Source organism: Apteryx mantelli, chromosome 4 (assembly GCF_036417845.1).
Source record: "Apteryx mantelli isolate bAptMan1 chromosome 4, bAptMan1.hap1, whole genome shotgun sequence".
NCBI lineage: Eukaryota > Metazoa > Chordata > Aves > Apterygiformes > Apterygidae > Apteryx > Apteryx mantelli.
The window spans coordinates 24,160,108-24,220,868 of record NC_089981.1 but is presented as its reverse complement, the minus strand read 5'-3'; the positions used below and the strand labels follow the sequence as shown (position 1 = coordinate 24,220,868).

The 60,761-nt window shown below is 52.0% G+C and overlaps 2 protein-coding genes across 2 annotated transcripts; both read left to right on the top strand.

Moving 5' to 3' along the window:
- Positions 1 to 14,968: 14,968 nt before the first annotated feature.
- INS (insulin) lies at positions 14,969 to 19,692 on the top strand. The gene is made up of 2 exons (XM_013957848.1): positions 14,969 to 15,155; positions 19,556 to 19,692. The coding sequence occupies exons 1-2, from the start codon at positions 14,969 to 14,971 to the stop codon at positions 19,690 to 19,692; spliced, it is 324 nt and encodes a 107-aa protein (XP_013813302.1).
- A 23,570-nt stretch (positions 19,693 to 43,262) lies between these two features.
- Positions 43,263 to 56,988, top strand: IGF2 (insulin like growth factor 2). The gene is made up of 4 exons (XM_067295505.1): positions 43,263 to 43,647; positions 49,557 to 49,719; positions 55,118 to 55,284; positions 55,751 to 56,988. Exons 1-4 carry the CDS (start codon positions 43,549 to 43,551, stop codon positions 55,988 to 55,990), a joined length of 669 nt encoding a protein of 222 aa, XP_067151606.1. The 5' UTR covers positions 43,263 to 43,548; the 3' UTR covers positions 55,991 to 56,988.
- The last annotated feature ends 3,773 nt before the right edge of the window (positions 56,989 to 60,761 follow it).

Here is a 60,761-nt window from a genome sequence, read left to right as displayed (position 1 = left end):
TTAGTAACGTAACAGGGCCCCTTCTATTTCCTCTCTAAGGCATGTTCCTTTTTACCCGATTTCAAATACATTACTCGGCCCCCTATTTCATAAGCTATATATGAATTTGATTCCTCCTTTCTCATTTTCCCTTTTTTTCTCACGTTGCTTCTTCTGTCTGAGCCTTGATTTCTTCTCCATCCTGCTGTGATGTTTTTTCCCACTCCCACTGATCTCCTTCAGGACATGTAGGGTCTTGGACTTGGGGCCACCAAGGCATGGACAGTCCAAACAAAATACAGTGTGTTTGTAAAGCAGTTCCTAATCTGTCACTGCTCCTTAAAGCTGCTAATATCAGGGGTAATTTTTCAGCCCATTGTTCTCGATATTGTCCTACAATTTTTAATAGTCTGATTCATTCTTTTTACCATTCTGGAGGATTGCAGGTGGTAAGGTAATGCCATCTTTGTCTAAATCCCCAGGTTAGTCATTAGGGTTGGAGTTATTTCACTTACAAAAGCCTCTCCTTCACGTAATCCTATCTGAGCTGCTATCCCACACCTACTGACAATTTCCTTAAACAGTATTTTTACAGTTACAGTGGCTGTATTCCTTTTAGTGGGAAAAGCCTCAACATATCCTGAAAAGATATTTATGATGACAAAGAGATACTGTTGCCCTTCTTTAGTTTGTGGCTGTTTCTCTACATGATCCAGTTGCCCTGTTTGCCAAGGTCCATGGCTTAGCTGATACAATAGAGTTGGCAGCTTTGATTTTTCTCGTTTGCTTTTACATCATTGCAAATCCTGTGCAGTTTCTAATTATGTGCTCTATTTCTTGCTTCATTTGGGGCCAAATACAAAGTCCTTGCACTCATACAAAGAACGATTTACTCTCCTTCAGCTGGCTATGGTATCCATTTCTTCCTCTCTGACTCCTGTTTGGAGCTGCAGAAATTAAACTCCCAGTCAGCTTATCTGCATGGTCATTAAACTGTTTCTCACTGTTATTTTTAGTCTTCCCATGTGCGTAAAAAGTCTTTATATAAATTTTATTCCCACTGCCTCTCCAAGCTTGTAAAATAACCCTCCAGTTTTCTTCACTGGTCTCCCATTATGTGCTTTCCATTTCCCTTCTCCCTATTGCGCATCCAGGATTTTATTCTATTATCAACATAGTAACTGTCTGTGAAGAGACATATTGGGTTGTGCAGAGGCTTTATCATCTATACTGGCTTCCATGCCAGCCTGTACTTCTGCTGTTTGGGGTGATCCTTTCTCTAGTTTTACACCACTTGTTCTTCCATTCCACTAACAGCAGCCAACTAATCCAACACTGGATTAGTTTTTTCCCTTGTCCACACCCCCATGAGTGACTCATACCTTTGGTTTATTACTGGTTTCCTGTAAAAGGACATCCACATCAATATCCATTTCTTCTCTTTGTACTTAAGAGCACAGTATGAGCAGACTGGTGTACAACTGGGCTATTGACAGTGAAAGCCTGGAAGACCATTACAGTCCAGATGGCCCTAAGCAGTCTTTCTCATGGCCAGGGAGCTTCTGTCCCAGCCCCTGGAGAGGACACAGCTCACATGCGACAGGGACCCACTTCCCTTTGCTGTTTTTCTGTAACAGCACTGCTCCCTCAGAATGGGCTTGTGTTGAAATCCTTATTACAAACAGCTTTTCTTGGCCTGGGAACTTCAGTGCAGGAGCTTTTAAAGCAGCTTCTTTCACTTTAGGTAAAGCATCGTCATGCTCCTTGCTCCAGCCCCATTCCTGATACTTTTTCAGTAATTTCCATAGTGATCTGCAGATACTAGAAGTTATGGATATGCTGCCATAAGAAATTAAATCCTCCTAGCACTGTTCTGGGTTGGGACTGATTAGTGGCAGCCTTTATTTCAAGGCTTCAAGGCACAAAAAGCTTTAGCCTTTCTTGCACCTACCTGTCTTCCTGTTTCACTAATTACAAGTTCCAAGTGGTTGCAGTAATTGTGCCATATTCAAACTGACTTTAAATCCTGTTTGGTCTATTAATTTTGAAATTCAGATACTTCTCTTTTGCACCTTTTCTTTCATAGCTGCTGTCCCCAGAATATCATCCACATAAAATAATACCTTCTCTTTGTCCTCTGGAGACCACTGTTCTAGCAGGTGCTAGAGCAGGTGCTATTGCAGGTGCTCTGCCCTGCAGGATGCCACTAAAGGTATATTGTTTGTCTCTAAATGTGAAAGCAGCTCTGCAGATTGATTCTTCCCCTGCATTTTGCCATATGGGTGTTTGCTGTGAATGGTGGGGGTGCATTCGGGCAGCTATTTCTCATAATTCACCCGGTGTCCAAGGAACCTGACTCAGCGCCGTGGCGGCCAAGGGAGTGGGAGCCACCTGTGCCCCACCAGGCGTGGGTGGCTGATACATGGTATGGTGCCCTGCCAATATTTGAGCAACTTCCCATCAGCTCATTCAATGCTCTCCGTCTTCCCCCAGCTTATGGATTAATTAATCTCAATGCTGCTAATTGTGTCTTTGTCTTACCTATATGTTGGGCAATTTGATTAAATGCACTCGTCAAGGAGGGTGCCCAATGCACAGTGAGTAAAAGCTGGTGGAGCACAAACTCTAATTGACTTACTCACTTCGCTCCCCTGCCTGCCTGCCTGCCTGCCAGGAGCGGCAGTCCTAGTTGTTGTTGTATATGCTGCTATCCTCAACTCCTCTTTCTTTTCCCATTCCTAAATATCATCCCCAAAATCATTTTCCTCTGATGGTTCCCAATCCAGTTTTCTCCATCACTTCCTGCTGATACAGCAGCTATTTTTAATTTTTGCATCCCAGTCTGCTTTTGCAAGGGTCTAATTTTATCTTCACTTTTGCTATGATCAGGTCCCTTTTGAGCTCTCCCCTGCTCTAGGGTGAATCACTGCACTATATATGTTAATCTCTCTACTTACTTCTGCAGTTTTTCTTTCTCTTTTTCTGCATTCATTTGATTCTCCAGTTCCAGTTGTATCTCCCTATTGCATTTTTGAGCCACTAGATGGTATTCCTTTTCTAAAGACAAACTTGTTTTAAGTTTCTTAGCAGTCTCTCTTAAAAGCAGCTGACTTTTTTGTGTTGTATTGGCTCAGTCGGCACAAACTGTTTTGGCCACTTCCCATAATAATTCCACTAGTACAGGCGGCATATCCTTGAGTTTCACTTCACATGCTCTACCATGACCAGAGAACATTTGTTCTGTATTGCCCATGGGTTTCCTATGGGCTGAAGTGACACATGGAAAGGTGCCCATAGCCCCTGCTGTAATCTCTGATAGTGCTGGGGTTTCCTGTAGCCCTTTAGTGTCCATTTTAGCCTTTTCCTGAGTTTCTGAATTCCTTTTTAGAATTTTCCTAAGCTTTCAATTCCATCTTAAGGTTCCTGTTAAGTATTGTACGCAATGGTATTACAACAGACGGGTCAGATTTACAGAATTGTCTTGCAAGGACGATCAGAGAGCTCAAAAAGATCGCCCAGCAGAAAATCACTTGATGATGACCTGTGCGTTCCCCCGTTGCACCCTCCACCAGAAGCCACCTGCAGTCACGGCTTTCGCGGAGGCGGTTGCTGATGCTAGTGCGTGGCATGGTACAGGCTCAGCCGCCTCTTGGTGTCCTGAGTTTATTGGTTCTTGCCGGCTCCCCAGACCTCACCCCAGGGTTTGCAATCTGTATAGCCAGGTACCTGGAGAGAGCCCAGGCGATGGGTCAGCACAGGATAAACCTTCCCTCATGGCAAGCTGCGGGAGGGAAAAAGGGCAGAGCCTTCCTCTGAGCCAGCCCCCACCATGACCCCTGATCTCGGTGTGTACTAGTGCCTCACTGAACGGTCTCTCCCTGTTGTCACTGCTGCTGCTGTGGATAGATCTGTCTTTCTGTCTCTCTGTGTAAAGAACGACAAAGCAGAGTTATTTTTCATTTTGGAATCGTGCTGCTGCTGACATGATATTAATAATAAAAAATATATTTCTGGTCTAGCATCCCGAGTTTGGCTCTTGCACCCTGCTCCTCTGCAGATTCAAGCCTGCTCTCTTGCCTGCAGGCAGTATGCAAAGCATAACCTGGAACCCATTAAGGCAGAAGAACTGCAACTTGCATTCATGCAGAACATTAACTTAGAGGTGGAAAATGATCCCTTGTTTGTGGACGAGCTGATCTAAGCCTTTCTTTGCCAGGATATTACTAATTGCACAGTAATGCATGGAACAGTAGTTGGGAGGTCCTTTTTAAATAATAACACAACAGGGGACTTGCCTTCACTACATGCTTTCTCTCCCAACATTTCCCACTATTTCTGTTTAGTTCCAGTAATGCTAGTAATGTAGAAATGCCGGCGTATGCAATGTGCCCAGTAACCTACTTGTCTGACCCCTTCAAAGGGCTCTGAGCCTCCTGCTACTTTTGGAAATGCTCTTCTGGTTCGCGGAGGATTACATAAATTCAGATGCTGTTTGGACAGAGGACACAAGAACCAAAAACACGGAGCTGGCCCAAGCTGAGGTGCCAATACAGAGGAACATGGTTATGAACAGACGAGTGTTTGTATGGTAACACTGTGAAGATGGTCTTGGGGAAGGTTGCAAATGGGTTTTCTGCTCACATCAGAGCCCACTCTGCACAGAGGTACCAGCAGCCAGCAACTCTCTCTGCATTAATGTTTCCATCAGACCTGTGGGACCACAGCTCCAGGAAATTATAGAGGAAGATGTAAAGATACACACAATCAGTCATTTATATATCTCACTGCAAAAAAGTCACATGAGGAAAATAACTGGGTAAAACCAAAGGTAATTCTCTGCGATCCTCAAAATACTTAATTGATATTTCCTCAGTGCAGCTGTGGGGTTACTCTCGTTTTTCCCAGGTGTTAAGCAGCAACAGCACGGTCTGGTTTGTGCAGGAACACACAAGCGGGAGGGGTGTGCCAAGGTGCCTGCCACCGCAGGTGGCTGTGCTGCATAACCCCCTTCCTAAATGTGGCAGACTCCCTCTTAAAATTAATAGGGATAGATTCTGCTTGCTTAAGCCCAGGGAACGTTTCAGGTTACCTGAGCTATCATCTGATGCATCCATGTGGGGCTGGCAGATGTGGTGCAGGATGCCTGGGAGGCAACTGGAGACCAGAAGAGATGCTTATGGCCACGGAGGTGTTTTGTACTCCAGAGTTATCCTTATGTTTAAGGAAACAAATTCCAGCCAATGCTGAATGTTTGGCTTTTACAGGAAAGCCAGACTTGCTCTGGTTAAATCCCTTTGAGAACCGCATATAGAGTTGGATTAATGTATCACCAGCATGGGTCTGGAGCATGCATCCAGGCACCCCAGCGCCATCTGAGAGGCGGCTGTCTAATTTAGGACTTGTAAGGATACCCTATATCTTAATAGCCCTCGTTAAAGTGTTACAGCTTTAATGAATTCATCTTCATTACACGCTTGGGAGGTAGAAAAGTACTATTGTCCCTGTAAAAGGCTGGCAGATAAAAGGAGACAGAGAACCAGAGTGACTCAGACCAGGCACAGAGCCTTAAAAGTAATTACCTGCTGAAACAGCTTCGGGAAGACGTGTCTAAGTGGCAGGTCTGGGGCTCGAACCTCTGTCAGTCCCCTAACGACCGAACTATCTATCTTTCTTCTTGTGCTGGGTCGGCACAGACCAGAAGAATTAAGTTATTTCCAAATCCTGTACTTGCAGGTATGCGCAAACACACGTGTACCAGCCCCCCTGCAGACGTGAACTGATTTGAATAAAACTGTCACTGAGCTGAGCTGTCATTCGTAGTGCTAATCCAGCTCACATCAGACTTTCTGCTTCCCAAGGACCGAAAAAGGTGCTGCGCTTTACAGCTCAAAATTTCAGTTTTCCAGCACTTGTTAATGATTATGTTTGGGAAAATGTTAAGTTCCCTAGAGGAAAGCTGGTCTTGTGACAATTTTTTGGCATGGCCAAGAGCAAGAAATATCGGAAATCTCTTGAAAACTGCTCAGGAGAAATTTTTTACTGAATTTTGCTGAATAGAGGGCTTTGAAAAGTTTAGGAAAGGGCTCAGATTTAAAAATCTATACATTACTGCACCACCGACATTGCGCTAATGCAGCTTTGTGAAACTCTCGTTGTGCAGCTGTTACAGTTTGCGGTGATAGATCAATAAAAGGAGCATTCAGAGCCTGGACTTCTTTCAAAGTTGCAAGTGCCTTGTCTCCAATGAGCCAGGGTTTCTTCATGTTGATGTTAACAAACTCGCTCCCAGAGGGACAGGACCCATCCAGACTCCTCACTCATCTCCCAAATCTTCTGCACCAGAATTGTGGAGGGTTTGGGTCCACATCTAAATTTTCAGTATACAAACCCCCAAATCTAAAATATTCCCTCTGGCCCCAGCCGACCACCATCACATGTTTCTATATGTAATGTTCAGAGGCTTAGCTTGGGAAGCAGCAAGTGTTTTCGAAACTCACTCAAAACACAGGTAGGAATTCAAAGCAAACCATGGGAATGCAAGACCGAACAGGCTTAGTGGTCAGCTCCAGCGCCTGATGTGGTCACAGCCCATCCTCATTGATTTTCCTGGAGGGATAACAATGCAAAATCCATTTTTATTCTTGACATTACTTCTGCTTGGTCTCTTTGCAATTATTTTCTCTGTCAGCTCTCTGGGCACAGCAGGGTGAATTGATCTACAAAATATTTGCAGGGACGGTGGAAGATTAAGTATATCACACAGATAGTTCAGGGCAACAGTTGTTACTCAGAAAGGCAGGGAGAAAAACAGGGTGGGGTAAGGGAGTTGTTCATTTTCCTTCCCCTAAGGTCAGCCTTAAATAACTCTCCCACCTCCCTCTGAGGCCAAGACAAGATAATAAGGACAAAAATGTCAGAGCAAAGCGCTGGGCCCCTCTATTTACAGCAAAGGCCAAATCGCTAATGAACAGATCGGGGCTTTCTTTCTAAACACCGATAAGCGGCAACTTTGAATTAACGGCCCCAGACTCTCTGCCGCTGTAAATCCGTGTGACCCGGCTGTCGGTGGTACCCGTGCCCCAAGCCCCTTCCCGGGCAGCCCGGCGCAAGGGAGCCCCCGGCCGGGGCGAGAGCCCCCGCAGCCCCGGGAGAGGGGTGGCCGCCACGGGCTGGTCCCTCCTCGGGCGCTGGCGATTCGTGTGCCTGTCTCCAAACCCTCCGCTCCCTCCCTTTCCTCTAACACTAACAAGCCTTATCAGTAGGATTTACACCTCGTTGTCTAGGAACCTAAATAAGCTGGTAGGCGAAGCTACGAACCAGTTATTGCTGTGCCTCCAAATCCCTAAAGTAGCTTTAAGTGCTCAAAATGATCCACTTACCCGGTGATTATTAACGGTATCTGACCCGGGAGCCCTGATGCCTTGGCAGAATAGACGGGAGTGCTATAAAGCGCGGTCCACAGCCCCTCCTGGCCCCGCTGAGCGTCTCCGGAGCAAGGATTAATCAGCAAAGCTGCGATAAAGCCGAGGAGTGGACATGCCTCCGAGGAGCAGTTGCATCCGAGAGGAATTTTTTTTTCAATCATCGGATGCTATGTTAGAAAAGGTCCTTTGGAATATAGGTCACACAGGTCAGTGCAACATTAATTCCCAAATGGATGAAGCCTTGGTAGTGAGATAGAAGCTCAGAGTGCACCACAAAGGCAAAGGAGCGCAAGGCACCCTCAGATGGCAACTCACATCTTGTGGAGAAAAGCTGGGCCTCGAGGCAGTGGCGCCAGAGCAACAGCAGCTGAAATCTCCAAGAGCTTCCTAATCACAAAACAGGGGCTTTTCAAGTAAATTTTATTCTAGAAAATGGGGTTTCAAAATGTCATATTTAAACTCACCAGAAAGTGCCGTGCAAGAATGAGTACATTGCTCCTCGCTGTTCTTTTGCAGTATCAGTTACAACCTCTAATTTTATCATCAGGAAAACTATGCAGATGTTCATCATGCCTATGCTTTTCAGCATCATGACAAAGGACTAGATCTTCTCCTCTTCTGTTCTCAAGGGCTTTTCTAGGTCATGTAAGTCTTTGCTCTCCAAGTGGTGCCTGTGTTGTCACCTGCTATGGAAGTCATGGTGGTGGCACCAAGAAAGTCTGTTCCAACAGTGCTTTTCATGATTTTCTTGCTTACAGTTTTGGACATTGGAGGAAACTCCCTGATGGACTCGATGGACCTTTCATGGTCATTTCCTGAGGAAAAGGTGAAGATCCTCTTTGGTTGCTCTCACAGACTTCCATGACTCTGACCTGTGAAGAAGGACAGATGTGGTATCAGTGCTGAAAAGGTGTATTTTTGGATTGGTGCTGATCAGGCTACTTTTCCAGGGTTTCTCAAGTCTATGGAAGTTATTTGCTGCTTTTGCTGTTCATTACTTGTCCTCTGCTGGGGTGTCATCACCTCTTCTAATGTTTATCTACCTATGCCAATGACCGCTTTGGGGCCATTAATAGCTGCAGATTTCGTCTTCTCCACATTGATAAACAAACTAATTTGTTCTGCTGTGTCTGCTAATAGCTGTGTCTAGGAACTATTAGCAGCTCTTAGGTGCTCTTTTCTCCTCTACCTTCTCAAAAAAATCTGTGTTCAGTAATATTTTAACAGACTTAGAAGAAGCATACCTGTTTTTTTCCATCTATGTTTATAGCCTGGCATTTGTTCTTCCCAAGATGAATGGGAAAGATTCTGGGAACTTTAGAGATCATTAAATACGGTCTGTTTTGCAGCCAAACCAATTTGCGGTGCAGTGGTCCCAGGTGAGCCAGGCCTGGCCTAAGATAAGGGCTTCACTGCTGAGAGGATGATCTGAGAATCACCATGTGGTCAGGAGGGGGACCAGAGGGTCTGGATCACATGAGACCTTGAGACCTGAGCTTGGGAAAAGGGAAAAGGATGGGGAAACAGGCATAACTGCTTCCTTTGCTGTGTGCTAGCAGTGCGAGAAGGAGAGAGCACGTGGAGCTAGCCCCAGCAAGCCATCTGCAGAGCAGCACCAGCCCTGGGGAGCTCCCTAGTCAGTTAACAAAAGCTACTGGCTCTTCAGAGCTGCTCTGTAGAGCATCTTCCATCAGGAAGCTGCATCTCCAGGTGTTTGGATGTGCTTACTAACTTCTCCTAGCTGTCCTGGAGCAGCCTGGATGTTAAAGGCTAACACAAAGGTGATGGGAATAGGTGGGAAAATCTGGTTGGTTATACTGGACTTTGGGCTACACCCTCCATTTCTTGAATCAACCCTTTGTGCTCTAAGCAGGAAGATAATGTCCCTGGCCTGGAAGAGCTGGGAAAATTGTGAAATCCAGAGTCTGGCAGGAGCATCTCTCTCGGGCCCCATGGCTGGAGGGGAGATGGGGACAGCTCACCAGCACTGCACCCAGACAGCAGCCCAGATTAGTTTATAGAAGCAGCTGAGATTACTTTTATCCCAGTGAGTGGCCTCCTTCTTGGCTTGCACAATGTCTCTTTTGAAGCAAGGGCATCTCTCATTGTATGGCTCCAGATAAGCTGCAGAGCCTCACCCTTGCTATAGCAGCCCCCTCTCCCCAAGAGCCCATGGTGTCTGCCCCACCTGCCCAGGAAGGCCATGACGTACCTCTGTAGGCATCACAGGATTTTGTTGCAATGATTCACATGATCAAGCACCCTCCTTGGTGCCAGATTCACCTCCCTGCTCTTTGCTTCCTCTTCCCGGCTCACATCATCGCCGCTGGCAGGGTGGTAGCATATTGCCCTGGTTACATGTCGCAGCATAGCAGGGGCGGTACTGGGGCACCTTCTGGGGACTGGCCATCCCCAAAGCTGACTGAAGCAATTCGGACCCCTTCTGATATCTTGGGGCTGCATTTTGGCAGGCTGCTGGCAGAGCACAAGGACACATTGGCAAACCATGTCGCCCTGGGGGCTCTTTGTTTCACAAGTCACCGGATTCACCCTCAACAGAGAGGAACACACAAAATCACCATAGCGTTGATCTCTGCTCCGCTTCTGGTGCAACGTGCAGTCACATCCCAACACGGCCGCAATCACTGCCAGCAGGTCTCCAGAGACCTGCCAAGGGCAGGACTCAGTTCGGTGGGGAAAGAGCTCCAATTGCTACTGCAGCTCCTTCTGCAGGGCCTTACCTAGACACACCGCTGCCAAACAGCTGGAGGCTGTCCACTGAGTCTGCTAAATTCGGGTGTGTGAAGCAGCCACCCACAGCCTGGGGACGAGGCAGCACAGCCCCAGCGGTGACCGCTAAACGCAGCACAAAAGCGGCAGCCGGAGCCGCGGCTCGCGTTCTGGGTCCCCAGGTGCTAACTAAGAACTTGCTCGCCTCCAGCTCTGACCTTTGCTTTCAGTAAAACTTGCACAAACTTGTAATCGTTAACTAGTTCCCCTGTAACGGGCTTGTTATTTTTCAGGACAGGGTTCGAAAATGCTAGACATCTACAGTAGTAAAGATTTTATTGTGCTGGCAACAGACTGTAAAACTTGATTACATGACACCGGGGATTGCCTAAACCTCATTCCCACTGATGCAACTGCTCGGGGTCGGGGGGGTGACAGGAGCGAGGGAGGTGGTTTCAAGTCACGTCTGGAGGTGATTTAGCACGAAGGGCAGAAGTCAGGAGCAGCCCACTCCCACCCAGAGAGTCCTTTTATCCAGGCGATCAGAACGGGGAGCCAAACAGTGGGGGTGGAGCAGGCTGGTCGCAGGAGGCCACGGGAACAAAAATGATGAATGAGAGCTTGGCCAATTTCTTCCTGATCAAGAGAAAATCATGGGGAAGCCCAATCTGGAAGGAGTGAGCTGAGATTTCCTGTAAAAAAAGCTTTTCTCTTGAAAAACGGACTCCTCTGTCCGCTCCCCTCTCTCGGTTTGCTGCTGACATGGGAGTTTTCCCTCTAAGACAAAACTTTCCACAGTTTATATCCACATTTTGGTTAACCTTTTTAGCTTGCCTATTTTTCTAAATCACTGCTAACATTTTTCATATTCCAAAGGTCCATTTATGGTAAGAAAATATGTTTTCCAATAAATAATCAAAGTTATTGTATTTTGGAAGGAAAAAAAAGTCATTGTAGGAAACTTTTACAAAAATATTGGCTCATGTTGGACTTTGAGCCAGTGTGGTATCTTTTTTTCCTTTCAATAAATCTTCCAGTGTATTGCTGTGACCCATTTCTGTGGTCAAAAGGCTGAGCAGGAATGGACGACCATGGCACACTGACTCCAAGGCGCGGGGGGTCCCGAAGGGACCTCCCCAAATCCCTGGCCATGGTGATGGATGGGAGGATGTGAGGTTGGAAACGAGAGACTGCGATCTCTTCTGGAGGGCAGCTGGAGGGCAGAGTTCATGCTCCTCCTTTCCTACCCTGATCTCCTGCCACTTCTGCAGTGCCTGAAAGCTGCCACCGGCGATGATGCTGAGGATGCAAAGAGCACGGCTGAGGGGCCCGCGGCCTTGTCTTCCACCCTGCTCTGGGAAGGGGACATCCAACGGGAAGTGTAAAGGATAATGGATAAAGGAACCTCATTACAATTGCCTGCTGCCAATAAAACGTGAGTTAGGGTGATTTCAGGTAATACTTAAAAATGTGAGAAGGAAAACCTTAAGCCCCAAATCTCAGCATGCGATTAACCTGGGGAACTCCTTGCTCCAGGGTGTTTTCAAGGCAGGTATCTGTCTGAAGTTTTATTCTCCAGGAACGCGCCTCATGCAGGGCCACGAACACAGGGAAACAACTGCCAATGGGATTTGTAGGGTAATTTTGAAAAATTGGCACCTTAGTGTGAGATGCTTGGTGGGGGCTCACTGCTCTGGGGGAAGTGTGGGTGGCACAAATCTCGAGCACCATTCCTAGCATTGCAAATCTACTTCAAATAGAGTGAAATGTCAGGTTTTATCCTGTGGAGCTAATAATTCCCCATCTTTTTGTGGCAGAAAGAAGGTCTGAGTAAGTGAATTCCCTGTACTCATATCTCCCTGAAACCTGAGACCCTCTTCATGGGTATACCACTAGGTCATTCAAGTACATCAAATATTTTTTTGAGGGGCAGGGAGACAGAGATAATGTTACACGTTGTGCAGAGATGCTATTAACTTTAGTTGAACATCACAACTTGGATTTATTAGTGTGAGGACGAAAGACCTACATAGCAGGGGACATAGCCGATAACCTTGTCTCACATCCATTTGAGCAAATAAGTCTCCTCCCTGCACACTCATCAGAGATTTAGCACTTTTCCCAAGCCTTTTTGCAATCACAGTCATTTAGCAAACACATGATACTGCCATGACAGAGGCAGATTGGACTCACTACGAACTAGATGCTGATGGAAGTATTTGGGAGGAATTACTTCAGCTACTTAAGAAATTGAGAGCCTGGTCTGAATCTCCTGGCATTCTGCTGATTTCAGTGAACTTCTTTCTGATTTACACCGTATATGGAGAATCAGACCTATTCTAAATTCAGCAAGCAACAGAGTTCAGGCTGATCAAATGTCTCCTTTTCAGTACTTGTAATCTAAAAATTCCAAGTAATGGGAAGTTTGAAGATCATCTAATCCCTGACATTTAAAATGCCTTTCACTGACTGAAGGCTTTTGCAGGAAAAAAAGAAAGAGAAGCATGTTTCAGGCAGAAAGGGTACAAGCATGTTATTAGCAGCAGAGAAGAAAGTAGGTCGAGATAGCACAGAGCTGTCCAGGAAATGGGGTAATGTTGTGAAAGCGAGAGCAGAAAGCTAAAGTTGCTGCAGTTTGCACAGGAGTGTTTCACATGCTTTCAAAAACAGGGACCAACGTCAGGGTCATGAAACTCGGTGGGCTCCCCCTCGGGCCCATCATGTCCCGTTAAAAGCAGTTTCAGCCCTTGGATCCCCCTTTCAGGGTAATGGCCATGTAGATCATGGCAGCGTAGGTCTTTGCAAGTTGATACTTTCCCTGTGTGATTTAATGAGCAGTGAAATAAAGGCATCAGAGCAAGTTTTGCTGGCATCTGAGTTGGTACACACTGAAATAATAAAGAATCACAAATCTCAGAGCAACTCTTTCAGGCTCTCTGCAAACTCAGATAGACAAACCAGTAATACCTGCTTTATCTTTTTAGCCACCATTGCTAGAGATGCAGAGTGACCCCTTCCCGCCCCACATCATGGGAACTTTGGGCTGATGTTCATCAGAACAGCAGCCTTGACGAGCAAATGTCCTCACTCTGCTGGAGATCTGAGTTTCTAGTACATCCAGAAACAGAAGAGTCAAGGTGTCCAGAGCTCTCAGCTGTAAAAGGCAGAGATTGCTCTCTAATCCCAAACAGGAATATGAATGGGTACCTCTCAGATAAAGGAGGGAACCCGCCTTCAGTGGGAGAAGGGGGGGAAGGCTTATTTTCCCTAATGAAAAATTTCAAAATTTATATTTTTGGCCCCGCACTGGGCTAAAACCATCATCCACCTTTTCCTGCAAAATGCAGATGTTCTTCCTCCCCCAGCCCAAGCCCTGGGTGCATGTGTCCAGCTCTGCGTTGCATGGGCTGTGAGTGGGGCCTCAGATAGCCTTCACTGCAATAATGTGTTTTCTTTTCTGCAACACCTGACAGTGGCATGGTCTCACTGACAACTTGGTCCCATTGCAGCATACTTGCTGAGGTGATATTAATCAAACATATTAACATGTTTGCCTTTAATTTTGCACTTCAGAAACAGCTGTTGAGGCAGACAGGCTGTTGGCCAACTCAATGCCAGCAGTACCTATTGCCAGCATTAGTGTAATCATTACAGCTGTAATAGCACCATTACCTCCTGCTAAAAGGGTTGCTGATGGCTCAGGACAGAGCTGTGGGGAAGCAAAAACAGGTCGGACGAAATGAGATGGAAACTGCAAACTGTTGCTTCCATCTTAACTTGCCTAAAGACCTGTTGATACTATGTAGCAAGAACTTAATGTGCTCAAACAGCAAAAATTTTGGCTAGGGCGTCACTGAGAAGGCGGGCTTCTGATTAGATCTTGTGCCATTTGGGCTAATGTAAAGCATATAAATATGGGAAACGGAGGATGGGAAACAGTCTTCACCTCCAGGAGCAAACTTCTCTCCATCACTTGCTGATACTTCTTCGGGTAAGTCCAATTACCTCCTTTTATCTTCTACCTGTGTTTTATGATGCTGTTTTCTCAAGTGGATGTAGCTGTTAGTGACAAATGTTGGCTTGCTAGTCCAAGAAAATGAGGTCTTCTCAGGTCCTTGAGCACATTGCGTTGTTTTTGGGCCCTCATAAAGAACAGCCCCTTCTGACTTGGCACAGAGGGTTTTTCCCCTGAAGACATCTGCTGATCTCTGCTCTCCTGGGCAGGTACATCAGAAGGCTCAGCGCAATGAGTCTTCCAGCAAACAGGCTCCCCTTCAGGAGTCCAGCCTCGGGGCGGAGCAGTTTTTGCCAGTGCTGGTACATCCAAGATTTGAGCTTGCGCTGCAGTCTCTAACACTAAGCCTGAGAGAGGCCCTCCGAATGCAGTCACAGATCCTGACTGCAAAAGGCACCTGGATTTTAATCCTGCAAATTTCACAGAGTCTCCCCCTGACAGCGCCGCCCCAGAGCTCTGAGCGAGGGGTGGGATGCAGGGCAGCTGCTGCTGCTGGTTACCCCATATGTAGGCAACTGGGGCCCAGTTTGGCTCTTTGGAGGAAGTGAGCAGGGAGGGCAGGACTGACAGGAGCATTTGGGTGGATATGGACTGTTGGCTACAATTATTAGTCATTTTCTGTGACTTGCAAAGCCTGATGCGTAAAGCTGTCCTTCCCTCTCTAGCCAGAGGATCTTCAGAGAGTCCATCTGCTTCTTTGGTCTCAGGTTTGTGCCAAAGGAGCTGAAGGGTATAAGATGCCTGATGACAACTTGATTCTCCCTTGCAGCTCTCCCTGTCTCTCCTCTCCCTCTTACCCCCTGGTCTTGGCCCAGTTACCATGGCTCTCTGGATCCGATCTCTGCCTCTCCTGGCCCTTCTCGCTCTCTCTGGCCCTGGGACCAGCCACGCAGCTGCCAACCAGCACCTCTGCGGCTCCCACTTGGTGGAGGCTCTCTATCTGGTGTGTGGAGAGCGGGGTTTCTTCTACTCCCCCAAAGCCCGGCGGGACATTGAACAGCCTCTAGGTAAGTGAGGACTCCCCAGCAGCCTGGCAAGGTGCCTTGCCAGCTCTTTTGCTGTTTGAACAAGTTCTCTTCAAGCAGGAACTCACACGCTCTGTGTAGACACTTGGTGAAGATATTGCTTGGTCGTAACAAGCTGCTTCTCCCTTCAGAGTGGTCTGTGACAAAAGAGGAGTCCCAGATATGCTAGAGGTGCCCTTCTGCACAGAGGGGAGGAATGTGTGCAGCATAGGGGTACGGGTTAATTACAGTAATATGCTCCTTTTCTCTGGTGGCAACCAGGAGTCCAGCCACCAACTGTGACCGCAGTTGTATACTATGTGGTGTAAAAGGCCATGGCCTATCTTGGACAGTGACAGCAGTAATGTCCTCAATGGTGAATGGCAAGAATACCTTTAAAATACCAAAAGCATCATATTGCCAATGAAAAGCTCTTCAGGTTAAAAAGGCAGGTGGGAGGGAAGGCAGAGAAAGAGGATTTATGAGGCAGAAGGAATTGTCAATGAAAGCTTAAGCTTGTCTGCCTGTCTCTTGGAAATCAGAAGCTAAAAACAGCGCCCATCTCAGCCTTGTGTGGCCATTACATGGGCCTGGAAGTGACCATAGAAAGTAAAGGTGGAAAGAACTCAAGAAGCCCTCCTTTTGCCCCAGGGCAGGATCAGTTATCCCTGTATCATTCCTGACCCATGCTTGTCTAGCATGCTCTTTAAAACCTCCGGTGAGGGAGATCCTCCTGCTTTCTGAAACTGTCTGTTCCCATGCTCAGCTGACCTTCCTCTTGAAATATTTCTTCCTAACATCTAACCTGAATCTCCCTTGCTGTAAATTATTCCTTGCCTTCTCCATAGTGAACATGGGGAAGAGTCTACTGCTTTCCTCTTTATGGCTACTTTTCAAAATGCTGTTCATACTTTTAAAAAAAGACTGTTACCATGTCTAACTTCAATGCGCTCTCAGCTAAATCCCCTCAACTTCCCCAGTCTGCCTTCTTAGGTCATGTCTTCTAGATCTCTGTCCATGCAAATCATTCTCAATTTGCTCCACATCTTTTTTGAACTGTGATGCCTGGAGAAGTGCACAGGATTCCAGCTGAGGCATTATCACCAACAAGTAGAGCGAAGAAGAAACTGGAAGAATGAAGTCATGTTTTTCACCCAGTTTTCCTGCCTATGCATGTGGTTTGCCTTTTTCAAAGCAGCACTGCACTGCTGACTGGCGGTGATCGTTGTTCCCCTGGGGTCCTTTGGCTCTGCCTTCCGATGTACCAGTGGTCCTTGAAGGACTGTCCATCCCTTGTCCTGTGTGCGCAATGGAGTCTTCCTGCCTACATCTAGCATCTTACCCGAGTCTTACTGAATGGCATCCTGTCTTTTCAGAGTGTTTCTATAGTTTTCCAAGGTAATACTGAGTTCTGATCTTGCCCTTCAGCAGGCTTGCAGCCCCCCACTGCTTTATATTGTCTCTTATTTCACGGTGATAAATGGATTAGCTAGAGTATGTTGTGATGGAGCCAGTGTCCATCTTAACCTTATGGTGTATAGCAGATTAAGAAAGCAAAAAGCTGACATTCTGCAAAACCATAATAAATGAGATGGGTTTGTTTGTTTATTTTGCCTTTTTTTTTTTTTTTTTTAGTGGAGCAGTTGTTTTGTAAATTGGTAGCAAGGAAAATGCAATTTTGGCAGTACAGAGATACTCTGCTCTCTGTCACCTACCCTGTCCCCAGATGGACTAGACTGTGGGCCACCAAGGCAGGCGTTTCTGTCTAATCCCACTCTGGAAGCTACCAGCTTCCAAACAGCTCTGGAGATTCCTGAACTTGTCCTAAATGCTTTATCTGAACTTTTTGTTTCTGGGAAACAGCATTTCCTGTGCTTCTCAGTTTTGCTTGTGATCGAGTCTGAACTCCAGAGGAGCTGCAGGCAGCGAGCAAATGTCTTCTATCAACAGTTAAATTTCAAAATTGGAAACAGATTTGCAGAAAAGAAACATAACAGTAAAAAACACAACTTCAGTGCTCTGTATCTGACACTTATCCCCTTCCTGAGCTGTCACTTAGGAATGGTGTTTGGGGCATTATGCCATACAGGGACCTATTGGAAATGCTGCATTTCCATGACTTGGTGACCATCGGGTGGTGTAGGTGCAGGGACATCAGAGGAGGGAGCCAGAGGGCAAGAGCATTGCACAGGGACCACAACCTTTCTTATGACTGGATAATCCTCAGACTGATTCCTGTGCCACCGCATCCTCTCCCTGGAGGCAGAGGAGCTCTCCACCAGCTGCATCCATCTGCCACCAACAGCCATGTCCCCCACCCAGCTATCTTTCATAAAAGCTGCTTTTACCAAACACTTAGAGGAACAGGGAAGTCAGAAGACATAGAGTGACAGAACCCGTGTTTATTTCATGAAGCATAATAGCAAGCTGTGTAAGGTCTCAGGCTCAAAATATTGCTTATGGTAACTGAAAATGCTCTGTGGCAAACTGAAGTCTTTTACCCTTTTACTTCATTGCTCCCTGCAAAAGCGGGGGAGGCAGGATTCAGACAGAAACGTTGCCTGCAACCCCCTCTGTGCCGAATCCCTGCCCCAGGTTCCAGCACTTCGTATCTGAATGCGAAGGTAGGTGGGATGAGGCATTTTGGACAGCTGCCTTTGAACACTGTGTTTCCCATTCATATCTAGACACAGCCAGGACCTGCAGCGCTCAAGCTGTAACGCAAGAATGATGTCTCCCCTGGGAGATGGGTACTCGCAGTTCCTCTCAGCTTCATGTCCTCTATGAATTCAGCAAGCACACTCTCTCCTCCATCTTCTGAGTTACTAATGGAGATTTTGAATAGCACCCGGAGCAGAAGAGACCCCTGCCAAGTCCCACTCATTTTAACCCTCTAGCTCAAAGATGATCCATTATATCACCTACTCTAACTACAATACAGCTGTCCCACCCATCCTCCTCTCACCAAATAGCGGTTTCATTTGTATCCATATATGCATATACACATCTGTATATGTATGCAACTGTCCTGTGAAACAGTCTCAGAGGTCTTAGGAAGGTGAAGCAAGATAATGTCATAAAAGATAAGTAGCTGATTTTCTGTGATTTTTTCTGAAAGGTCAGCTGGACTATTTGATTTGTTTTAGATGTTTCTGAAGACCATCACACATGGATTGAGAGCTTTTTTACCCAGTTCTCTAAATATTGTAGGGACAATTTCATTAGGGCCAACCAACTTGAAAGATCTAAGAACTTTCTAGCTCTTTTCCCAATATTTTAGCCTGAGCCAATACATCTCTGTCACATGAGCTGGTTGTACTTACCATCTCCCAGCTGACCTGAAGGATGAAGATGAGTAAATCACGAAATATCCACTAGATATATCCTCTTCCATGAAATGTTGGAATAAATCTTTTCTAAGTTTTCCTCCCAGCGCACTAACACAATGATTTCTTGTCACTCTTGGGTCTTGCTCATTACATTATGCTTTGGGGACTTTGGGATTTTGCATCTTGTGCTATACTTTTATACTGCCCTAGAAACCTCATCTTATCCTCGCTTTCCATGCACTTTCTTTTTGTACTGAAGTCACTGAAGACCTCCTGATTTAGCCATACAACCCTCCCAAGTCCTGAAACAACTGTGGTTGTCAGGGGTTCTTTTCTTCCTGTAGGAAAATCACTGCTTTATTTTCTGTGTTTTCAGCAGGCGGCTAAAACCTGAACGGTTTTCTTGACAAGTTTTCAAGCTCCCATCAGCAAATGACACATTTTGTTGAGGTTTGTGTGTGTCCAAATACCCCAATTTAGCATTCCTTTTAAAACTTGTCCCCAGCTGTGAGCACGGACACACACAAACGCTTCTGCAATCAGCTCTAGGCTACCTCCAGGCAGCAAGCATGAGCAGGCTGTTCAGGACCAGCTGGGAAATGCATCCAGCCCTGGGACAAACCCTTCCTTGCAGTCCCACGGATGTCGTCGCTGTTTGCTCCGGCTCACTGCCCAAGGGGTGCTGCACTTCCAAGCAACTCATCCCTGTGGAGCAGACAAGCCCATTTTATCATCTTATTTACTAGCTGCTCACCCCAGGGAGGGTACAGGGTTTCTCTTCTTCTCCACATGGCTGCTTCAATAAAACCTCCGCGTCCCTTTGTCCCTCGTGCTGCCAATATCTGCGCAGCTTGGCTTCTTTCATGCACCTTCAGATTCTTTCTGGAGCAGAAACACAGAGCCCGAAGGTGCTACAAACAGCATCAGCATGGGGAAATCTTTGCAGTGGTCCTCCCATTTTCCAGCCTGCTCTGGCCAGTTACGGTGTCTAAAGGGGGGTCTCTGCAGAGCTCGATAGCAAGGGCTGATGTTGCATGGAGTCCCACAGCTTATCTTTTTTTTTTTTCCTGGCAGTGAGTGGGCTACTGCGTGGCGAGGCAGAAGAGCTGCCGTTCCAGCAGGAGGAATATGAGAAAGTGAAGAGAGGAATTGTTGAGCAATGCTGCCATAACACGTGCTCCCTCTACCAACTGGAAAACTATTGCAACTAGCAGAGAGGCCAGCAGCGGGGAGACGTGGGTGAAAGGGAGAAACATGCACTTATGCTATTGCACCTTCAAAGCAATTGAATAAATGTTGTGAATCTGTTCAAAGCATCGTGCCATTTAATGCATCCATCTCTTGGGGTGGGGGCGTTAGCATTTATATCAGGAGTTTGTTGTCTGTGCTCTGGTAAGTCAGTTTTAAAAGGTACCAGATATGCCTGGAGCCACCCATTGTTTAACACTATTTTTCTGCCATCCAGATGAACTGCCTGGGATTTAGGGAGGAGGATTACACAGTGCTAAAGTGGGTGCACAGAGCACCCTCGTATCCCTGGTGCCTTGTGGATGAGGTGGAGAGGGCAGAAAAATCTGAATGAGACTTATCTTTCTAGGGAAATATTGCTAAGGAATATCTATGGAAATTTCATGCTGACCAACTTCCTGAAGTTCACAGCCCAAATATAGAAAGGCAGTTGAGAAACTGAGCTTCCTCAGATACAAGACGGAAATAGTTCAGATTAAGCAAAGAATTAAGTCATCGGTTAATTGTACAGAGAAAAATCAGGGCCAACCACCATGACCAATTTAAAAAGCGTATCCAGTTCTCTCCTCTGTTTGCCAGTGGCCCAAGCAGGGTCCTTTAACAAGATGTGCTTGTTATTCACAGGTATTTGACAAATCACGTATAGAAAGCAGATTTCAGCCAAAAGGAGTTTCCCTGAGCTGTCTGCTGCCGGCACGCATTGATTGCTGTCGACGCTCACGGCTGAGCTGTGGTGCATGCAGCCCACGTAGCGGCTGCTGATCCTCGAGCGGGGTAATGCTGTCTGCTGGACCAGCTTGTTCCTCTCTTGTTTTCGCACCCACAAGTCCAGCTTTCCCTGTCTCCCCTCCATAAAGGGGCCAGGCTGCGTATCCCGTGCCAGGAGTGCTCTGACGCAGGTCCAGCCTCAACACACCGCCTTTGTCACGTCCGGGGGGTAAAATGCACCACGAGGTACCTTGCTTTGGTACGTTCCCTCCTGGGGGTTTATCCCGGTTGGGCTGGCAGTTTCGTTTGCATTGTTTTGCATTAGGAAAGCAGGGGCTTTTAGAAACATGCTCCCGAAAGTGTAGTCCCCTCTGCTCTGATGCAAAGTCATCCTTGAGGAATTGGGGATTGCCGATAACCAGGAATTTCATGGCACTGTCCATCCCCCTGCAGCCATGCACAGCCTGGGAGAGGGGGCAGCGGTGGTCCGGGCTGAATTTTGCTGGTGGCAGTTTTTGAAAGCTGGTCTGGGAGGAGACTGTGGTTTTAACAGCCTCTTGTACCACTGGAGCCCTGCGGATGGATGTTGCCTTTCTGGTCCCTCCCAGAAGTACAGCTCCCACTTCCATCGTGAGCACAAATCTGGTGAAACTGCTGCAAGCCGAAAGGCTAGAAGAGCAGCTGCCTGTCCGGGCTGCACAAGAAGAGCTGCCAAATGGCCCTCCGTACTGTCTCCCTCACGCTGCAGGAGAGCCTCGTGCATGGGACCTCTCCTCCAGGTGCCAGACCACTCCATCCACGCACTTCTCCCCTCTGTCCACCCCTCTCCCTGCACTGTCACCCCTTTGCCCGGCCCCACTGCATATTACCAGCAGCAGCGCCTGCAGCTGTGACAGGGAGCCTTGGGCCAAAACTTTGTGGTTATGAAAGCATGGCAAGAAGTTTGCTGTTCCCAAGTTACTTGGCTCCCGCAAAGCCTCGCAGTGTATCGCTCTGGTGGTTTCTAAAGAACGCTCCCCAGAAGCACTTCTAGCTGTGCTAGTGCCCCATGAGATCACCAGGGTTTGTGTTATTTCAGTAAAAATACCGGAGCTATTGCTCATGGTAAAGCCATCATTATATTTAGGCACGTAATGGGGTTCCAGCAATTCCACACGCTCCATCAGCCCCAAGGAGAAGTGGCCCTGAGTCCAGAGGCAGAGAGGAGATAGGGCCTCTCAGTCAGCTTGCAAGGTCTCAAGGGGAAAGCATGTCTGAGGAGAGGAGCATTGCGTGCGGCAAGTCTTCCTCGTGGGGCATTGCTCTGCTCTGCAGCTGGAAATCCCAGACTTGCTGGAGGCCGGTCTGGGACCAGGACCCATGTCACCTATGGCTGCAATCCTGAACATGCCTGCCAGGGGTCTGCTCATGGGCCCGCGAAAGGCAGGTAGGCAAAAAGGCTCTGTCATCAGGAGATAGATCTGCTGAACATACCTCTCTGGCACTGATTGAAAAGGCTGGGAGTCCTAAAAATGGAAGAGAAAGAGGTGGCGTAGGAGGGGACATGGCCTCGAGTGCCCGACTGCTGGACTGATATTTGCACATTTCCAAATGCTGTATGGTGGTGATGGAAACAGCTGGGAAAAGGGGGTATAGTCAAGTCCTGTGGAGATACCTCTGCCTTTCCCTTGGGCTTGGATGGATTATGCTCTCCTCTTACAAAGGACTCTTGATCCACTGTTCTCCAGCACCTGAAATTTTCCTATATATTTAGAGGATTTGGTCTCAGCAAGGTTGAGTGAAATATCAGTGTCTGGACAGAAAAGGTTTCATAACCGTTTTTATTGAATAAGCTGGTGACTTTTATAGGAGAGCACCCACAGAGTTAGCACTTCTGCAAATTCTCAAGAGCGCCCTATATTTTGCTTTGGTCCCTTCTGCCAGCCACCGGAGGTAGAAGGGATGTTTCTTGTGTGTATCCACACTACTGTCACCGTAGGTGTACTTGTCTAGCTAAGATGAGAGGAGGGTCTTCCTTTCTATTAACTCTTTGTATTTCAGATGGTAGCTTGGAGCCAGCCCCACGGTTGTTAGATACCAGGTGAATATATGACATGTACAAGTATCTATAGTACTTTCACTGTTTTACACACAAAACCCCAAACACCCTTAAGTGACCCAGATGGCAAAAGAAGTGTGTGATAGAGCCAAGAATTGAACCCAAGGAAGATGACAAAGTTAGAAATTTTCTAAAGAAGACTTTTTCTTTGTTTTGTAAAAAATCTGTTTTTAGAGAAACTATCATTCCCACTTGATTCAGAAGGAGCTGTCACTAGAGTGGGGATTGCTAGGACTTTCTGGTTTTCCTCTCTATATGCAGGAGACTCAAACCTCCAGAGCTGGGGCATCTTCAGGTCCCTGGAGACACACTGTTTGGAAACTCAGAGTCCTAAGCTGGCATTAGAAACCAGGCAAGTGTCCAGGAGCATCCTTCTTACAGTTTTGGCCTGAATCACTGAAACCTAGATGTTTCATGAACTACTTGTCTCCACAAGTTGATATCTTCCTACAAGGCCCTCCTTTGACAGAGAATTCCTGGGTGGTTGTCCAGCTTGGAGGGGTGGATAACCTTCAGCAGCTTTTGACTGTGAGTGAACAGTGTCTAGGCTGAAATTGGCTGGTGGTGCCTGTTTGTTCCTCTGCTCCCCATTCGGCTGGGGACCAGGGAGAGGGTACGTTTATAGGCCAGGTTTCCTAAGCCTCTCTGTGGAAAGTGAGTACATATGCAATTTGCTCAGCAAAAGTCAGAATTGCCCTTAACTGTCTATGAAACACTTGTCTGACTTTTCTAGGAATGAGATACATGAGTCACTCTGTAATGTTTTCCTGTAATCTTGCTTTCCTCTGCTGCTTGGAAAGGGAGGAGAGAGGAGGGAATAGAGGGTAAGGGGTACGGTCTATTTTAGGGCTTGAGAAGTTATCAAAAAACTGTGCTGAAGTAAAAGACAGAGGGCTGGCAGAATAGAGGAGAGGAGAGACGAGCAGCAAACAACCAACTCCAAGCAAAATGCAAGGCCAGTGACTGCTTCCAGAAATCACAGCAGCCTCCTCAGACCTTGCCCCCAAGGAGAGATCATCCGCAGGTACTGCTTGGCAGAGGCGCATCCAAGACGCTTGGAGTCTGCTCCACTTCTCCCATAGCTTCAGTCAAAATCTGCACAGAGCTTTTCAACATACCTCTGACTGACCGAGGATGGCATGGACTGGAAGAGTCTAGAGACCCCGTTAGTGAAATCGGAGTTGCATTTGCATTTCAGAAATCTTCCTCATAACATCCAAGCATTCAGCATTAATTTGAACAGCCATCTACCGTGCAGCAAGATGAAACTCCTGCCCCAGTGCTCTGCGAGTCCTGTGTCCGCTGCGGGACATGTTAAACTGCAGGTGTTCCTGCCTTCTGGACAGAAATACCCAGGAAAGCTTCCCAGACCATTACATCAGTGCCGGCTTGAAATCCAGTTGTTTCCATAGGGAAATGAGGGGAAAACAGGAATATCTTTATTGGAGGAAGTGCCAATTGCAAGAGGGAAGCATGGAAATATAACTGAACGCATAGGCTAAGGTGTGTTAGTCTTCTGTCACAGGTAGGACCACCTTGCTGGTAGGTGTTTCCGGCGTAGAGAGCTTGGTCTCAGCTGGTGACCAAGGCTCCTTCTAGAGCCCATGGGTGCAACCATGCTTCCCCTAAGGGAGACATCTAAAATACAACTGATCATCTGTGCTCATACAGAGCCCATCAAGCAGTCATGGGAGCACTGACCACGATGGGACCCCGAACACATGAAAACTGGGGGCAGGAAACCAGAAACACCACCTCTTTCTGCCAATTGGTTCTGCTAAACCGTAAATCGTTTCCCTGAGAAAGAAGTTGCAAAACGATAAGCTTCAGACCCGAGGAGAGGAGCGCTCCAGCAGACAGCTCTTCGGAGCAGTGCAGCCAGTTGCCTGTGCCCTGCCATTGTTTGGTTTGTTTGTTTGCTTGTTTGCTTTTTCTGAATGCTCTCAATTAGAACGGGTTGGGAAATGGCAAATGCCACGTTTTTCTCTGGAAAATGTTGATTCATCAAAATCAGCACCTCCCGCAGGACCGGACCAGTTTTAGCAAGGCTGGATTGGAAGGGAAGAGGGGACCCGCAGTGATTCAGGCACCAAGCAGGAACGTGGGAGGTTCAGGTGCCCACTCTGCAGGCATTGGCATGGGGATTTTGCACACTGTGCCCTATTTCCCAAGAACACGCGTTAACCACCAGGCTCTGTGTTACCCCGGGGTACACTGATCTCTGGCTTCTGAAAAATTCCAGGAGGTTTGTGCAAATGCAGAATGGGAACTGTTTCGAAATCTTGAGATAGGACAGGACCATCATTTCCTACCCAGTGCCATGCCCAAACTTCAGTGCAGTGTTTAACCAGTAGGTTTGGATGTTTGGCGATATGGAAACCAGGAAAAGTTAGGGTTCGAGTTTGGAACTAGAGCACAAGTGCGAAGGAAGGGGTGAAGCATAGGGCCGAGGACAGTTGTCCCCCACCACCACAGCTGGGCCCCAGGGAGAGAAGGGACCTTGGTGGAAAAGCAAGGAGGAGGGAGCAGTGCCAGGCTGGGCCTCGGGAGGGAGGCACTGCCTCGAGCCCACTTCAGGTCCCGAGGTGCTCTCAGGAGCTTTCTGCCTGGGCAGCGGGTGCGAGCCACTATTCCTCTCTCCCTCCCCGAAGTGAGAGTGAGGTCCAGGGAGCTCAGGTGGAGCACACCACTTTCTGAGACCTGCAGACGTTTAAAATACTTCCTTATTTCAGAAACTGTAAAAGCTCTCAGAAAAAAAAAAAAAATCCTTCTGAATATGCTTTGGTTTCCAGAACTGAAAATAATATAAAGGGCTTGGACTCTTCACTTTTTTAAAAGATGGAGTGAGGCGAAGGCCAAAGGGGAACAAAGGTATTTTTCCCCCCTTTTTTATAACATCAGGGAAGCAAGACTGAAGGCGACACTATGCCACTTTCTGCACGGGAGGACATGGCTCCTCAGCTTGCCAACGTGACCCTGCTGGCCTTCTGACCACAGCCTGTACTGCTGTTTGAAGGGCAGCTTTAGCCCCCTAACCCCCCAAATAACTGAGGATGGGCAACAACCCAGGATGTCTTTAGCTGTGGTCCAGGTGGGATTTCTTCATAAAGTCTGCTTCTAACCCCTCTGCTGTCTCACAGGAACCAGGCAATTCCCTGCTAGCAAATCTGCTCAGGAAATGCCAAATTTTGTTGTGAATTCCTGAAGGAGAAGTGACGCAGGAGTAGGGAATGTTGCATCCATTTACCTCCCTCCCTTCTCCTCCTCCTGCCGTGTTTTGCATTGTGATCTTTGGGAAGAAAATACATCCAGGCCCATTTATTCTGACTCAGCAGTTGCTTTGAAGTGAGTTTGCGGTAGCGGTGGGGCATCGTGCCCGGCTAAAATGTCTTGGCTCCGCTACTCTTGCAACAAACTTCCAAAGGTCTCATGCTAGCGGTGGAGGGCAATTTGAAGAGAATGCAAATAAAGGCTTCGGTTCATTCATACTGGTTGAATAGAGATTTGAAAACTGAGCCGCAGAGGGGATTGCAAGACAAATTCTTTGGGTTGCGGAGTTGTTAACACAGCCTCAAAAAGAAAAGACCAAAGTTGCCCCCATTTCCTGCATTCATGAACCCTCACCAAAAGGGCTCCGCTCTGGTTTCGAGGAAAGGAGAGAGACACAGAAATCGGCCGGCGGGGAACGGATTTTGAATCTGAGGTGGACCAGGATCTCCGCGAGGCCATCCCGGACAGCCGGCGTATGGGGACGGCTGTCCCAGCCTCCAGAGGTGATGCTCGGCGTAGGGGGTCCTTCCAGGTGACCAAGCTGTCCTCTGCATTACGACACGAGCTGCTCTGAGCTGGGGAACAGTAGCTGGCTTATCTGCAGAGGAAGAGACACTCACCATGTTTCTGAAGCTAATCTAGCTGTATTATTTCCTTTTCCTGGAAGCCACAGATAGAAGAATGCTGTCTATTACTCCAGGACCTGTCAGATTCATTTTTATATAAAAAATAGCCAGACAATGCCCTGTGACTTTTTTATTTAGCCATCACATCAGCTTTTTAGGAAACGGACATGGGATGGATTTGAAACTTGCATCCAGCCAGTCTCCTGACCTTGGAGGGACTTTTCTTTGCATGCACAAAAGAAGTTCAGCGTTCAGACTCAAACTTCTCTGTGATTTACATTGGGCTCAGCAAAGACACACCTATTCTGAACAAAAAATAGCACCTCTTCCTTCTCCTCTCCCTTGGGCAGGAAGAACACTTTAGGTCTGGCTATAAATTGGTCTGGAAAGTCGCTGCCAGCTCATTGTCTCTAGGTAAATTATTGCTGTTTGCAGCGCTGAGGAGCAAGGCCAGTTTTTTCCAAGCTGAATGCCAGGTTGATATGCAGTGTGTCCCCCCTGCAATCCTGTTGGGCAAAGCTGGCATGAGCAGACCCGGGACAATAACGGGAAGCTAAGCAAGCTGGTAGGAGTGCATAAGGAAATGATCCAAGACTTAATCCTTTCCCTCCATTCCCAGTTTTTGAGAGAGCAGCTGGCTTAAGGGGTGGTGGTGGGATGTGAACCATTTCCTGGGAGGTCACAGGTCTGCAGCTCCGCTTGGGAGGTTTTTCCCTGGGGGGCCAGTTAGTGACCCTATCAAAAAACTCAAATCCAAATCAAACCATCCACCCTGAATTGACAATAAACCGTTCTGGGGAAGTTTCAGTGGAAAAATTTCAACCCTTTTCCCAGCTTATCAGAAAACTCATCCACTTCGGAGGCCTGAATTTATCCCCCTCCCTCTTCCCGGGGGCTGAGGTGCATGTGGGCTGGGACCCGGCAAGGCAGCCTGTGTCCCCGCGGGCACGTCTTGCTGACCCAGGTTTCTAGCTTTAGCTGCACGGCCCATGAATTTTCAGAGGGGTTTTTAAAAATGCTCCCTGCTAGAAGCTGTCGTGGCCATTGTGTTTTCTCTGCTTTTGGTGGTGAGAGACAAATCACAGTGAAACAGTCCCAGGGGCCAAACCACTGTCCACTCCTCTCCCACACTGGAAGTTGCATTTTTAGTCATTTTTTAAAAGTTTGCTAGCTAAAACTGGCCTGTCTTCCCAAATGTTGACTTCTTGCCCTTGAAATATTGAATTTCAGCCCCAAACAAACAAGGAAAAAACTGCCCCTCCCCCAAATTCTGATGAAACGTTCATGCTGGATTTTTTTTTTTTTGACCTATTCTTAATAGAAGCATTAACAGGCAGGTGTCCAGAGTCCTTCCTCGTGCACCTCTGGGAAAGCGCAGGTTTTTTCTGGGCGGTAAGGAAGTGGCGTTGGGGCAGGGATGAGGTTTGCTGTCCCCTCCGCATGGCCGGGACAAGGAGGTGACTGCGGGGCAGATGGGAGGTCGCCCGCACCAACCGGTTTCCGACCAAGGAGGTGGGATGAACTCCAGCGCCTAAAGCCCCTCTCAGAAAACGCTTTTCCAGCAGCTTCTTTCCTGCTGAGAGATCGCTGACCTCCCCCTGGGGACACTGAGCATACACTGACGTCATTCTCACTTTTCCTTTATGATTTTAACTACAGAGCCACCGGTGTCATTCTTGAGCCACTTTCCCTTCATCTTCAGCCTGTGGAGGATTGCTCGGGGTCGTTTCTCTGACTGCCCCGTTCCACTGCACATTTTTTTGCTCCCATTTAAGAATATAGGACTGATTTGCAAGCCACTGAGTTGGCCTGTGCTAACCTCGCATTACTGCCCCTTCTTTATCTCCAGAAAGGCTTTTTACATCCCGTTTCTTCCCCTAGCCTGTACGCAGCTTTAGTTTCTGGAATCGTTCCTGAGGAATTCATCCGTTCTGTTGTACTCAACAACCCTCCTAACCTGGAAAAGTTCCGGAGGTTTAATATATCTATTCAGAACACAGAAATTATCCATGGGTCTGTCACCAAAATAGGGTGCCACAAAAATGCCGAGAATCTGTTAAACACGGATTCCTGCGGTGGTTTTCCCTCCTCCTGCAGTCCCAGGTTTTGCCAGGGGATGGAGCACAGCTGGATCCCTCAGGCCTGGCCCTGCCAGATGAGGTCCTGGAGCAAGGCAAGGTGCCGGGGGCAGAAGGCATTCCCATGGGCACTTCTCTGCACGGCGAGGCTTATTGCCCAAGGCAGATAAAAACCTTGCAGAGAGAGAAGGGGGCTTTCAAGCCTCCCAAAAACAGACCCCCACCTGCAGCCCCCGCCTGGCCCACCTTGGGCCAGGAGCCACCGTTGCCCTCCCTTTACTGTGCACTAGCACTGCCACTTTCTTCTTGCTCTTCAGGTTAAAAACTCTGCGTCACCTGGTCACGGGGTACCAGCTGAGTGAGGGTCCCCCTTACTGATTTGAATGGGAAACTGAGAACACCTGGTGTTTCTCTGTGAGCAAAATCACCTCACTTCTGTACGCTGTGCTGCGGCACCAAAAACAAGGAGAAAAAAATAACAATACAGACAAAGAAAGGTTCCAGAAAAGAAAAAACAGCGAGAGTTTGGCGTGTGACGCTGGACTGGGAATTTACGCCAAGGACAGGGGACTGGAGAGGCCAGGACAGCGGCGGGCCAGCCTCGGCGATGCACGGGAATTACGCAGAAACGCATGGGCTGCTTCTGATAAAGGTTGTGGCAGATCCGTGGCCTGGTAAACAGCGCGATGGGCACGGCGCGGTATCAGCCTTCGGAGGCACGTGCAGTGACCTTGAGCGAATGAAGAGTTGGGCTGTTGCTGCTGTCGCTCCTGTTGTTGTTTAAAGATGATGTTTCTCTGAAGCCTCAATGTTTGCATCTCACCCAGTGTGTTTCTCCAAGGAGGATTTTGGTCACATATCTGAGTGTCCAGGCTCTTGAAGAAGCCCCAGGCGGGGGCATTGGACCCAGGACAGCGTTAATCCTTGTGCCTGTCTTGGCTTTTCCACCCATTTCCCATTGGGCAGAGAGGAGGGCTGCAGTGCTGAATTTACGACGTACAGGGACTTTTGTGAAAAAGAAAAAAAAAAGTGAGGATGGTGCTAAAACCAAGACGTTCCCTGGGACACGTGTTAGTGTGCTCCTCTCGGCTCTACCGCCTGGGAAGGTGCGCCTTGCTCTCACGTCCCACCGCATGCCCCTGCCACCAGCTTATTTGCTCCCCTGGAGTGCAGCCCTCTTTCAAGAAATTTTCATCCACTCTGGAGATACTTCTGCTGATCAATATTTCATTGGAAACAGCATGTGTCTACAGAGCTTTGCTGGCTTCCCCGACTCCCCAGACTGGGCACAGTGCTGCGGCACGTGGGTGAATTTAAGCACGCGAGCAGGCACTCTCTACTTGTTGATGTGCTTAAGTGCTGGGGGTGTTTTGTGTTGTCTGACTCATGCTAGTGAAGTGACTGCTCTTTAAACTCGTGTCTTGGCTCTCTCCTTGGCCACGGACACGGCTCAGATCAGATATTCTTTTGCCCTGCACAGCAATTAGCCTGCCCGACAGGGTAGGCGAAGGCTACAAGCGCCCAGCAGCAGGTCAGCAGAGTGTGGCCAGCCTGAGGTCTCTGCCCAGCCTGGGAGGGAAGAACTGGGTCCGATGCCTCCTTCACACGTGAACACGGAGAAGAGAAAGCGACCTCCAGCCACCCTCCCCGCCGCTCCATGCGTGATTTTGTTTCTCCAGCACACAGGCGTTTGGGGTTAAATACTTTGTATTTGGAAATCGCAGCAGACACAGCAAGACAATGGTTTTTAAGTGGCGGACTAAAGGACAAAAGATGTCCCATGTTTATTAGGTGGAAACCAGCCCTTTGAGCACAAGCTCAGTGCCATTGGTGGCTGCTTTATCCTTTTGGCTCAGGCGGGGTCCAGGCCAGACCTTTTTCTCATGCCACAGTGCCTGTCCCAGATGCTGCCAGCAGCTCCGCTGCAGAGACAAATACCGGTAAAGGGGAGCCCCGGCCATTGCAGCGCGTTTCGTTACGGAGGCAGAATAGCTGCTGCCGTCGGAGGACACCTTTGGCCATGTAAGACGCGCCTGCCCTGGCAGGGGAAAGCGCCTCGTCCGCCTGCTCTCGTCCCGCAGCATCGCTGCCTGGCACGGACGAGGCCCCGGCGAAGGGCAGCCCGTATTTAAGAGATTATATTTTAGCCAGCAGAGGGAGCGCTCAGAGTTGCAGCCGCACACCGGCACGGATTGGGAAACGCCGGGAAAAAAACGGATAAAATCCTGACCCGAGAGCCAGAGAGCTGAAACAAGAGGTTCGCCCTGGTGATGCGCGGCTGAGCCCTGGCGTCGCTGCAGGAGGACGGGGCAACGGGGCTGCCGGAGCCGCAGCGGGAAGCCCTGGGACAGCTCTGGTCACCAGCCTGGCCTCTTAGGCAGAGCTTCGTTTGAATTTAGGCCAAACAGAACCGCCCTCTGTTAATTTGTTCTACTTAGTGAACTAAAGACTCAACATCTGGCAGTATCTATAATTGTCGCTTATCTTGGTAAAAGGAACTAAATTATTCCCCATGAAATGCCTCTGTGGTGGGGGGCCTCTCCTCTCATGTACAGTAGCAGAAATGAAATTTGTTACCCAAATGCACATTTGCAAAGGCTCTTGCCTGGTCCTCTCCTAACGGCACAGATTCCCCAGGTTTTTAAATGAAGGCTTTTCAAGCACAAATTGGCAATTTTGAAACTTGTCTCTACACAGATCAGTAACTAGAAAGAGAGTAATGTAACTAAGTCAGGTGTCTCTGGGATTGTGTTAGGACAAGCCCACTAGGGGATACTGATGTGGATTAGATAAATATGTCATTAAATCATTTGCAGAGTGAGGTTATGTAGGGAAACTGGAGTGCTGAGTATTACAAAGATCTTGTCATACTGTGTATTTCTGAGCATGTCCCCTCCCAGCGCTCTGGTGAACTGGAATCTATATTAACTCATCTGTACTCGGTGAACCGGCATTTTCCCACAGACACAGCACTTGCTTCCTTTTAGTTGCCGTTAGCGCAACCACTGACTTGTTAACTCCTGCGGCGAAGCCCATTGCAAGCCTGATAAAAGACAATGGACTGGCAAAGCTAAATGCATCACAGCGTTGAGAAGGACAGACTGGCAAAGCTAAATGCATCACAGCGTTGAGAAGGACAGACTGGCAAAGATAAATGCATCACAGCGTTGAGAAGGACAGACTGGCAAAGCTAAATGCATCACAGCGTTGAGAAGGACAGACTGGCAAAGATAAATGCATCACAGCATTGCTGATGCCGTGGGTGGTGGGGCTCCAGGGACACGGCAGGGATGGTGAGGGACGCCCAGCTGGACACATCCTCGTCGGCTCTGTAAGTGGGCGGGAGTAAAGAAGAAGGAAATCTCACAGTTGTGCCTGTCCCTAGCAATACCAACATTGAGCCCTGGGGCTGGGCTGCACTGTCAGGCTCTTACAGAAGGTGTTGGCAGCTCAGAGACAGAGCAGAAAAGAGCAGCAAGAATGATCTGACCTGCGAGAGACCTGCCTTTCTACAGGAGAGCAAGGAAGCTCGCTGTACTTACCCCAAAAAAGGCTGAGAGGCTTGGTCACACCTGAGGCAGCAGAGATGAGGAGTCCTCGTGGTGGATAGCTGCCAAACGCGGTACAACATTCAGTGTCCAGAAGCTAAAGTTAGACCCATTTGGACTAGAAGGGTCTTTAATGGGCAAGAGGCAATTACGCAATGGGGCAGTTTACTTATTGACACAAAAGATTTTTCATCGCTTGAAGCCTTTAGAGCAAAGATCAAGCTTTTTAAAAGGCACCTTGCTGCCAAAGTTAGGTGCTTGCTACAGTGCAGTCCTGTGGCCTATGGTATGTAGAGGGTCCTTTCTCCACTGGAAACCTATGTCCAAGACTATCCCACAATGAAGCTTCCCACACGTCTGCTATTCTAGCTGGTTCCTCAGACCTGCCTGCAGATGTTATCACTGCCTTCCCAAAGCCAGGATGAAATGAGAGAATGAACCCCTGGGAAGGAAAAGAGACCGCCTCATTCCCTTCTCTCTGCATTTGCTTTTCCATTAATATTTCTCTCACTTCAGGAGAAATCTAATTCAGTTCTGTGGCAAAGGACGTTTTCTGCCTCACATGACCATGCCACGTGCCATTCACTGGTACCAGTTTTTAGATGATGATGCCTTGACCCAAGATAGCCTGGCATTTCAAGTTTATAGCTACTCAAAATAAAATCTGAAAGGAGAACCAGCACTTGCTTGTGATGTGGGTAATTCCTCCAAAACGTGAGCCTGCCTTGCTCACAACAAACTGGGAATGTCAGGCCTTCAGAAATGCAGGGTGGGAAAAACTGCGATTGAATGAGGAAAGAATAACATGAAACAGGAAAAAAAATTGGAGCAACATGGCTCAAGCAGTGATTTGTCTGAACTTTTGATATGGATAGCTCCAACTGCAGTAAGTGTAACCAAGCTGTCAACATGTCTGTTCTAGACATGGACAGCCCTCTAAAATCTTCCTGCAGTCTTCACCTATAATGACCTCCACATGTGCTAATACCTTCCACAAACTCATTGGTCAGTTCAAACTCTTCTTGAAGACGAGGAGCAAAACCGGGAGAAGAGTTCAACCTCCTCACTCTCGGGATGGTGAGAGCTCTGTGGCAGCACCTTTTCCTTTGGATATAGTGCTGTGCCTCGGTGACAGAGCCACTCTGAATATTTCTGTGGTGCTTTCTGGACATCAAAACCCTCATCGTCTGGGCAGTCCTGCGAAGCCCATGGGCACTATAATATCTACTGTGCCCCTATAATATCTGTAAACCGAGGCACAGAGAGGTTAAATGCCCTGACGAAGGTCACGCAGGAAATCTGTTGCAGAAGCAGAAATACCAGGGCTCTGGCTCCCGTGACTTAATCGCAGAACTGGCCTTCCCCTCTCCATTCATGACACGGGCTTGCACGCTTTGATTTTGCTCCTCCGCAGAGCTGCGAACCACAGCAGGGTGGCTGCAGAGCCCGGAAACAGCCCCTCGGAGGAAGCGCCATGGGGAAGTGGTTATCTGCCAGAGAGTCCAAGAACAGCTCGTATTTAAAAAAAAAGAAGGCTGCGGTTGGGAAGGCTGCTTCCCCAGAGCCTGCTCTCGTGACAAAGCCGGAGGACGGGCAGGTAAGGAAGTAGCTACTGGTTGGGTAAATGTGTGACCAGCACTTGGGTTTTGCAGAGGAATTGCGTGTCCGCCACTCGGAGCCGAGCGCTGAAGCTGCTTGGACCGAGTCCAGGTTAAACGGAGCGAAGTGCTCACATCCCGTGGCCCGTTTTGGCTTGCTGCTCAGGCTGCTCACAGCCTCGCGTGGGCATCTCTGCCCTCTCTCTCAAAGGGAAGCGACACCGCTTGCTTTCTCCTGCCGGGTGCTTTCCTGCAAGCTCCCCCGGCGCCCGAGCACCAGAAACACCCGTGCACACTTGCAAGGAGAACAGCCTTTAAAAGCACTGCAGGATCAGGCCCGCTGCTAGAAACCAGCGGGCAGAGAGGGGTAGGTCGTAGGCAGCGGACGAGGGGACGGCGCATTTGGCAATCAGAGGCTGGTGACAGCCAGAAGAGCAGCCCAGCAGTTCGGAGCCACAACCAAAACCCTTGAAACACGGTGGAAACGATTTTCTCCACCGCAGCCTTCTGCTGTGGCCTCATGGTAATCATGTAGCCTGTTTGCAGACCAGCTGCAAATGATGTCTGTACCATGGACACCCAGGGCTGCTTTTGCCCACAAGACCGGAACCTGGCTCTGCTGGCTGCTATCCCGGGAGAATTGTGCCCAGAAAAAGTGCACTTAATTTTAAAAGCCAACTGCCAACATCCCAAGCCAGTTGTTTAGATTAAATTAAAGTTTTTTTTTTTAAAAATCCATCTGACTTCAATTCCACCCGCCTTCCCCAGGAGATTTCTCCCTATCTGCCCGTGGAAGAGCCTCCCAAAGGTGGGAGCAAAGGCTTTGCAATGAGTCATCTTTCACTTTGTATACCCCGACCGTGCTATTGCTGCTCTCATGTGGGTCTCCGGGAACGGAGAGGGCAGTGGCGGGTGGGAGAAAGCGGCCATAAACCAGGCATCGTTCAGCAGAGTGGGGGCTGGTGCCCTGACCCCGAAAACGCTGCCCTCCCCAACACGGGCGCCGCTTTGGGGCAGGAGCGGGGTTCTGAGCAGGAATTCGGAGGGGAACTGTCGAAACCCCCCTGTGACTGGAAATACTGGATGAAGCTCCTGCTCTTAAGCTAATTAGTTAGCTAGGGCAGTGTCCAACCAGCCAAAATTAGCCTGAAGCCCCTGGGCTGACTCACTGGAAATAGTGAGGTTCGTCTGAAAAGTGATACCAGCTTGTAAGAAACAGTAGTGGCAAACTCTGGTGACAAATTTTGGCCATTTATGACTTCTGTTGATAGGAGCACCAGAGCAGGACGTGGCAGGTCTGGCTGAAAACCATGAGCCACCTGCAATGCTGAGATTTCTTGGAGGGAAATCACGGGCATCCCTGCTAGGGGATGCCGGCTATCCGTTGCTAGATTTTTCTCTCTCCTTATGTCTCATGCAAAGACGATGGAATTCATTCTATCACTGGAAAACATCTTTTTTTTTTCCTTTTGGATTAGATTAGCGGAGAAGAGGTCATTCCAGTCTGGCACCTCTTGTGGTTACTGTGCTTGTTTTGACTAAAAAACACCTGTGTGATCTGTACATACTTGAAATGGTTGCCTTTAACGCAAAAAAATTTAAACAAAATCCAAGCTATTTACTTCCAGCCGGAAATATCTTCTGCTTCACAAAGATCTACCTGGTGGACTTATATGGCTCGGTAATAAACCTGCTTGGAAAAACAAAGGGAGGAGTAGCAGGCACATTTGAAGCAGTGATGCAGTTTCCATTACTATAATCATACTTGCTGACCATTAATTGTGGTCAAGTATTTGCGTGGCTACAGAGTCTCACCAAGTGACCTTTCATATCTAGAGATGTCCAAAGCTGAAGACCGCATACCTCCTGGAGCCTCACACAGCCTGCTAAAATCAAGAGGATTATTTCCACTGATTTCGGTATTGTCCTGTTGCGCATCTGCATGTGTTTTAATCACTCTCGGGTTAGCCTGGCGCGAGCAGCAGGTCTCGGGGCCGAGACGGTGGGCCTGGTGATGGGGGAACGACGCGTGACTCCACAGCCTGCGCACTCCTGGAGCAGCCCCTGGGTTTCGATGGATCAGTTTAGCGTCGGTTCGAGGAGCGGTGCCCCGTCACCTCCGCGCAGGAGGGGCCGTTGTTTTCCAACTGAAAACAACCTCAATTTGATAAAATGGCCACAACTTGTCAGATCTTTTGACAGCCAAGCTGGAAGCGCTTCTGTTCATTTTACCTCTGCTATACTCATAGTCTGGACCAGAGGACTTCATTTCTTACGGTGCTGCATCCGGCTAGCTTTACCAGGAGAAAATTCTCCCATAGCTAGAAACCCAGCACGGCAAGAGGCAGCTCACGGTGTATGTGTATTACATAGGGAAAGGTTCGTGGGGGGTCTTCCTTGGACGCAGCGATATCTTATATTGCGAGTTTTCTTTAAACTGTGGGGAAGTTGGATTAGGTGAGGAATTCCACAATTTCTTAGCTTTTCAAATAACATGTCTGCGATATCACCCGGTCTGACCCTCCCTCCCACCTGCCTGGGGAATTCGGTTAACCCTTTGGCTGTCGACTTCGGGGCTTGCGCGGGGCTCCATGGAGGGCCAGGAATGCGCCGGCCACACACGCGCTTCCTCGCCCGGCGCGCCTGAGCGCAGTGCCTCCGGCGCGGGGGCGAGACCTGCCCTCCGCCGTCTCGCCGGGGATGACGGCTTGGGAGAGGAGCCCGGCCGCCCCGCGGGACGCTCGGGATAGCGTCCGCGCTTTTCACCGCTTCAGCATCTTCCCTGTTAGGATCTTCCAAGCGTTGGAGCGTGCCACGACCAAGTTAGCACAGTAGGTGTTATCTCCAGCTGATGAAGGGATGGCGAGTCAGCCTATGTGAGCTGCCTAGTGTTGCGCTGCTAAACTGGTGACAGAAATAGGGGTAGCATTTGAATCACCTGCCATTTGGCTCTACCTACTTAATCAAGCACTCTCTACCCCCTCAGCACAAAAATACATGTGTGCACACACACGCACGCCTGCACATACTATGTAAGCATACTGCGTGCTGTTTTGAAAAGCTACTTGATTTTTTTCTTTTTTTTTTTTTTTTTGTGTACGTGGGTTACTCTTCTCGGCGGTTTAGCGATGCCAAGGGTCTCCAGGGCTGTTGGAACCCATCCAGTGAGGTCTCCAACTCCAGGATCAAGATCCCAACCCCATCTGTAAACCTGCCCTTGAAGACCTTGAAGGTTAAATAGCCCCAGCAGACACCAGGAGACAGCAGAGACCAGGCTGTCGAGAGCGGGGTCCCAACTTAAGTCACATATGGGAAGTGCTGTCCAAGACCCCTGGGAGCCTCCGGCTGGGATGGGGTGGGAGCATCTGACTCAGGCGAGTCCCTCCCGCTCGCCACCTTCCCGGGGCCACCAACCCCCCCGGCCGGGGCCCGGCTCCCAGCCGTTGCTGGATGTGCTCCCAGCGAAAGGACGCGGAGGCACGCGGGGGCCCCAGCCCCGCCGCGGCTCCCTCCGCTTTGCCCCTTCCCCAGCGCCGCGCGGCACTATCGCCGCGCTCAGCGTATTTTTCAGCGGCGGAGTATAAACATTTCCAGTGAAGTGCACTTAGTGTAAATGCGTTTGCCAAGTGCTGCTGCCTTCCCTCCTTGATTGTGATTGCGGGAGAGCGTTTTGTTTAGGCGGGAAAACAAATCGCCGGCCCGCTGCACGGCCCGGCGCGCACCTCCTTCCCGCGGCGGGGCCGTCCATCACCCGCCGGCGGGCGCGGGAACGTTCCCTGGACTCGGGTCCCGGCCAGCGGCCGCGCGTCCCGGCGTCACCGGCGCCCGAGCGCTCGGCGGGTGGGAGCGCGAGGAGGGCGCCGGTGGCCTGCCAATGGCCGGGGCCTTCTCCTCAGCTCCCCTGCGCCGGCTGCCGTCCGTAGGCGCTCCGAGGGCGCTCGCTCCCTACAGGCGCCAGGCAAAGCGGGGGGTGCACTCCTGCCCCGTCCGATGGACGAGGATCCAAAACAGAGGCAAGTTAAGCGATGCGCCTGAAGAGCAGGCTGTGGCGGAGCGACGGGTGCGCTGGGAGCATCAGCAGCCACCTGCCCCGCCGAAGGAGGCCCCCAGCGCCCTGCTCGAGGACAACGAGAGCTGCAGACAAAGACCCACGCTGGAGCACAGCAGCAAGGCGAAAAGCAGAGGAAGAAACGCCTGGAAGATACATAGCTGGGATTCCTGAACCCCTCAGAGGTATTCGGGCTTAGCCAATATGCTCTTTTTTTTTTTTTTTTTTCCTCAAAGCCATTAATTACACAACAGAGACGTATCTGCACTGCTCCACCTCTCCGCAGAGAGTAAAGGCCCCGCGCATATTCCATAAAATGCATCACCGGCCGCACTCAGCGTAACCGCCTGTCTCGGGCGCTCGGAAAAATCACCCATTGGAGGGGGATATTTCTAGCTGGCCCTCGTGTCTCGTTTTCTGCAGTCGAAGCACGCACCTCAAAAGCGGGCGGCCGCAGAGGAGAAAGTGCAGTGCAGCGACCGCACGTGGGTCCCTGGCGCCGCGCTGCCCCAGCGGCCCGGGCACGCACTGCCATGGCCCGCTCGGCCACTGCCTCCTCTGCTGCAGGAAAGGACTTCAGCACCAGCTGTTATTTTTTTGAGGAACAATAACTCATTAAGCGCTTGCCTGCTGTAGGTTGCATGTGTTCGTGAAGCCAGGAGCATGTGGCCAGACTGACCAGTCTATCCTGGTGTTCCTGGGAATGGGATAAAAAAAAAAAAAAGAAAGAAAAAAGGAAGCTGGGGAGAAAGCAGGCATTTTTTCCCTATCTATCTACTCTATTCTGAATCCACTCTATTCCATATTGCTTTATCCAGAGCTCTTTCACTGCAGCATTCTTATGGCATCCTTACTACCAGATTTTCTGTTATTTACTGTGCTGATACAAGAAACTCCCTTTTGGGAAGCTATTAGCTGAGCTGGAGTCCACGTTGGGATGTCCCACAAGGGATGAACATGACACCTCTTCACTTCCACGGGTGATGGGGAGAAAGGGGACACTTCTCTCCTTTCCTGGGAGCAGCTGACGCTGGGGAGCTCCCAGTCCCCATCTCCGGCTTAGGGCCACGCTGCAGGCAGCTCTGTCGGGTCTCACTCGCCGCCTGGCGTTTGTGCTCTTTTAATTCCTACCCCACGCTCAGCTGCCGAGACACCTCCCAACCCTGTGCCTTCCTTGCTGCCGCCTCTTGAGTCAGCTAAGGTAATCTTATCTGTAGCTTTTCTCTAATCGCTGGAGACGTTGAATTTTAAAAGACGTTACAGGAATACCAAGTCTGTCCAGCCCACAAAAAATGCACAGTCTGCCCTCCATAAAAATAGGGGTGAAAACACCTGTATATATTTAACCACTGCCACAAATTCCTCTGGCACAATGGAATAATTTACCTCTGAAGAAGTTCACTTCTGCTGTGCTCAGCACCCTCAGGTCCTCAGCGTACCTCTGTCAATACTCTTCCCGTGCACCTAAGTCCAAAAAATGCTTCGAGGCAGCCATAGGCCTGGGCACGGCTAGGTACGGGGGTCCCTCCCTCACCCTGAGCATGCCAAAAACGTCCTCTGCTGACCCCTAAGGTCACCCCTCTTTCCCCCTGCCCATCTGGCAGTCTTGCATAAAGCCTCTGGCTGGGAGCCCTGGCCAGAGCTGCACAGCTTCAGCTCTCTTTGCTTGTCAGATAAGTCCTCCGTGGTGACTGTGTGCCCCAGGTAAATTATTTCTTCCACTCATAGTTCTTTGACTTCAATTTTGTGCAGGGACCTTACATATATCACATCCCTCTTGCCAATGAATCTCTCCTGTTCAAACAGTTTCGTGTGCCCCGAGATCAATATATTTTAGCAGCACACAAGGACACTGTGTTATTGCCGGTTTTCTGGGCTGTACAGAACAAGAGGTATCACTTTCTTAAAGCCACTGAAACATGCTCTGGACCAGGTAAGAGCTACTTCTCTACCATTAATCAGCCACTTAGAGGACTCTTGCTAATCACTTCCCATCTCCTCACTAGCAGTGGCTTTTTCTCCTGGTCTTCAGCTATGAGAGTCCCAAACCTACGGGCTGTTCCCCAGCCTTCTGTTGTCTCCTCACAGACGCCTTGACCTGTGTTGCCCAAATCCGTCAAGCGCATCAGTAACGCAGCTTGATATCCCTGGCTTGTCCTCCCCGTTGGCATGAGCATGGACTGAGAAAATAAGGTGCTTTTTCAAATGGAGGTACCTTGGTAATGCTCTCTTTCTGAAAGGGTGAATTTTCTGTAGGCACAGAGCATGAACCGTGCAACTCAGATGCTAAGAAATCCCCTTTCTGATCACCTTTTCATTTGTAGTATAATTGTGAAATAAGCCAAATAAGCATCACTGGTTGTCTTGGTTGGGTTTGGATTATGTGGCCTCTCCCCTCTGTAGATTATGGGTGGAGAGGAAGGGAGAAAAAATGTAAATGTCCTCTTCCCTGAAGGCATCTACCTGGCTCGGTTCCTCAGCACCACTACTGACTTTCAGCCGGGCCTCCGACCACTAGATTTCTGCAGATATTTACATTCTTCTCTGACTGCAATGTCCAGACTGGCCAAAGCTTTCCTGTTCTTTCCCCTTTTCCTGAAAAACTTTCCGGCCCATTGCCACGGGTTAGTGGCCACCCACAAACCTCTGATCTGTTCAGACAGGCAGGTCTGGCAGGGGGCTTTGTAGTCCACCCAGAAGCTTCTGTAGCCGCTGCAGCAGCTAAGGTTTCCTCTCTGAGCCCTGGGCATCTCTTGGTCATTTTAGGGCATCTTTCAGATGATGCTTTTATTCCAGCTCCAGCTCTAGATTTATTTATTGGCTGACTTAGCTCTGCAGATGCTGTCTTTGTTCCTTGTGAATTTAACGGGGATCTCAGATCATGATTTTTCTCCTGTGCCCTCCAAGAAGTCAGTCAACTGCAAGATGCGGTGTGTTATTTTTATTGTGTTTTCCGTAGATTCAGGTGTTTCTTTGGTGCAGCCCTGTTCACTCTCAAACCAAAATGCTTCCGAGGGTGCAGCAGGGGGACTGCATTTTTCCAAGCCCCTTCCCGGGCAGTGCTTGGCTCCGAAGGCTCTCGCTCCTCTCCCTCTCTTCCTCCTGCCTCTTCCCAGCTTTCCTCAGGTTCAGCCGTGCCCTTGGCTTTCCTGGTCCTCCTCCTGTTCCTCCTTTGCAGGCCAGGGGCTGGAGTTTGGGGTGGAGGCTGCTATTGTTTCAGCTATCGGGAGTGCAATGTTCCTTATGACTGTATTAAATGAAGGGCGGAGGTCACACATCCCTAGTTTAAATGAGGTTTAGGCTGACCTTTAACGATATTACACTCGTGGATCCTCTCATAACTCACGGAATAAACTCCCAGGGGCTTTTACCACCTCCCTCTTTTCTTCCTACTGTAAGGATGCCCGAGGCTTAATGTGCCTCTCTCCCAATTTCGCTTTGATTTCTAATCCTATCCCCTTCTCCCCCTCGCCCCTCTCAAATACAGATATATTCACTCTTTAAAGGTGGGGGGAAAGAACCTGTTCCTTTTCTCCTCTGGTCGACAGCTCTTTCTTTTGTGTCTCTTTCTTTCCTACCCCGCCCCCCTCCTCTTTCTTGACACAATGCACTATTTATTTGCACTGAAGGATAACTAAGAAGCAATTAAAAGATCAAAAGGCACAAACACAAGTAGATCCAGTGGCAACTTGTGGGGTTTATTTTGCTGCTGCTGCTGCTGCTGCTGCTGCAGCTTCGCCAAAATGCTGCCTTGTTTTTCCCCTAGCCAGAGGGACACCTCTCTTATTGGGTCGCCTCTTCCTCGGCGCAGACTTTTTTATGATCGCTATTTTTCACCCCCATTGTTTGCTATTGCAGTTGTTTACTGGAAAATCACTTGTTTTTCTCAGGGAGATTAACCCTCCAAGCTTTCTTTTGTCTACTCTCAGGAGGTCCTTGTGGTGAGCTGGGGGAAGGGAAGGGAGCTCCACTCCTTCAGCTATTAACAGTAGCTTACAGCCCTGCTTCACCCCCTTGCCTAGGTTGGGTCTTTTCCTTTGATGAGCTCTTGCTCGAAAAGGGGAGAGGTGGCTGCTCTTTGTTAAGGAGACACGTCTTGCTGAACGGTTTGCACTGGGCAGAGGAAGGACCCACGACCAGGGTTTTCTAGCTCCTGGGTGTCTAAGGGGAAGCTCCTAAAGCCAAAGGTAGGTATCCATTGAGATGCCTCTCTTTAGAGCCCCAATACACACCAGCAGGACTTCTAGAGCACTCAGCCTCTTCGACAGCCAGGCCACCTATTTAAATGCTTAAATATAGATGCAGGCGCCGAGGTTAGCTGCCTGTGTTAGAAGGTTTGGTGTGCACAGAGGCGCTTTCTCAGCACCACGTCTCTCTCCCAGGTGTGCCGGCGTTTTGAAGACCCCTGCCCTGGCACTAGGTTGTCTGATGGACACGATACACCACTGCCCTGGCACTAGGTCGTCTGGTGGAGGTGATACGCAGCGACACAGACAAGAGAAGCAGAGTCCAAGGAACAACCCAGAGGACAGAAGGATGCTTAGGAGGGAAGGATGCCCAAAGCTTTCTTGGAAAGGACCGGTCCTGCTCTTTCCTCACATTTTCTTGGGCATGTCTGCGGCAGTCCCGACTGCTTGGAGAGGCACCAAGTCCCCCCATCCTCGAAATAAAAGAAACGCAACCGCGCAAAACAAAAACAACAAAAAGAGCTTGCTTTAGGGCACATCGCAGCCCGGGCTGCTGCATCCTCGCCCCTCCGTGCGGCTCCGCGCGTGTGCCCGCCGGGCAGGGCAGGGCAGGGCAGGGCGAGCCGCGCTGCGCGGCCGGGGGCGCGGGCAGCGCCGGGGCTCCGCGCCCGCGGAGCGGCGAGCGGGGCCGGCCGCGGCGGGGGCGGCCCGGGGGCGGGGAGCCGCGGCCGCTGCGCGGGGCCCGGGGCAGCGGGCGCGGGGAGGGCGGGCGGCGCAGACACCTGCGCGGAGGCAGCGGCGGCGGCAGCGGCGGCGGCAGCGGCGCGTCCCGCCGCCACCCGCCCGGGCCGGGGCCGGAGCCGGGGCCGGGGCCGGGGGCAGCGGGGCGGCCGCGGGGTGCCGGCGCGGCGGGGGCAGCGGGGCGGCAGCAGCCCTGGCCCCCGCGGCGGGCGGGCCAAGCCCCCTCCCGAGCGCAGCCGGCGAGGAAAGCGTGCGGCGGAAACTTTTTTTCCCCTCTTCCCTCCCCGAGCTGGACTCCGGAGGGTTACGAGGGAGAAGGAGGGAGGGAAGGAGGGAGGGAAGAGAGAGGGGGTTAGATAGCTCTGCAACATTATTGGCTGCGTGGCCGGGCTGGTGCTCGCTGGGGAAGTCAGAGCATGCCCATTGGGGGGGTATAAAAGGGGGGCAGCCGGAGCGCTTTGCCTGTCTCCTCGCTCGTGGGGCAGCCAGCCGGGAGCAGCGTGCAGCTAGGGAGCCGGCCCCTCCAGCCCCGGCCAGGGGGACGCAGTCCACAAACACAACAGTGAGAGCCACCCAAGGGGCAGCCACAGCAGGAGGAGAGAAAGGCAAAAAAAAAAAAAAAAAAAAAAAAAAAAAAGGAAAAAAAGGGAAAAAAAGAAAAAAAGGAAAAACAAAAAAAGAAAGAAAGCGCTCGCTGGCTCGCCGGCTCGCTCGCTCTCCAGCATAACAAAATACCTAATCGTAACAAAATAACATCCTCGAGACAAAATCAAGCAGGGACTTGACACCGCAGCCAGGCCGGGCGAGGAGAGCGAGCCGGAGCGCGGGGAAGGCGAGCCGAGCCGAGCCGAGCCGCGCCGAGCCGCGCCGCGCCGCGCCCGCTCGCAGGGCAGGACAGGACAGGACAGGAGAGCAGCATGTCAAGCGCCGCGGCTCGCACGGATGAGCGCTGCCGGCAGCCCGCCTCCCTGCCCGGCCCGGCGCACCAAGTTGAGAGCAGCGGTGGCAGCGCCAAGGTAAGCAGCGCGCAGCGCGCCCCGCGCAACGCGCCCCGCGCAACGCGCAGCGCGCCCGGGGGCCGCGGGGCGATGCGGGCGGGCTGCCCCGCCGCCGGGGGCTGCGCCGCGCCGCGCCGCGCCGCCCTCCCCACGCGGGGCACTAGAGGGACCCCGAGAGCCGGGCTTGGGCCGCGCTACCCGCGCGGGGCGGCGCGGAGCGGCGCGGAGCAGCGCGGCCGCCTGCCTGCCTGCCTGCCTGCCTGCCTGCGCGCCCCGCGGCGCTGCCTCGCCGCCGCCCGGCGGAGGTCCCGCGTGGGGCGGCCCGTGGGCTGCGCGAGGTCCCGCGTGGCTGCTCTGGAAGCGCGGAGCGGCCGGGAACTGCGCGCTGCGTGCGAGGGACGGGCAGCTCTCTCGCCGCAGGGGCCGAGAGGTTTGCAGCTCGGTTTTGAAAAACACTGCAGCACGCGCGGTCTCGGAGGGATAAAAATTCAGAGAGGAAAAACAAGAAAGCGAAGCCAAAATGGAGTGAGAGTTAATGGTTGGCATGGAGCCTTCGACTTTGTGCGATTTTTTTTTTCCTTCCTTCCCAATTGCTTTTCCCTACAGTAATTGTTTTAAGAGAGCAACTTGGAAGGGTTTTAGCACTCTGTTGAGCAGTAGGGAATTGGGGCACATGAGGAAACTCAGATTTAACATAACTGTACCAGCAGATGTGGCTGCCTTGCCTTGAGCCAGTGGTACATTAACAGGGTTTCTGATATGCTAGGGCTCGCTGAGGCGACGTGGAGCAATCAAGTGTAAAAATAAGGCTTGTGTGGGCGGTTTTAAACAGACACCTTGGGAGAACCGCTGCTTTCAACCCTTAGGTTGCGACTTCCTATACAAAGTCTGTAGTTTTCTTCCAAATGCCAGGATGTGCTTGGGAGGCCAGGGCCTGGTTTTCTTTGTTTTTATTTGTTGTCAGGTTGCGTGTGTGTGTGTGCACGCACGTGTGTGTGGTTTTTTTCTTCTACTGAACAGGGTTCAGCGTGTTGGGGTTTTTTTTTTCTTCTCCTTTTGGCTTGATTTAGAGTGGAGTTGAGGAGTCTGGGTCGTGGGTTTTGTAAGGGTGACTTTGTGCTGAGGACATCTGGAGAAATAAAACTGACTGACACTTCTGATTTGAGCTTCACTGAACTGTTTTGGACCCAACTTGACAATTTTGGTGGGGGTGAATGGGTCAGAGCAGTAAATCTTGCTCCGCGGTGTCGACACCCACACAAGTTCACTCAGCCTTTCAAAGGGGCTATCCCTGCTCCTGTGAAAATTCATTAAGGGATAAAAGATTTGACACTGCAGGTCCCCTCCCACCGCTGAATGAAATTGGAGAGCCAAAATGTGTGTGTGTGTGTGTGTGTGTGTGTGTGTGTGTGTGTCCCGGCGCTTTTTTCCTGACAGGTGATCCTTTTTGCAGCCCGGCCGCAGAGCTGCCGGTGTGAGCCGGCAGCCCGGAGGTGTCAGTGCCTGTCTGCCCGTTGACTCCAGTAGGCTTTGGATCAAGCCCCGCTGGAATAGCGGAGCACTAGAGAGAGGGATTTCTGCCTTTCTTTTCTTTCTTAAATAAAGCAAACACAGCAGGTGAGGTCTTATTTTTAGAGGGACCGAGACGTTGGTGCGTTTCCAGCATTGCATACTAGCGCTGTAAGTGGCCCACCCTCTCCCTGCTCGTGTCCTGGGACTGACCTCTCCGATCCTTCCTGGGTTTGTCTGTGCTTTTGAGGGCTTCTGCGTCTAACGGGGCAAAGCGGCACTGGCTTCACTGGGCACTTGAAATGAGGGGTCAGGAAAGGTTGGGGGGATCGGGGAAGAAATATGCCTGGTGGTTATAAGCTGGCTCTGAAAGGGTTAAATCTGCTCTGCCAAGACATAAAGTAAGTTCAACGTGTTGTGGGAATATCACTTGCCAGTAAACTCCAGTCACCACAATTTCTGATTTAACAGCTTAACTTGCTGTTAACTTTTCCTGATATACTCCAGATTTTGGACGTGAATGCAGAAAGGAGAGAGGAACAATAAAGAAAGGAGTTAAGTGAGGCTACTAAAATGGACTTAAATCCCTTCCCTGGGTCTTGCCAGCTGTCTTTAGAAGAGTTAAGCAAGATTGCATTTCCTTTTTTTTCTGCCATAAATCAAATGTTTCTGGGCTGCATACCAAAATTTGTGCAATACGCTCTTGCTCCCCAGTGGGGTGAGTAAATGGTACTGAATACCCCATTCACCTTTTCGAGCTTGATTTTTCCACAGCTCCGGTAGCCCTCGCTGCAGAGCCGAGGCGCAGGGCGCAGGGCGCGCTCCCGGCCTGCCCTGACCGCCGGCCCGCCCGGGGCCGGAGGGAGCCGCGGCGCGGAGGCGCGAGGGCGCCCTTCTCCCGGGGGGAAAGGTGATCCCCAGGACAGGGCTGAGCGGTCCGCTGGGGACGAATGGGGAAGACAAAAAAGTAAGGGCTAAAAATAGAAGCAGCATTGCCAACCTCAGCCATATAAATGTCACGTGAGCCAGGTGCCAAGAACCAGGAGATTTTTATTTTTTTTTCAAGTCTCATGATTGCATGATTAAAGCCAAACGGGAAAAAAAACAAAACAACCCCCCCTAGTCCTGGGTCAGTCTTACTTGCCTGGCAGCTCAATAGTCAAAAGTCTTGCGAGACCCTGCCAGTGACATGGGCCCCCCGTGATGCTGGTGTTGGAGCCCCGTTACCTCTGTCCAAGGTCCAGCCTCATGGCACGTGAGAGATGGGCGCACCCCGTGATACTGGGATATTTGGGGTTTTCTCGCTGGGCTGGCTGGCAGCATCCCTGCCTCCATCCCTTGCTGCGCCGTACCGCAGCATCCTGTCGCGTGGGGGGTGCCATGCCCCAAACCAGGCCAGCTCCCTCCTTCCTTAGGGCCGTCCATGCTGTGGATCGCGCTGCGGCTCTGGTTCATGCCCAGGACCCCGGGGTGTCCTGCCGTGCCCCTGTTGAGCGGGCAGACCTTGGCTCGTATTGCCCTCGTGGCCGTGGGTCCAGCACGTGCGGAGCATCTCTCGTGGTACTGACTCGCCGGGGTAAATTCGTGTCTGGCCCGGTCAGGGGTAATCGCAGGTAGACGCTGAAGTGCTGAAACCTCACCCTCCCCGCTTGGGATGGGGCACCGAAAGCTTGTTTTTTCTTTCCTGCTTGGTTCGGGCTGACAACTCCTTGCCTTGCTGCCGTTAAAACTCTGCGCTGCGCCGCAAAGAGCAAGAGTTGGCCTGGGCCGTCCAAATCCAAATTTTGCAGACTGGGCCATCTGTCAATTCCCTCCTACGTTGTTCTGTTCGTATTAAGTTGTAATGAAGGCCAGACTGAAGGAGGAATTAGGTCAGACAGGAGGTTTAGTATCCGTTTTTCGGGAGATGTTGCCCAAGAGAGGCACAGTGGTTTGGTTGGCTCGGCGCAGGCCTGGCTGCAAGGGATGCCTGAGCAGTCCTCGGAGATTTGGCAGCGGGGCCTTGTAGCACATCGCGGCCTCTTGGCCCCCGACTCCTCAGCAGCTGGACAGAAATCGCCGATCCAGCTGATCGTGCAGCAGCAAACCATTGAAAAACCCCGTCGCAGCCTCGCGCGGGAGGGTGGCTCTTCCCTGCAGCTGAGAAATTCATCCTGCAGTTCGCCTCCGAGTTCGTTCAGCGCCGGGCATCTCTTTCGCCGCCGCTCCCCGCGGCCGGTCTTCAAGGGACCGGTCTCCTCCAGAGGAGGGAGCGAATCCGCGTCCGACCGAGCAGGCGGCTGGGTTTGCGGCGTCCTCCGCGCCACCTCCGTCCTCGCGGCAGCCGCGCGTCCCCCAGGAGGAGGCTGCGGCCGAGTTTGTGCCTGCATGGGGAAAGGGCCGCCGGGTGCTTTTTGGCACCCGGTGTTTTCCGAGGAGCGGAAGTTTTTTTCCACCGCACGGGCACGTATCAGGTCTCCCCCAGCATCAGATATCGCCCCGCTGGCACAATCCGGCTCTCCTGCCGCGCGTCCTCCCAGGGGGACCGCTCGCCCGCGCGGCCCGGCAGTCCCCTCCCGGGGGACCGGCCCGGGCTGCGGGCCGCCGGCAATCAGGCTGCTCGTTAAGCGCGCCGCTCGGAGCCAGCCGGAGGTTAATTGGGAACGGGGGATTATTCAGGTGTCCCGGAGCCCCGCGTCGGCCGCTCGCGCCGCGGCCGCGCAGCTGCCGCCCTCGCGACGAGCCGCGGGCGCTGCCTGCGCCTTGGGGACGCCGGCAGCCAGAAGCCACACTTAAAAAGAAAAAAATAGAAGAAGGGGGAAAAAGGCGAAGGGAGAGGGATAATTGCTGGCTTGACACTTGGAGAGCGCGTCGCTGATGTTGCCACGCGAGGGGCAGGACGGCGGCAGCGCAGGTAATGCCAGGGAGGGCTGGTGAGTCCCCACGGGCCGTTTCACAGCAAAAAAGAGGCAGGATTGCGGACGGCTGGGGGCAGACCGCTGCGGCGCGGCGAAACCGCAGCCCGCGCGCGGCACCCCTGGTGCTCCGCGGCGCAGCGCAGCGCAAAGCCCCCGCTGCGGCCGGGGGAGCGGTGCCGCTGCAGAGGCCCCGCGTGCCGGTTTGCGTGGTGGCCTCCAGGGCTGCTGCGTCTCCTGCCCGGGCTCCTGGGGCGTCTCGGGGCCCCGGCGCTGCCGGCGCAGGCTGAGCTCCCCGAAGAGCTACCGAGCGCTCGCGAGCGCGGCGTCTTTTCCGGCGGCGGCTCGGGCTGCGTGCTGCCGAAAGGCGGCAGTGAGGGTGGCTTTATTGCTGGCCCCCCGGGGGAGCTGAACTGATTTCGCGGCTCCGCCGCAGACTTCCCCGGTGACCTTGGGCGAGTCATTTAATCTCTCTGGGGCGGCAGCTCCACCTCCGAGCCGGAGGCGCAGCGCCGCAGCGTCCCGCGGGCCGGGGGCGTAGCCGCTCGCCAGCGTCGTCCTCGAGCTCGAGCCGCTCGGATGCTGGCTGCGGTGACGAAAGCTGGATGCGAAGCGCCGTGTCTGGGCCGAGCCTTAACGTGGTCGGGGGGGAAATGCCTCAGCTGAGACTTAGCGGTGCGCCACGCAAGCTGCTGGGGCCGAGCTGGCTGCCCGCCGCCGTTATTCCTGTGTTTAGGGGGTTTCTGTGATGCTCATCGGGGAGGTGTTGTAACGCCTCGAACCGCACGTGCATTTACCCTGCGCCCGTGCGGCAACGGCACCTTCGCTCCACAGGTGCGGAGGGGAAGCTGTTTGCTGGAGAGGAGTCAGGGGAAATCTTGGTGCTGTTCAGCAGATGATAGTGCGGGGGTCTTTTTAATCCTCCGCATTGGCCAGTGCCCCCCTGGGGGGTGTTTCCCCTGGGACCCGTCTGCCCTGAGGGATGTCTCTCCCGGTGGCGAAGGCTCGGCTCCCGGGGTTCCCTGCGCCGGAGCTGGGCAGGTCCCGCCACCGCCGGGGGCAGGGGCTGCCCCTGCCGGGCAGAACCGGGCTTTCCTCCGGAACGGCCTGAAACGTCGTTTCTTCCCGCTTTGGGGAAACATGCTTGAAAACTTTTCATCAAACCGATTCAAAAGTGAAAAAACCCCACCTCCTGATAACCACTTAAATGATTTCCCATTAAAAGGGGAAAAAAAAAGATGCTGTTTAAAGGGCAGGGGGAATAGAAGCCTTTCACAACAGGGCTGAAGCGGGATTTTCCAATGGAAAGCTGCTTCAATGCAAACCTTGTCCGGCTCGAGCCTGGCGGACGGGCAGCTGACCAGCGGGGCTGAACCTTGCCTGCAAAAATCATTGTCTGCAGCATCCGAAACCCTGGGGAGGGAGAACGCCGGGGGACGCGTTGCCGGCGCCCCGGAGCCGCCCGGCAGAGGGGGAGGCGAGGGGGGCCCGTGCCCGCGTCTAACGCTCTGGCTTTGCCCCCAGGTGCCGAGGATGTGCGCCGCGAGGCGGCTGCTGCTGCTGCTGCTGGCCTTCCTGGCCTCCGCGCTGGACGCCGCCGCCGCCTACGGCACCGCCGAGACCCTCTGCGGCGGCGAGCTCGTCGACACGCTGCAGTTCGTCTGCGGGGACCGGGGCTTCTACTTCAGTGAGTAGCCGGCGCGGGGCCGCGTCGAGCCGACTGCATCGGTGCGCCGAGCGTGCCGTTCTCAGCGCAGCCCCTTTGGCGCGGTGCACTGGGTGCAAAGAGCAGCTCGGGGCCGAGAGGGGCTGATTTTCTCCTCCGGCGCGTCCTGGTGTCCGTTTGCATCCATGCACAGGGGTAGGTGAGGAGAGGAAGGAGAGAAGCTACGCGCGCGGGGTGATGTGGACCCGCTTTGCGTGGTTTGGGGACTTTCTAGGGAGTGAGATGGGGAAGCCGGACCCTGCAGGTGATGCTTGGAAAAGTCAAGTATTGCTGGGAAGTGCTGCTATATTTTAGACGGCGCTGCGTAGGTGCTGTATCCACAGTCATCCCAGGTGCTGCTCCCGGGAACGGCCCCTCGGAGCAGCTTCGGGAGCACCTGGGCAGGGGAGCTCAGCTCTCCCCCGTCGGGGCAGCCCTGGTTGTGTCTGTAGCTCCTAGGCACCTCTCCAAATCCTCTTAAAGGCTGCCTGCATATGGACCTGTTGCAGCTCGCCGGGCTTTGGGCCAGAGGTGCCTTCAGCGTGGTGCCCTGCCCTGGTGTTTCGGCGTGGGGCGCTGCTCCTGCCCTTCTTTCTGCGTCTTGCTCCCCGCTGGCGACTGACTGCACTACGGAAAACCGCGGGAAAGAGGCAGGGCCAGGCGGCGGGGAGAGGGATGCAGGTAGGAGCTGCGCGTGCCGCTGTGCATTTGGCAGTCGCGCCTCTGCTCTGACCTTGCGAAAATTAATTAACTTGGAAAGTCACTTTCGAGGAACGGGGCGAGATGTGGTGGTTTTTTCCTGAAACACCGATGTCTGGAGCCGCTCTCCCTCCCCGCCTGCCCTCGGAGGGGAGGGTTTGCTGCCAAGCTGGGAAAAGGCCCTGGGTGCCGGTGTCAGGCGGGGATGCTCGGCGGGTGCGGGCCGCCGGCGTGCGAGGTCTGGCGTGCCGGGAGCGCGGTGGTGCTGCCGGCGGCGGCAGGGCTGCGTGAGCGCCGCGGGGCTGCTTCCCCGGCTGCAGCCGCCGGCCCCTGCCTGGGTCTCGCACCTCTTCCTCCTGCCTATATATAGAGGAGTGCCTGTCCCTCTGCCCTTCGTTTCCCTCCCCTCCTCCCCTCTCGGGGGATGACAGGCAACGGGGCTTTTGTTTTACGGACAGACTGACCTCCTCTCACCTCAAATAACCCTGCCTCCCAGGCCAAAATAAAAACACGTCTGCAGGCCGGCGGGGAGTTTCGTGCCAAGTGGCCAATCTGGTGTTTGCAGGGGGATTCATCTTTTTTTTTTTTTTTTTAATTTCCTCTCGGGTCCCCCTTCCCCTTTTGCAGTCTTTCTGCGGAGTGCAGGTGCCCCGGGGGCTGAAGCAAAGCCACCCCAAACCCCTGCTTTAACCCCTTCAGCATCGGGCTGTGCAAGGCTGAACAGATGCTTGGGCGCACGCTCTGCTTGGCGAAGGGTGCGGACATCCCAAGCCCCTCTCTTTTTTCCCTTTATTGGTTGGTCAAAGTTGGTCTTAGTCTTAATTTTTAAACCTCTTGGCTACCTGGATCTCAGCACCCTGCCCCTAGGGCCACATCATAAGGTCTACAGGGCAAGTTTGTAGCTCTCTGGTGGATCGTGGGGACATGTGTTGGCACCGAGACACTTGCATGTGCCTACCTGTGCCCTGCTGGAAAGCCCAAGGCTTCCCTGCTCGTTAATTTACGTCTTAAGACCGGGCCCAGATTTGTCATGAGCGCTCCTCACCCTGCAGCCTGCGGGAGAGCTGCTACCTGATGAGCAACCTGCTTTTGGAAAAGCAGCGCACGGGGGAAGTAGGCTGCTGCTGCAGCCTCGTCCCACAAGCGCGGGTGAGCCCTGCTTGCTGGAGAAGGCTTGTTTCCAGCAGCCGACTGGTGATCTTGGAAAAAATGAAAATCGGGAGGAAGCTCGCTGTCGGTTTTCTGCTGCCGAGGTGACTTAAATACCTAGCTACTGCTGTACGTCCTTGCGAAGGGAGAACTTGCAAAAGCTGGTGTCCTGGCCTAAGGTGTTTCTGCGAGCACGGTGCTGTCTCTCGTGGGAACGTGACTGCTGCCGAAATCCTGTTTCTGGGCTCTTCTCCCGCTTAGCTGAGGCCTCTCCGCGTTGCTCTGAGCTGGTGTGCTGTTCGCATCAGTGCAAAGCGGATGTGGGATGCCAACAGCCCTCCTAGACGCTGTTTCGCCCCCAAGGCAAGGGGGAAATAGGTAGTGTAGACGGAGGAGGGTGCGCTGGTGACAGCTGGGATGTCCATCTGTCTGTCCGCTCGCCTGGGGCACGAGTCACAGCTGCAGGTGTCTTTGGAAGAGCTGCAATCTGCAAACGCCCGGGGCTGAGGATGTTGAAGGTGGCTCCCAGCTTGGGGTTTCCAGCATCACCGGCTTTATTGGGCACCTCTCCGCACGTCCCCTTCGGCATCGATGCCTTCTTCTGCCGAGGGATGTGGCGAGGAGCTCACGAGAGGGGAAAAAAGCGGCAGCTCGTCGCCCGGCGGCTTCTCGGGGCCGAGCTTCCCGCGGGGCAGGGTGCACCAGGCCCGTCCCGCTGCTGCGGAGCCTGATGGCGGCGGCGGAGCGGGGCCGGAGCAGGGGACGTGCCGGCGACGTCAGCTGTAAACAGAGCCGCGGCGTGCTCTTCCCCCTTTCCCTCGATGGCTTGGCCCCGCCGGCTCCCTGCCGCCGCGGGGGCAAACCGCAGCGCGGGTGGAAAGGGGCCGAGGAGCCGGAGGGCGAGGATGGGGCTGGGAGGAGGAGGAGGAGGAGCGGCGTCCGCCTTCTCCTCCGCAAACAACGGCTCCCGTTTCCTCCTTCCCAACAGCTGATAAGCATTCAGCCCTGTGCCGCTGCTTGTGCTGACGGGGCACATTCCTGCGCGCCGCCGTCCCTCCGGATAATACTAGGAAGAAGCAGGGGGGCAGGCGCGGAGCCGGGCGGGCAGGGCCGGCCCGGGGGCACGGGGACAGCGGCAGCAGCGTGCACAAAGGGGCCCTTGTTGGCCGGGGGCCGCTTACGCCCAAAGGCCCCTTCCACTCGGCCGGGCGCTTTCGGCTGCCCCCGAGCAAGGGGGACCGGCCGAGGGCGGCCCGCTCCCCTCGCGGCACCGCTCCCCGGGGCTCCAGCCCTCCTTTTCCCGGCAATTCCCGACCCAGGGGATGCGCCGTGTGTGCTTCTTGGGGAGGAAAGCGGGAGGAGGCGTTCGGCGAATGGCTCGTGGAGCGGGACGGGAAGTGGGTTTCCTGGAGAGAGCGCGATAATTAGCTAAATAGCAGCTATTTACTGCTCCGTCCTTGCGGTAACGCGAGGGCTGGTGGCTGCGGACCGGCGCATCCCCGCTTGGCCGAAGGCGGCTTCTGGACAGCGCTCGGCTCTGAGCAGGGCATGGAAAAGCAAAACCCTCTCCGCGCTCGTCGGCCACGTTAAAGCGAGGTGCCGCACGCGGGCGAGAGCCGGGATCCCAACCTTTAGTCCCTGCGCACCCCGCGTGCTGCAGCAAACCCTTTTCCCCGTCCGGGTCAGCGGCGACACTGCTGCCAGCTAGAAATTTCCCGGCCTTTCGGTGGTTATCCCAAGGTAGCTGCGGGGGCCTCGGCCCCTGCTTGCTGTGTGTCTCTGTTTTTCCCCAAGTAACTCTCCCACGGGAGAGCGTCTTGGCATTTGGCGGGATCCGCACGGACAATTATGTAATGGGAAATCTGCGGCGCTGGGCGACAGCGAGGGAGCCGGCGGCGAAGCTGGCAAGGGGGACTTCTGTTCTGGAGAGGAGGCATCGAGCCTTTCGAAACCTCGGCTTCTCCCCGGATCGTGCGCGTCGGCGCTTTGGAAAGCTGCTGCTCGGCGGGAGGAGGGGGCTGCTTTGGACTTTCTCCGTTTTTCCTTCCAAACCCTACCTCTGCCCGTGCGCGGGCAGCCGGCGCACTGGGACGCGGAGGAAACCCGCGGGCGGCACGGCAGTGGGAGCGTTTGGCCAGCGGGCAGCAGGCTTCGCTTGCGCCTTGGGCCGGAGGGCAGCGGCCTTTTTGCGTTGGATCCCTCCTTGATCCACCTCGGGCCCCCCGGAAACCCACAGCGGGTTGCAAACACAGGTCTCCCGCAGCGTCCTTCAGTACAGAGGGCCGGGTCCAGCCTGCTTGCCGGCCACAAGCAGTTTAATGAAAGAAACATAAACTGCCCCCTTGGCTGGGCTTTTCCGGAGAGGGAAGCATCCTTCGGACCTTTGCGGCTGGCTGGGCAGGAGGGGAGGGCGAACTGGAGGGAGGCCACCGAGCGCTGCCAGGTGGACCCCTGCGCTGAAAGCACCCGGTGCTTTGCCACCCAAAAATGCTGCCCGAGCCGAATGCGTGAGCGCCTGCTCCGTCCAGAGCGTGCGCACGGCGAGTCGCGCTTTGCTTCATGTTCGGAGCTCAAAGCGGCCCCGGGTTCAAGCCGCCCCCTCCGGGTCCCAGGTCGCCTCGCAATCCTTCGAGGGTAGGTGCTAAGAAGCGACGTACCAAACACATCCCGCAAGGTCACCGGAAAAGCACCAAGCAAATTCTTTAGTTGCAGGCCATTCCACGTTATTGGAAGGTTTGTCGTCGTTTCGCATTAGGAATTCAAATTTGCCCATCCCTTTATTTAAAGAGGAGAAAGGGGGGAAAAAAATTATCTGAGCCTTTCTTCTAGAGCACGTTGGCTTGATTAAATAGTGACACTTGATGGTTGCTGCGCTGGCCACTTCTCCGCTGGCTTTCGCATCCTTCTGCAGGGAGAAACAGGAGAGGAACCCTTATTAAAAGATTAAGTTTAATAGCTATTTTTGGCGGGTGTGGGAGCGTGTTGTTGAGAGACTGTATTCTTTCCGCAGCTGTCTCAGAGCCGTCCCATATGGTAAAATTTATCTGTGTTGCTTCGTTTCACCTGCCTGAGCGTCAACATGAAAGAAGGTCAGCAACGGCAAAGCCGTGCTGCTTCTTTCTGATAAAAGGCGTTGGCCAGGATCAACGTCGGAGACATTGGTAGCCATCTCCCTAGCATTGGCCATCTCCCTAGCATTGGCCATCTCCATAGCATTTGCATCCCGCCCGGCTTCAGCTTGCTTGCTCCAACTGTCCCAGCTAGCTGAAGCTGTAAAAGTGGCTCTTACTGGTGTCGCTGATGAGGTACACGAGGCGGAATAGATTAGGGTAATATAAAGTACCTTTAATCATGGTTGCATCCGCACTGGGAGCTGGGGTGGCATTAATGGCACCTGCCTGGGAAAGTCCTACCGTGCAGCGAAGCCGCTTCGCGAGCCCGTGTCCGCAGCGCGCCGCCGTGGACGACCGGTGCGGGGAGAACGGGGTCCCTTTTGACGGGGGGTGTAACGGCCGGGCCTCTGCCGTTGCAGGTAGGCCAGTGGGGCGAAATAACAGGAGGATCAACCGCGGCATCGTGGAGGAGTGCTGCTTTCGGAGCTGCGACCTGGCTCTCCTGGAAACCTACTGCGCCAAGTCCGTCAAGTCGGAACGAGACCTCTCCGCCACGTCCCTCGTGGGGCTGCCGGCACTCAACAAGGTAAGCGGGGCGGCGGTTCTCCAAAGGGGCTTGCTGAAAGAGAAGGAAAGAGGGGATAAAAGGGCCGCGGGGAGAGGAGGATGCGCGTCTCTGAGACCTGTTCTTCTGCCGCAAAGCCGCGGTGAGGAGACCTCCAAGGGACAGAGCTGCTGGGAGACTGCTGGAGCAGGGGGTCGGACTAGCTGATCCCCGGAGGTCCCTTCCACCCCCAGCCCTTCCGTGAGCCTGTGCCACTGCGCTGAGCGCCCGGCACAAAGCCCACGTGCTGGGGACACCAGAGGTGGTGCGGGCTAGGGAAGGAGGAGGAGGAACAAGCGCTCCCCTGGGGGCCGCGCGGGAACCACGGGGCTCTGGCGGCGGCGGCGGCGGCGGCGGGAGCGGAGCGGAGCGGAGCGGAGCGGGGGGCGCAGGCGGCCCTGGCGCCCGACCCTCACGCTGCCTTTCCCCCCGCGCCCGTCCCTTGCAGGACAGCTTCCAGAAGCCCTCGCACGCCAAGTACTCCAAGTACGACGTGTGGCAGAAGAAGAGCTCGCAGCGGCTGCAGCGCGAGGTGCCCGGCATCCTGCGGGCCCGCCGGTACCGGTGGCAAGCGGAGGGGCTGCAAGCCTCCGACGAAGCCAAGGCGCATCGCCCCCTCGTCGCCGTGCCCAGCCAGAGGCCCCCGGCGGCGCGAGCGCCCGCGGGCACGCCGGGCCGCCAGAAGTGAACTGCCGAGCGGCTTCTCCGTTTGCGGTCCGCCGGGGGCGGGCGGGAGGACTGGCGAGCTCTAGCCCCCGAGCCCCTCGGCGCCCCGGCCGCCCAGCGGCCGGCCGAGCGCGGCAGCCCGGCGCGGCGACGACGGCGGGACCGCGGCGCCCTCGGCCAGCGGCGCCGTCTCCGTGGCATCGTCCGTCCGGGCTGCTTCTTGGGGGCGGGAGGGGCGTTTCGTTTCTCAGACCTGTTTTCTTCCCCCGTGTACCCAGTGTTTCCCAGCCTGTGCTCCAAAGGGACAGTCTGGCACTTGAACTTTTCGTGTTTTCCTCCTGTCGGGCACGGCATGACATCCCGGGTGCCGACGGCAGAAGGCAAAAGAAAGAGCGAGAGGGAAAAAGGATACGAAGTCAAACATTTTTTCAAGAAGAAGAGTCCATTCCGTGTCTTTCTTGACAATAAAGTGAAAAAATGGGGAGAAATGTTGAGGGATATAAATTTTTTTGCCTCATTCTCACCCCCACTCTTTTTTTTTTTTTGGATAACTTTTCTTATTTTTATAACTTTCTTTTGCACCTTTAAAAAAAATGTAACTGAGAAGAAATTCCGAGGAGACCCATCTGCATTTTTTGTGTGTGCTTAATTACAAGATTCCAAATCGACTTGCACCTTTTTAAAATCATCGATGAAGTGAGAAAGAGAGAAAGAGGAGAGAGAGAGAGAGAGAGAGAAAGAGAGAGAGAGAGAAGAAAAAGGAAAGGGAAAAAAAGAAAAAGTGAGCTGATGCTCACTTTAAATGGAGGAGGCGTCTGCATTGCACATTTGCCACGGATTTAGTTGATTTATATATATAATATATTATATAACTTTTTTGGCAAAAAAAGCACTATTTTTATGGGACATTTTGTGTAGTATCTGAAGAGGGATTGTAATGTTTAAAATGTGTTATGGTGCTAAAGTAAGTTGGAAGGGAAAAAACCCAGAAATAGCAAGGGAGGGTGGGGAGGGAAGGACAAGATAGCGAATACTGAACTTGAAATTTTAGCTTTTCGTTTTAGGAAAAGTGTGATAAATGTGTTTCTTTTCTCTTCTGAAATATAGCTTGGTCATGACCATATGAGCTAGTTGGCTGTCACTCATGTACACAGATGCACGCACACACAGAAATACATCTATATGCATCCTTTTTTTTAAGAAAAAAGAAAAACAAAACAAAAAAAAATTTAGACTAAAAGGGAACTGTTCTGAAGACAAACTATGTCGAAGTCACGCAGGTGCGCCCGTCACGCCTCCGGGCCCCGCTCCGGCGGGGACCCCGCCACGCTGGCTCCCGGGGCCTCCTCGGTCTCCCTCCCCGGCTTCTCCCCGGCACTGCCGGCTCGCTCGCGCGCTGCGCCGCGCTGTGCCGTGCCGTGCTGCGCCGCTGCGCCGGGCGGCCCTCGGCGCCACCACCCGCCGGCTCCTGCCCCTTCTCTCGCCCCGCGCGCCCGGCCGCCGAGCCCCCGCGCCGCGGCAGGTGGCACCGGGGGCCGGGGGCGGCGAAGGCGCCCCGGGGCGGCCCCCGGCCCCGCCGCCGCGCCGGAGGGAGGGAAGGCGAAGCTCTCGCCCGAGGCGCAGCCCGGAGAGGTGGGCAGCGGGCTGTAAAATAGGTCGGTTTTAAAATAATATATATTATCTGTCTAGGAACCGTAAAAGGGGGGAATCAATTACATCTCCCTGTGATATACTCTCACTTGCTAATAAAATGGGGACACTCTGTTAACCAGTTCTGTACTTGCTTTGTCTTATATATCCATACATTTAAAACATAAAAAAAAAAAGACTACTTGAATTGTATTCTATTTCGTGGTTTTGAGGGGAGGGCTAGGGGGAGTTTCGAGAGGGGGAGGATTTTAATGTATAATCCTTTTGTTTGTTATTACCTTGCAATGTTGAGCCATGAAGCCTTTGTTTAAAAAAAAAATGGCACTGCAATACACGACAAAGAAAATCCTTTATTTATTTTATTAAATATATATGGAAAAAAATGAAAATTGGTCCAAATTAAAGGGGCAGGGGGGAGGGAAGCGGGTGGGGTGGGGAAGGCAGAATAAAAACAGAGCGATCGCAAATAATTGACTTTTTTTTTTTCCTTTTCATGTGTCTTTTTTTAAAAGAAACCTAGTTTTTATTTTTTAAAAAGAGAAGTAAAAGCTTTCCTGGATGCTTTGTACCAAAAAAAGAAAAAAAAAGAAAAAAAAAAAAGAAAATCTGTTAAGCAAATAAATATCCATCCAGAATATGAAGCCTGACTTTTTCTTTCACTTTTATTTATTTTTTGCTACTGGAGTCATTGCTGGTGGGGGGGAAGAAAGCCTTGCCAGGTGGCAATATTCATAAGGGAACCGGGGGGGGGGGGGGGGTGTCGCTGAAGCTCCTGCCTTGGGGCTCGATCCCGCAAGGCAGGGAGCGGCGCGGGGGTGCTCAGCACCTCCCGCTGCCCCAAAGGCGCCGCGGGAGCTGCGGCCACCTGGCTGCTCCCAGCGAGGTCGGTCCAGCCGGGTTCGACACCTGCCTCCGCAGCCCTTTGCTCGGGGCGGCGGCGTTTTCCAGTAGCCGCTGGGATCTGTTTAGGGTCAGCATTTTTACGGATTTGGGACGTTTCCAAAGCCCCGGTAGCTGGAGTTCCTGCTCAGAAGAGAGCTGAACGGGAAGGGAAGATGCGCCGAAGGCAAAAAAGGGGGGGGGGGGGGGGAATCTTATCTAGACTGAGGTTTCCTTGGCGAGAGCAATTCTCTGCTTTATGGGGGAAGATGTTGCCTCTCTACGTTTTTAGGGATCCAGGTCAGCTGCTTTTCATCTTTTATAATAATCACACACCTGTGCAAATGCAAGGGAAAATACTGTGATTCCAGTCTGGTAGTAATTTCCACCGCTGCAGAGTGACTGCTGGGCAAAACAGTGCCAAAGAAGTCCTTTATACCCAAATTCAGCTAGATACTGTGCCATCTGAGCCAAGTCAACAATTTAGGCACTCAGAGATGCAAAAATGCAATTTTGGAAAATTAGTTTCTTCTAAAATTTGCAGTAAGCCAAAAGAGTAGATTTTTCTTGATTTATTCCTCTTTTTTTTTCCCCCTCATAACTAGGTGGCAGGGTTTTTCGTACAGCTGTGGGTATAGCTGCTTCCTTTGGACGTTTCCTTTACTGCAGGTGGAGAAAGGTCGTGTTCATCTTCCCATCCCTCTGCCCGCCCCAGACCTTTGGTTTCATTCGCACCCAAAGGTGGCCCTACAAAGGGCTGACTTAGTCATGGCTTCTGGTGGGATCTGCTGCAAGTTTGCTCCTTGGGAGCTTTGTTTCCTTTCTGCTTTTTGCTGCATAAACCACTAATATGGAGGGGGGACAGCATTGCATTCAGACCTCTTTCTGGTTTTTTGGGGGTGGTTTGGTTGTGCCAACGCGCCCCAAGCGGTCACTGGGAACTTCTGAGCCTGGTCCCAATCTGGACCAGTGAGACCAAGCCTGCACTTCAGCTCAGGCTTCCCCTTTTGCTTGTAGGCAGGTAAGTCAAAAAAAATCCCAACTTGAATCCCCATGAAGAACCATGGAGTTGAGAACAAACCCAAGATGCTGTGTTTGCTTAGATGGATGGGCAGACTTGATTGAGATTTTTTTTTAAGCCGCCCCTACACATAGGAACAGGTCTTAGCACGGAACTCCTGGGGTTGCTTGGGCATGGGAAGCGGTACCAAAGCAGGCAAAGCTCAGAGCTGCCTGGCATGTTTGGGCACCCAAACCAGCCTCATGGCTCAACCCAGCTGCTCCAGAGACCTCCGTGCACCAGGGACCTCCATGCACTGCTTTGCTGACTTGCAAGAGGATGGGGAGGCAAAGGATAATTATGGCAGAAGAGTGGGAAACTGTTTCCCTGGTGCCCTGGAAAGGAACAGGAAAGTTCTCCCTCCTCCAAACCTGCCTGTCGTTCCAGGTACTGATATTATGTCGCTCTGCAGGAGACAGAGAGCAAATGGTGCTTGCATACAGCAGCTCTTCGGGGGCACTTTTCCAGCACGATATACCCTGGGATACGGGGAAGGAGGGAGGGTGCAACTTGTAGGGAAATGGCCGCAGTCTTTGCAAGATGCGAAATCAGTGTCTCTGGCTTTGTCTGGATATGGGGCAATAGGGGGGGAAAAACAAACCAACTCGTATTTTTTCCTTTTCTTCCCCTGCTACATTATTTCTCAGCTTTTATATCTGGAAAACACCTGCACTGTTTCCCTAGCCTTCAGTGAGTAGTAATAGTGCCATAGGGATGAGCTGAGCCTCCAGACTGGTTCCTCTGTCTTTATATCTCATAACTGCTTCACCAATTTCATCCTGCCTGATCCCAAAAGCTCAGTCTTTTGGTGAGGTACCTGGCTGCCTCTGCACTCAATGAAGGGAAGAACTATTTGTTGATTGAAAAAAAAAAGAAGACAACTTGTTTTGTTGTTGTATGCATTACTGTCCGCTCATTCTTTGCATGGTTGTAGGGAGGGGAGAAGGGACCTGGGAAAGGTGTTGCTGTGTCTGTGTGTTCAAACATTTTCTTTTAATTAAAAAAAAAAAAACAACACACCCTTCCGATGCGCACAAACTGCAGGCGCTGTGGTGGCGCAGCAGCTCCATGGCTCCCAGGCCACGCGAAGGAGGAACGCCGATTTGCAATGGCCAAGGGACCCCCTGTCACGGGAGAGCCCCGGTGCTGCCACGCGAGGGGTTCGGGATGGCTCCCGCTCGCCTGGGTGCCGAAGGGTGCTGCG

Excerpts from the sequence above, each read along its gene's own strand:
- INS (XM_013957848.1), top strand. The coding sequence starts at position 14,969 with ATGGCTCTCTGGATCCGATCTCTGCCTCTCCTGGCCCTTCTCGCTCTC. Across the intron at positions 15,156-19,555 it reads GGACATTGAACAGCCTCTAG|TGAGTGGGCTACTGCGTGGC; the intron begins GTAAGTGAGGAC and ends TTTTCCTGGCAG.
- IGF2 (XM_067295505.1), top strand. The coding sequence starts at position 43,549 with ATGTCAAGCGCCGCGGCTCGCACGGATGAGCGCTGCCGGCAGCCCGCC. Across the intron at positions 43,648-49,556 it reads GCAGCGGTGGCAGCGCCAAG|GTGCCGAGGATGTGCGCCGC; the intron begins GTAAGCAGCGCG and ends CTTTGCCCCCAG. Across the intron at positions 55,285-55,750 it reads GGCTGCCGGCACTCAACAAG|GACAGCTTCCAGAAGCCCTC; the intron begins GTAAGCGGGGCG and ends CGTCCCTTGCAG.